Source organism: Symsagittifera roscoffensis, chromosome 6 (assembly GCF_963678635.1).
Source record: "Symsagittifera roscoffensis chromosome 6, txSymRosc1.1, whole genome shotgun sequence".
NCBI lineage: Eukaryota > Metazoa > Xenacoelomorpha > Acoela > Convolutidae > Symsagittifera > Symsagittifera roscoffensis.
Window position 1 is genome coordinate 3014538 of NC_087067.1, and position 60948 is coordinate 3075485.

The 60948-nt window shown below is 38.7% G+C and overlaps 4 protein-coding genes across 6 annotated transcripts; 2 read left to right on the forward strand and 2 right to left on the reverse strand.

Moving 5' to 3' along the window:
- The first annotated feature begins 33184 nt into the window (after nucleotides 1–33184).
- Nucleotides 33185–40273, forward strand: LOC134847638 (uncharacterized). 3 transcript variants are annotated; one of them, XM_063864788.1, is made up of 6 exons: nucleotides 33313–33438; nucleotides 33727–33743; nucleotides 33815–33864; nucleotides 34306–34548; nucleotides 36434–36623; nucleotides 39394–40273. In XM_063864788.1, exons 2-6 carry the CDS (start codon nucleotides 33741–33743, stop codon nucleotides 39502–39504), a joined length of 597 nt encoding a protein of 198 aa, XP_063720858.1. In that variant the 5' UTR covers nucleotides 33313–33438; nucleotides 33727–33740; the 3' UTR covers nucleotides 39505–40273. The 3 variants fall into 3 exon arrangements, with proteins under 3 accessions (XP_063720860.1, XP_063720858.1, XP_063720859.1); XM_063864790.1 differs by lacking the exons at nucleotides 33313–33438; nucleotides 33727–33743; nucleotides 33815–33864 and adding an exon at nucleotides 33185–33288; XM_063864789.1 differs by lacking the exons at nucleotides 33727–33743; nucleotides 33815–33864.
- A 1296-nt stretch (nucleotides 40274–41569) lies between these two features.
- LOC134848034 (hairy/enhancer-of-split related with YRPW motif protein 1-like) lies at nucleotides 41570–44380 on the reverse strand. Its single transcript, XM_063865362.1, has 4 exons — nucleotides 43871–44380; nucleotides 43170–43464; nucleotides 42580–42652; nucleotides 41570–42418 (listed from the first exon to the last, which is right to left on the reverse strand). The coding sequence occupies exons 1-4, from the start codon at nucleotides 44167–44169 to the stop codon at nucleotides 41727–41729; spliced, it is 1359 nt and encodes a 452-aa protein (XP_063721432.1). The 5' UTR covers nucleotides 44170–44380; the 3' UTR covers nucleotides 41570–41726.
- A 1280-nt stretch (nucleotides 44381–45660) lies between these two features.
- Nucleotides 45661–53741, forward strand: LOC134848130 (melatonin receptor type 1A-like). The gene is made up of 8 exons (XM_063865485.1): nucleotides 45661–45702; nucleotides 47700–47790; nucleotides 47881–48086; nucleotides 48537–48721; nucleotides 49413–49533; nucleotides 49774–49870; nucleotides 52604–52743; nucleotides 53574–53741. The coding sequence occupies exons 1-8, from the start codon at nucleotides 45661–45663 to the stop codon at nucleotides 53739–53741; spliced, it is 1050 nt and encodes a 349-aa protein (XP_063721555.1).
- Nucleotides 53742–57047: 3306 nt separating this feature from the next.
- On the reverse strand, nucleotides 57048–60684 carry LOC134848133 (CMP-N-acetylneuraminate-beta-1,4-galactoside alpha-2,3-sialyltransferase-like). Its single transcript, XM_063865489.1, has 4 exons — nucleotides 60335–60684; nucleotides 59873–60011; nucleotides 58126–58294; nucleotides 57048–57532 (listed from the first exon to the last, which is right to left on the reverse strand). The coding sequence occupies exons 1-4, from the start codon at nucleotides 60634–60636 to the stop codon at nucleotides 57048–57050; spliced, it is 1095 nt and encodes a 364-aa protein (XP_063721559.1). The 5' UTR covers nucleotides 60637–60684.
- Nucleotides 60685–60948: the final 264 nt, after the last annotated feature.

The following is a 60948-nucleotide window of genomic DNA, read 5'->3' on the forward strand; positions in this document are numbered from 1 at the left end:
GTGTATTTCCGCAGACTCTGATTCTATCGGGTCACTATGTTAAAAAATCTGTGGGAAAGGGGTGGCTGATTTGCAAAAATCACCTACTATCTGAATTCTGAATAAGGGACTTTTTGTCTTTTCTGAAGAAGCTTCAATCCACATGATGTCCTTTGTGTTGTTTCCATGTTTTGTACAATTTGAACATTCATGTAAAACTGAAAATGCAAAAAAATTCTACGACCTACCATATTTTGAAGGTATGCACTCCCGAACTCGTTGACCAGTCTCGTAAAGATTTTTTTGGAACTTCATTTTTGATAGTCATTTTAAGTACAGCTCGTTATGTGTAAACTTTTTCGACAGAAGCAATGAAGATGCAGCTTTCTCGTAATTATTTTGCCATGTGGTTGATTCCTTTTGGTAGCTGGCAAATTTTCACTGCGTCTAGGCCATTAAAATTGAATGGAAAATTCGTGATTTTGACATTGGAGTTATGGGTAGTTTCGATTGGATTTTTATGTTAGGGTTACCAATCAGATTACAGTTTTCCCCAACAGTAGCAGTCTTTGACACTCTATGCCTGAGATAATTTAATCTAAATTTGGGGGATCGATAACTGTCAAAATTTGAATTTTTTGGGCAAAAAGCAAAAAGAAGGAATAAACTTGTTTCGCATTTTAGTTTTTTTATTTTTTTTTATTTGCTTGATTAAAATTAACCCCATTTTTACAATACCAATTTATGATGGACTAGTTGGTTTATGAATTTTTCAAAAATTTGAAACACCATTAAATGCCCATTTCAACACATTAAACAGTTATTTAAGTTTACATCCTTGAGGACAGGAGACAAATTATTTCCAGTTTCGTATGTTATGAATTTTCCTTGAAAAAAAGCGAACCAGCGCACTCGAAATGTAAATCCTCAAACGTTTTCTAAATTTCATCACAGTATTGGAAGCTGCTGGTTTTTTTTATAATTTCAGATTGTAGATGATTTGGAAATAGTCATTTTTTCTCTCATATTTTCTGGAAATTGCTTGTTTCATAAGCGCAAATTCTGTACCTCTTTTTCAGTGCATCAAGAGTTCTCAGATCATTTTTTCGTGAATGACAGAACTACTTTAGTTACCTGAATTTGCTTAACTCCTCTTTGAAACTGATTACCCATCCATGCTGATTTAAAATCGGTTTATTAGCTGCCTTTTTTTTTTTAAATTTCTAAATTAAATTTGTTTAGTTAAGAGTTTCATAATCAATATGTACAACAAATATCATCATATTTGTCGAAAACAATTAATCGAGTTAGTAACCTAATTGTAAACACAAGAAACACCTTCTAAATTGTTGAGAGCTCATCTAGATAGTTTCTGAACTGTATCTGTACATTTTTTGATCAAATGGATACGGGGTGTCCTGATCGTCAAACTGTTTTTATTCTTTCTGTGATTTGTGTTTAAAATACATTTTTTAATACCGGATACAGAGTATCCTGGTACGCTTGATATATCTACCTTCTACTTCTTAGCAGTTTTTGTTCAATTGACATTACTTTTACCGGATACCGGGTATCCTGGTTTGTTGCTGAAGTCTAACATGTCCTTATAGTTTATATCAGAAGGAGCAATTTGTATTTCTTATCTTCCATACTTCACATGACAAAAATGTTTGCAAGTTGATTTTCCATGACTTCGATGATTTTGAATATGCACCAAGAATAACCGCAACAATATACTTAAGCCTTGCAATGTTGGTTGATACAAAAACATCACGCCAATTGTTAATCTGTAATATGTTTCTTGAAGGTTGTAGCAATTGACAACTGAAAAATAGGTGTTCGAATGTTTCGCATTCTAAATTACAATAGAAACATTCGGGGGCATTCTCAAGAAATAAAAACCACCGCTTTTCTCGATCTTTAAAAACAGCGTACGCAAATTTATAAAGAAAGTTTTTTTCCCATACATCAAGCATTGAATTTTTCCAAACTTTGCTTGTAAATTTATTCAATTCTTTTTCTGAACAGAGGTAACGATTTGCAGCAAAACACAAGCGGGAAATCGCAGCTCGATGAAAACTACCGTTATGTAAGAAGAAATAATAAACATCTCGCGATTTTGTCTGTACTGTTATAATTAAACGGCTATTGGTAATGTTTGAAATTATTGCAAAATCACTCGAACTTATTTCAATAGAGATGTTCGTATTTCTCAACAAATTTTTGATTTCTTTCGAGAAAATAAATTCTGTTGGTAATAAACTATTTTGATCTGACATATCAGAAGCAAAGAAATCGATAATTTTTAGACTAAAAGTTTAAGTTGTAGGCATGGTAAGCCTACCCCACCATCTAAGATGGGGTGATATAAAACTTCTTTCCTTATGTCGAGTCTGCTTGATTTTTTCAATTCTGTATTGAATAATTTTTGACATTTACTAACAGTATCCAAGTTAACTAAAGTATGACGAGCCAAATGAAAAAATTTAGGGAGAACATAAACTGACAGTGTTAATGATTTGGCCCTCAAAGATTTACTTAGTGAAATTAACCCGCCTTGTTTTTGAATTTGAGAACTCAACAATAGTTCAATATTTTCAACTTTTTGGGAAGTGTGAAACAAGACACCAAGTATTTTTGTTTCCTTGACTGTTTTATAGGGTGAAAAATCAGGTATGGAAAGCACTTCACTTTTACTTATGTTAATCATCATTTGAGTTTGTCTGCAAAATGTATCGATTAAGCGAAACAACCTATCAATACATCGGATTTTGATAAGGCAAGTTATGCCGTCTGCATATGAAACTAGTTTAGGGCACAATAACCCGAAACCTTCAATTGCTTCTGTAGATTCAATTGCTTGAAGAAGGGGTTCGGTAAAAACTATGAATAAAAATGCGGAAAGAGGGCAACCTTGTCTCACACCGCGATGAATTTTGAAGCTGGCTGATAAAAAACCATTTATCTCAATTACTGCTTTTGAGTCTAAATACAAAGTTTCAATAGCTCTAATTGAAAACTCATCAAGGTTTAACCCTTTCAGAATTATGATGAGAAGTGATCTGTCAACTCTGTCAAACGCTTTAGAGAAGTCTAATTTTACAGCACATGAACCTCTGTTAGCCAATCGTTCTGGAGTAATCGCTTTTTTCAACTTTCGTATTGCTGTGTGCAATTGTCTTCCAGGCAAATACGCGTGCAGATGGTTTTTTACAACTTTGCAAAGGTCTTTTTTAATTCTATTACAGACTACATGGGTAAAGATTTTCGCGTCAATATTCATGAGATTGATGCGGCAAAAATTTTGTACTGCTATGGCATTTTCAGATTTCGGGAGCAGTTTGATTATTGCTAAACAAAAACTGTTTGGAAGTTTTCCACCATGAACAAAATGATTAAAAACTTTAGCTAAAATTGAACAAAACTCATCCGTAAAAGTCTTATATAGCTGAGATGTAAGGCCGTCTGGTCCAGGCGAGCTTTTCAAATTCAATTTGTTTATAGCCAAGTGAATTTCATCTTCTGTAAAGTAGTTATAGCCATCATTCTCATTATTTTCGAGTTTATTTTTTAATAAAAATGTCATTAGAAGTTGATCGGAGTCTGTTGTAGAATTATTTGAAAAAATATTTGAAAAATACTTTCGAAATTGATTAAGAATATCCTCATCCGTATGATAAACGTTCTGATCCATTTGAATTCGCTTGATTGATTTAATTGTGTTCTTTGAGGTCCATTGACTACAAAATTTGGGCACACCCTCAAATGTATAACTGAGAGTTTTCTGAATTTTTCGACAGTCTGAAAAATCTTTTTCCTTGGAAACTTTTTGAAGATGTTCCAGCACCAAGTGATATTTTTCAATCAAACTAGGGTTTGGACCTTTTCCGCTGTGAATGCAATTTCTGAGAAGATTTTCGTGATACTTCAATGTATTAAGTTCTTTCTGATCTACACACTTTTTGTTTTCTTGAATAAATCTCAAAAGGTCACGAAAATTGTGCTTAAAGTTTTCATAACTACTTGGTGATTCATTTTCAAAAAAGTTTTTTAGATCTTCACGAATTAAGCTGGCGTTGTTTTTTAAAATTTCTTCATTTAGTTTCCAGAAACTAGGGCCGCGCTGATACAAGTTAGATGGCTTGACAAAAACGTGTAAGAGTAAATGATCAGAAATTGATATTTGAGTGCTTTGCATAGAGTCATACTCTGTTTCGAATTTCATAAAAAGATAATCTATGCGCGCAAAAGTTTTATGTTGTTTGTCATAATATGTATAATCACAAAAATCATTTTGCAAAATCAACAAAACCAAAACAATCAAGAATTTGTTCTTTGAGTTGGGTAAATCGTTTGATACGTGCATCATTTAAATTAAGTATTGAAGAACTGTTAATATTGTCATAACTCAGCGCATTAAAATCACCCATCATGATAATTTTCGAGTGCAAAGTCAACAAAACCAAAACAATCAAGAATTTGTTTTTTGAGTTGGGTAAATCGTTTGATACGTGCATCATTTAAATTAAGTATTGAAGAACTGTTAATATTGTCATAACTCAGCGCAAATAAAATCACCCATCATGATAATTTTCGAATTATTAGGTAAAAATCTGATGCTTAATTCCAGGGAATTCAAAGTTGCTTGGAATGAATTTGGGTTTGCATACACGTTGATAACAAACCAATCAAGTTTGACAAAATTTAACAATTGAAAACCTGTACTTGAAGCAATTTTTTTTGCAGGACTCAAGTTTGATGACCATAACGTTAAGAAACCACCAGAATTATTTGAGCCCGGTATGAAATCGAATAAAACATTATATTTATCCAGTAAACTCAAATGTATATTTGTAGGTTTTGATATTTTTGCTTCCTGAATGCACAAAATGAAACTGGGTTTTTTTTAAAACTTGGCATTTTTTGATAAGTGAGTGTAATTTAGCTAGATTTTCTATGCTAAAAATATTATCGGAAAAAATATCTGGTTTTCGCACATAGAAATTTTGCTAACACTTCCCTCCAACCAAGTCTTCTCCGTTATTTTTAGATTTTATTTTAGGCCCTTTCTTCCGTGTTAAAACTGACCAAGAGGTTGGTGAAGTTTCACGCTCTCTTTTTGTAAGCATTCTTCCGTCAGAGGAACATTTTCGTTTGTTATTTTTGTTATTTAAATTGTCTTTTTTTTTCTTTTGCAGAGTAAGAATGAAAATCGACGACCTGATTGTTGAGAACCTCATCCTTTTGTTTTTCTTCGTTTGGAGTTGCTACATTGTTTGTTTTAGATTCATTAATCAAAACTCTAGATGGTGGTGTTTCGACATTCTTATCTTATACATTTTTGGTACCATTACAAAACTTATCGCTGGTTGTTTCGTCATCGTTTTTCTCGTCGCTGGCATTATTGGAGCTTGGTTTTTGTGGGTACTGATTATTTGGATTATTGGTTATTTGGTTTCCTATGTTGCAACAACCAACGTGATGACTTTTTTCTTGGCGTCCAGACATCTTGCATTTTTGACATTCATGTAGTGAAGGTATGTGAAACGAGATTTCTACACCTTCCCACATTTTATCGCCATCCATTCTCGATTTGTAAGACCAGTCCGTCAGCTTTTTCTCTTGTTCTTCGTTTTGAATTCTAACTTCTAAAATGGCTCTTCCTGTGTAAACATACTGACCCGGTTCAGTACGATATAGGTCTCACGTTGGAATATGGGGCTATGAATTATGTCTTCTGGCAATTTGAGAATTAATTTCGCTTCGATATCGTTGCATACATAAGGCAAGTTCGACAATTTGATTTAGGCTAGTTTAGGGTAAATGTTCTTGGGTCTATGAGACCTTGGAAAGCATCCCATGGGAAATACCGTCCTGTTAAGTAGAATGATTCCTTCGCTTTTGATGCTAGTTATGAATTGTTCTGCTTCGGGGGGAGCAATTATTGTCAGTGTATGAAGTTTGCGGTCATCTTTCGTCACAGTTATTGTTTTTTATGATTGTCATTTTCTGTTGCATTGTTGTGGGGAATTGTTTAAGTATATCGGAAGCACAACTCCGATAAGCCTGCGACAGATTTTCAGCTGACTTTACAATTTCTCTCGAGAATGGGGGGATTAATTTGAATATTTGGATTTGTTTTGATTCTGTTGTCGCTTTGTTTGCTGTTAGCGCATTTCTGAATTTTGTCTCCATTTCAATCAGCACTTCATGAGTAATTGGTAGCTGAGATTCCGTCAGTTGTTGTTGACTCATGACTTGGTTTTACTCAATGGGGAGCAAAAAAAAGCCTTCACCCGGAGATATACTTGAAAAAAAATTAGATTTTTTTCGTTCAAAATGTAGAAATCAGAAGGTAAAAACATCAACTGTATTGCACGTGCGTTATGGGTTTGGGACAAACATATCTTTGTGTTGAATAGGGATTTGTGAAATTCGAAACTGTTCATCTGACATTGTTTTCTTTGAAGACACTGAACCTGATTTGTTAAGCTTTATCCTTTTCGCTTTTACATCTGTTGGATTCAGTTTTTTTCTTATTTTTATGGTTTCTAAAGTTCGTGACAAATTTGTTTTAGAGCAAAAGTCTTGAAGACACTGAGTCCCATTCGTTAAGCTTTATCTTTTTAACTTTGAAGTCTGTTGAAAATAGCTTTGTTCATAATTGGTTTTACAGCTTTAATTATTTCCTCAAACTTTTGCACAGACTTTCTTCGAGAAAAGTTAAAGTGCTGACAGCAATTTTTTTTTTCTAATGTTTATCTCTACATGTTCTTTTGTGAATTTTCGTTTCAAACAATATTATAGCTTCTCAATCATGCAAATCTTGAAACAAAAAAATTATATTTTTATAACAAAGATTGACTGAATCAATAACTACATGAATACTATGTTAGCATGGAAAGATAATACGCGGATATGTAGATTTTCAACATATCAGCTCTCCATTTCTGCAAAAGCTTAGTTTTAAGTCAATGATTGTTTCTTGCAACTTTCATAACAGCGCCTTATCTTATAAAATTATTTCAGATTTATAGATTGAGAAACCTATCAAAAACGAACAGCAATATACATATTTAATGACAGTTTGAATAAAATTATTCACGAGGTAAGCAATTAGCCTCTTTTCAAATTTTTTTTCACTAATTTTGTTAGATTTGAATCAGTTTGAATATTTCCAGATTGCCAAAATGATGAAAGCAAAATTTGTTCGTTCATATAAGAAACTTAGAGAAATACCTGACCCAAGCAAGCAGCAAATTATAACAAACATCAATTTTGTTGAACGATAGTAATGTTCAAGTTAAAATCCTACCGAAAACATGCTGGTACTTGCATCTTAGATTTTAAAAATTTTGTCAGCTGTAATTATTTGTTCAAAATTTTAATTTTACAGGTGATTTTGGAGTCATGGTAAGTTCAAGAGATTGAAATTGCTTAACATCAGTGTTTTGCTTAATCAATTTCCGTATAATTTGAAATAAGGAAAGATCGATTATCAACTGATGCCGGATTTTGGTCCGCGTAGTCATACGTATGTTACAAGTCGTTAAAAACGCCGGAACATCTTAGTTGGTTTAGTTATCACTTTAAAAAGAATATATCAGATTTAGTGTTTTAAGATTTGAATTGTTTTGAAAAATTCTTTTAGCACTCGTTGAATGTTGTGAATCCTTAGCTTGTCTGGTTGGCTTTTTTCCGGTTTTCCGTTTATTTTCTCTGGAAGTTTTTCTGACTGCAATAAAACAAGAAAACGTTGAACAAACTGTTACTCATGCAAATTGCGGTGTGGAGTTTTTAACAATATTATTTGTTATTTAATAATACAAAATTGACAAAATTTAAAAATTGAAAACCTGTACTTGAAGCAATTCTTTTTGCAGGACTCAACTTTGATGACCATAACGTTAAGAAACCACCAGAATTATTTGAGCCCGGTATGAAATCGAATAAAACATTATATTTATCCAGTAAACTCAAATGTATATTTGTAAGTTTTGATATTTTTGCTTCCTGAATGCACAAAATTAAACTGGGCGATTTTTTAAAACTTGTAATTTAGCTGGAGTGAGTGTAATTTAGCTGGATTTTCTATGCTAAAAATATTATCGGAAAAAATATCTGGTTTTCGCACATAAAAATTTTGCTAACACTTCCCTCCAACCAAGTCTTCTCCGTTATTTTTTTAAAGATTTTAAGTTAGGCCCTTTCTTCCGTGTTAAAACTGACCAAGAGGTTGGTGAAGTTTCACGCTCTCTTTTTTTAAGCATTCTTCCGTCAGAGGAACATTTTCGTTTGTTATTTTCGATATTTTTAATTGTCTTTTTTTTCTTTTGCAGAGTAAGAATGAAAATCTACGACCTGATTGTTGAGAACCTCATCCTTTTCTTTTTCTTCGCTTGGAGTTGCTACATTGTTTGCTTTAGAATCATTAATCAAAACTCTAGATGGTGGTGTTTCGACATTCTTATCTCCTTCATTTTCGGTACCATTACAAAACTCATCGCTGGTTGTTTCGTCATCGTTTTTCTCGTCGCTGGCATTATTGGAGCTTGGTTTTTGTGGGTACTGATTGTTTGGATTATTGGTTATTTGGTTTCCTATGTTGCAACAATCATCGTGATGACCTTTTTCTTGGCGTCCAGACATCTTACATTTTGCAAGGTATGTGAAACGAGATTTCTACACCTCCCAAATTTTGAAGCCATCCATTCTCGATTTGTAAAACCAGTCCGTCAGCTTTTTCTCTTGTTCTTCGTTTTGAATTTTAACTTCAAAAATGGCTCTTCCTGTGTAAACAAACTGACCCGGTTCAGTACGATACAGGTCTCACGTTGGAATATGGGGCTATGAATTATGTCTTCTGGCAATTTGAGGATTAATTTCGCTTCGATATCGTTGCATACATAAGGCAAGTTCGACAATTTGATTTAGGCTAGTTTAGGGTAAATGTTCTTGGGTCTATGAGACCTTGGAAAGCATCCCATGGGAAATACCATCCTGTTAAGTAGTAGAAAGATTCCTTCGCTTTTGATGCTAGTTATGAATTGCTCTGCTTCGGGGGAGCAATTACTGTCAGTGTATGAAGTTTGCGGTCATCTTTCGTTACAGTTATTGTTTTTTATGATTGTCATTTTCTGTTGCATTGTTGTGTGTGACATTCGACCAGAATGGATCAAAATGCAGATTCAGCATATTCGAAATTTTAGCAGTGAACCTTCCGAATTGGCGATTTTGAAGGAATAAGAGCGTTATTAGAACGATTGGCCAAACGGCGAGGGCTAGAATATTCTGGTATTTTGAAATTTTAAAAATTCGAATTATGACGTCATATTTCTGAGAAACGTCAGAAACGGCCATTTTGGAAGAAAAGTCGAAGAAAAACACAACAACGATAGTTGCGCTGACGATAACAACGGAAATTGTGATTGAGAAACAACAACAGATTGCAGGAATAGCAGAGACCGTTCCGAGTTGCAACTATTGTGTCGCTACAATAGTTGCAAGGCCGTTGCGAACAACGGTGAAGGGTGGAGAACTAGCCTTCCGGAAGAAGAATAAGAGCCTTATTTCCCCGGATTCAGGAATCCGGAGGGGTCTCGGGACTGGAACTGATAGTGTTTTATATAAACTTTCAGCTTCCCTGTCATGTCTTGAGTTGAATTTAATTAACATTTGAATTCATTCTACCAAGATGAGAAGCTAGGAGTTGGGGGAAAGGGTTGATCCATCTTCGATGGAGATGATGATTTTTATCTACTGAAAAAAAAACAATAATAATTCAATAAGTAGTAGTAGCCCTGATTTTAGGAGTGACCTCATGGTCTGGGGATACTGAGAACCAGCCATGAGCTCACTATTTCTGCATGGAATTGAGTTAATTTGAGTGTTTTGACCGAAGCCGAAAGCAGTAAAGTTTTTTGTCGACCCGATGTTAGAAAGACCACCGAAAGTACTGGCTTGGTAGAGACGGTGAAAAGCATGTAGAGCTCTGTTTAGACGTTGGCCAGTCGTCTTAGAACCTAGCTTTATTTTCCGTCGATATGTATCTTCCGGGCGAATGTTACATAGATGTTTTTATGGCGCCCCTGGGTGTTATTCTTTTAACATCATGACCGGCAGAACCGTGAACGAGCACTCCGCGCAGAGCGGATGCTCACATTAACGCCCTTAATAGGCCTAAACCGCCGGGGCGGAAGGGTAGTTCGGAAAGCGGAAGACTTCCGGATTACCGTGAATAGCTTTTTAACCTAGTTAAGACCGAAAATTCACGAATCAGGAAGGGTGGGGGGATCGGCCATTCCCTCGGTCCCTGAGAGGTTTGTGACCAAAAACACCTAAAGATATTTATAAAACCAAACAAAAAGTAGTATAGTACCCAAGAAAAACAAAAAACATACAAAAATAACCGAAAAAACCAAAAACTGTAAAAAAGTAAAAAATCAGTAGAAATCATCCCCCCAGACAAGATGTGATCCGACCCTCCCGTTTGTTGTTGCATACATTTATATCAGCTAGGATCGTTACGATCAATTTTGTGGCCCGTTTGGGAGGCTTGTACTGTAGGGTTATTTGAGCATTTAAGCACGTTAATGATAAATTGCGCTCAATCCGGAAGGGTCAGCTGATTTGCGCTCAATTCGGAAGGGTCTTGGGAGAAGACTGATCCGGCAAGCAGTACAAGGAGCAACAAGAAGGGGCTCAACGACAACAACAATTGACTGTTGGGTATCGTTAACAAGTTTTGTATCCCTTTTGGTATAAAAATTAAGATAGTAATCTGTGGGGCGCTCGACAGTGCTGCACTGTAGTGACCCTTCACCGAACTGCAATTATCCGAGTAAGGCACCTTAATTCGGATATCAAACAAACCCGGAGGGGTATAGTATTACCAATATTAATACTTATATAGCCTATATTAATACTCCTATATCGTTTTTCAGTGAAAAACACAGAAAGCAGACCGGTTTTTAGGGTCAAAATAGCGATATTTTGATCCCCCACAAGTCGCGATTTTTGAGAAATCGATATTTTTTGAAACGGAAAAAAGCGCTAAAGTAGTGTGTTACATCGTAACTGCACTACCATAATAGATAGAACCGATTATGTTTAGTTCGGAAGTGGTTGGAACTATTTTGGTACCGAAAACCGAATTTTCGCTATTTTTGATAGTACGAAACACTATAAATTCAGAAATTTTTTTTAAATTTTTGAGTTAGGACAGTAAAAATAGTTGTTCGGACAACGTCCACTAGTGAAACTACAAGTTTTAAAACCCGCTACCCGAAAGCCTCCCGGGTTGCAGAGAAATCGAACTTAATGTGTTTGATTTGGTGGATTCATCAATCCGGAGGGGTACAGGTAGCATAGTTTTTCGCAAATTTTTTCAACTAAAGCGTTTTAGATCGGGTCTTTTGCATTGAACTAGAAGAGTATAGGTCTTCTGAGCTCGGATCAATAAGTTTTAGGTCGAAAAGAATAAAATTGCGGAAAAAGTTAGGCGGAACCTACAAGAGACAAATTTTTTGACTTTAGAAAAAAGACGTTTTGGATAATAACTTTGAAACTACTGGGCATATCGAGTTGATCTTGGTATCAATAGATCAAAAATTAGCTGAGCTTACTGATAAGGACAAAAGTTTTTCGAAAAAGTAGGCGTGAAAATTTTTTGAGATTGTTTTTAGCAAATTCACCGATTTGGAGGGTAGACCCTTCACGTTTTATAAATTTTTTTTTAGAAAAGCCCTCACACCCTACCAAAAGGTAACAGCTGTTGAGTAGAGTAACTTTAGGCTGTTCTAGACGAAAAGGGGAGGCTAAAGGCACAAGAAAACCTTAATCGAGCCGAAGTTGGGCTAGCGATAAGACCCTTCACCGTTAGCGTGAATTGTCAAATAAGAGGCTTAACTTCAATCCGGAAGGGTCTAGGAAAGCAGAACATACCCTTCCTAGTTAATTGAAAAAGCAAAATTGCATCGGAGAACGTATCCGGAGGGGTATAGGTTGAAAGAAGGAAATCTCCGAAAAGCTACTATTATAAACCAGAGGGCTCCCAATCCGGAGGGGTCTTATATTTGCTAATTCGGAGGGGTCCCAATCCGGAGGGGTCTTATATTTGCTAATTCGGAGGGGTCCCAATCCGGAGGGGTCTTATATCTACTAACTCAGAGGGGTCCCAGTCCGGAGGGCTCTAAATTTTGTTAGTCCGGAAGGGTCCTATATATATATTTTTTTTCCAATCCGGAGGGGTATTATTTTATTAAAGGACTTAGATAAACGGAAGAAAGACTAAAGTGAGAGGTATTAGGTTATTAGCAGACAGGCTAGGAACCAGTGACTGCACTGGTAACTTGCCTTTTAATAAAAACCAGACCAAAACAAAACAGGTCCGAACTCGGATATTCGCGACACTAAGTCTATATTAAAAAGAGCGTGATTCATTGGTGTGGATTGTAACATAATACGTTTTGATAATCTTACGTAACATCTTACGACTGATAATCGGTTAGTGTGAATAAATTATATACAAAACTGTAGTCTGATAACATTCAGGGATTCGTGGTCACTATAAATAGAATCTTGTGAAATTTATTGTGTTGTGTCATTATTATTGGTAGTCAAACTATAAGGTCACTAGCAATCGAATTAAGTGTATAGGCATTAACAAGTGACAAATTGAGAATGAGTCCAGACAAGTCAAGGATACCTAAACGAGGTAATAGCTCTAGGAAATTCATACCTAAAAAGCAAAGAAAAACGATGACCGATCCTTTTGTGGATTGGATCAAACGAGCCCGGACCGACAAAGGGGAGACGTTTTCAGGCAGAATGGTTGAAACGAGAAGTCAGAAGACCTCAGAAGAGAGAAAAGAAATGTTGGTAGTGGAGGTCAATACAGACCAAGTCATGAATGACAACCAGGAAGTACATGGACTGGAAGGAAGAGGCAGAAGGCTGGCGAGTGAATCTACTCCGGTAGAACAAGGCCATGATTTTGCCACTTCCACCGGGACATTGGATCGAGAGGAGATGTCGGAACTGTCCGACATCTTGACTGAAATAGCGGCAACTAGAAGATCTCCAACAGACAACACTATGATGGCAGGCGGAACTGAGAAACAAACAACGTCATCATCGTTCTCAGAAAGAATGAGGAACACCTTAGGAAACATCTTTCCATTCACCATGGGAGGGGGCGCAGGAAATGAAGGTGAATCCCAGGAGAAGGAGGACGAAGAAGAGCAAGTGGATTTTGGATCTCAAGTCAGCCTCAATAGTTCGACCCAGGAGAATGAGGCATACGTCGAAAGAGAGACTGGAACCATGGACAAATTTGGTGTGGTGAGAACGATAAGCAAGGAGATAAACACACCGGGCAAGTCGAGAGGCTTCGCGATTATGACAAATTCAGAGCCGCAAACTGGGGAGTGTAGAAACAGAGGGCTAGGCAATGCATTGGCGGACCCCGAAGTGGATATGAAAAGACGTCGAGGCAGAGAGTCAAGGCCCGAATCTCGACCAGCACGAAGCTACCTGGGACAAACAGGGTTACACCGCCACTAGTTACGCCACTCGTGGATAACGGGGCAGCACTAGAAGAAGCCTTGAACAACATAGTGGACAGTTTAGGAGGACAAAATGAACAGGTGTCCATAAGAATGAGTGAACTAGAAAGAGCAGTTCACATTGAAAGAGAAAGTCTGCGGGAAGAAATAAACCGCAATAGACAGGAAGTTGGTAGGAGCGAAAAACGCTTGAAAGAAAGAACGGACGAGCATATAGCGAAGAACTTGTCGCGAATGACAAGAGAAGCGGAACAGAGAGAGTTACGCTTAAGAGACGACATGGAGAAGTTGATAATTCAGCAAGAGCAGTATCTTGGGACTCTTGACACAAAGATAGACGCGATGATGGAGAGGCGAACTCAGGCTATCATGGACAGGTTGGACGGGCTACTAAGCAGCAAGAGTGGACCAAAAGAAGGGGAACCGAACTCAGGAGGTCCCAGCAGGGAGCCGAAGGTGAACTTCAATGACCATCAAAAGAGGAGGTCATATGGATCCACTAGAGGCAGGGGCAGTTCAACAGGCTATGCCACAAGGGATAATACAACATGGGGCCCGAACAGTAGAGCAAGTTCAACGGGAAACAGACAGAACTCTAATGAACGACCAACGCAAGGCACACATGCGACTGGGAGAAGTGATTCCGGTAACAGAGGGCATGCAAGCCCGGGGAGGAGTCATGTGGGCCAAGGGGGAAACACTCACGGCGATTCGGATTGCAGGGATGCACCGCATACAGAGCCTTTGACAAGGTGTGAGGACACTCAGGCGGGACACTTAAGGGATGCTACGGCAATGGCCACAGCCTTTGAGCCCCTAAACAGGTCTTTGGAGACATTCCTTACAAGGTTATCCAGAACCAATAAACGCAGTGAGAAGTCCAGAAGAGTCTTTAAGAAACCAAGATGCTATAAAGACGAATCTGATGGCTGTATTGATACCTGGATAGAGGTGATGAAGCTGCATTTCCAGGAAGAGGACTTGTCGGAGAGACAGGAATGCAGTGCGCTCACCAGTAACTTGGAAGGGACAGCCCTGAACTGTGTCATGGCCAAGAAGCAGTATCAGCGTGACACAGCCGAGAAAATCTTCTAAATCTTGTTAAACCGTTTTGGATCAGGGGTGCAGGGGCACCAAGCAATGATGCGCTTTGAAAAACGGAGGCAACGAGAAGATGAAACGATAGACAAGTTTCTAGACGACTTGGAAATGCTGAGAAGACGCAGCCACCGGATGAGTCAAACCGAAGGATGAACCTGGCAGTAGCCTCAAAATTCATCGATGGTGTGAAGAATGATGAACTTCGAACAATGCTAGCAACACATTACACACCACTATCAACCAATGCGCCAACACCAGAGGAGTTGAGGCTCAAGTCAAAAGAGTATCTTTTGTTGAAACCTCCTTCGAGATCTGGATACTACAAGAACAATTATGGCAATTTTAACATCGGACCAGCAAACCAAGGGAATAATTGGTACAAACCGAGGGATGATATGGACAAGAGACGCTCTTGTGCCAATTGCAGTTCAACGGACCATCATGTGTCGGCATGCCCAACTTACAAACAAGGCATGAAAGCAATAGGCTTTAGCCTCGAGGACGAAGATGCGTCAGAATTGGACCACGAGGATTTCATGAAAGGAGTAATTGCAAAATTCGGCCCGAGGTGTTTCTTTTGCAACTTGGAAAGTCATTTTAAATCAGATTGTCCGCAATTTTGGGATGCAGTGGCGGACATCAAGCATCCAAGGCATGAAGAAGGTTTGTCAGGAGTGAAAGCCAGCAAGGCTCGCCTGTTGAGTGAAGCGGAGGCACGCAGAAAGGATAAACCTCGAGAGCTGGCGGCGAAGAAAATGCAGGCGGTAACTGAAGAGACACGTGAACCGGAACCAGCAACTGCGGCCGATGATTTCAAGACCGATTATAGGGCAGCCGCGAGGGATGCTCTAAATAGAGTGCAGCAGGAACTGGTGACGAAAGAGATCGAACAAAAAGTGAAACTTGAACTGGAGAATGAGAAACTACAGGAGCAACTGAATACCTTCGAAGCAACGGAGTTCGAAGAAACTAAAGCACTAAGCAGTTTGAGCATGAAACTTAATGTGATCTCCGGTCAGAGGTTCGGCATGGTGCCACAAGGAAGCAAAATACAGTCGATAATCTCAGTGGCCGGACATCAGGTAATCAGAAATCTGAGTGATCCATCCGAGTTCACTTTGATGCATTTGGACACATATGCGGATTATCTGAGGCAGGTGGAGCCACGCACTGAGTCGAGAGCTGTGCGAGCACTACTAACAACGGGTGGCCCTCGCATGAAGAAACTTCGTGGACGCTACCTAGAGGTCTATGGGCCGTATTAAGTGATGCTGAACGTGGATGGAATCAGTATCTACACTAGGACTTATGTAACAACAGATGATGACCAAATGGGGCAGATCTATTTGGGTGAGGAGGAACTCAAAGTCCGCAGGATAGGCCATGACGCCATGATGGAACAAGATGCAGTACACATTGGGTATGAAGCAGATGTGACCGCACATCTGCTCGACACCAACGGAACGAAAATCGGAGTCACAGGGCTTCTGGACACAGGAGCGGTACTGAGTGTGATGCCAATAAAAACTTGGGAAAGAATGGGCTTCACGAGGGAAGATCTAATTCCAACGAATCTCCGACTGGCCGCCGCCAATCGAGGAGCTATTTACGTAGCCGGAAGAACACCAATAACGGTCCTCCACATGGGAGGACGGGATCTTTGGATGAGCTTCCTGGTGGTAGAAAATTTGGACGACGCCGACCAATTCATCTTGGGCAGAGATTTCGTCAAGAATTTTGACGTGATGATTGACTTGAACAACGGTCTGATACGGATTAGAAACCGGGACCGGAAGTATGTTAAGAAACCAATTAATAGGATAATAACAGACGAAAACAAGGTACCAATTTTTTTAGATAGAAAAGTGAAGCTACAGCCAGGACAAGCTGTGGTGGCAATTTTTAGAATGAGGATTTTGAATTCGTTAAGTGATAGTAAACAGGTTTGCTTAGTACCGAATCCGAATAGTCAGATTTCTGTGATTTTAGGCCGGAGCTTCTCGGTAAAGCGAAACGGACTGTGTGTCAGTGTGTTATTGAACACACTGGACACCACGGTTTCAATCCAGCGTGGAAAGAAGCTTGGCTACGCTTTGCCGATGAGGACCGACTATGAGGAGACACAAAACTTGAAGAAACATAGTGTGAAAGACTGTCCTTATCATGCCAATAAAGATAAAATTTTAAAGAGAATTAATGAATTAAAATCTATTCATAAATTGTTTTCAATGAAATCCGAAACGGACGACGGCTTATCAAGCTGCTCGAATTTTCCGGAACGCCCCTCGTCATATGAACTAGAATCTGACAAACCGGTTTTGCCAGAGATAGAACATTTAAAAGGGAAAATAGTTGAGGGAGATTTCAAAAAATTGCGGGACCTCCTTAATCGGAACGCAGATGTATTTTCAAAACATAAGGCGGATATCGGTTGCTGTAACTTCGTCGAACACAAAATTGAACTAGAAGAAGGTGCCGTTCCCCACAGGGAAGGCGCAAGACGAATGGCGCCACACAAATCGGAAGCGTGCCGAGCGGAATTAGAAACGACATGATAGAACCCTCCAAATCGCCATGCGCCTGCGGGGTAGTAATGGCGAAAAAGAAAGGAAGGGGGCAGCTTAGATTTTGTTGCGACTTTCGTTACTTGAACGCGGTAACAATTAAAGATGCGTACCCGATACCGCGAATAGACGAGAGCCTCTCTAAGCTTGGTGATGCCAAGTTCTTCACCACATTGGACTTGGGTTCTTCCTTCTGGCAGGTCCCTCTGCGGAAGAAGGATAGAGAGAAAACCGGATTCGCGTGCGAATTGGGATTGTACCAGTGGAAGAGGATGCCCTTTGGCTTGTGCAATGCAACGGCCACTTTTCAAAGACTGATGGCTCAGGCTTTGACGAGAGTGACCAAGAAGTACGGGAATCTCGTGATGTGTTACGTAGATGACGTAGTCATAGCGACACCGACCCTGGAAGACCACATTGATAGGCTCGATGAGGTCTTTGGATGCATGAAAAGAGCAGGATTGAAGTGCAAACCATCGAAATGTGAAATCCTTAGGGATTCGATTAAGTACCTGGGAAGAATGGTGGACAGGTATGGTGTGAGGCCGGACCCGGAAGCAGTGGAAGCAGTGTTGACATGGAAAGCTCCCAGAACGGACACACAGCTCCTGAGCTTCCTAGGGTTTGCCAATTACTACCGGGAGTTCATAAAAGGATATGCGGACAAGGTGTATCCGATGCAGAAGCTAATGCGCAACAAAGGGGAAAAGTTCGAGTGGAACGATGAGGCACAAGTTGCCTTCGAGAATATAAAGCGGGAACTGTGCGAAGCGTCAGTGCTAGGCATGCCTACAGAAAAGGGCATGTATGTTCTTGACACAGACGCATCGGTAGTAGCCATCTCAGGAATATTGCATCAAGAGCAAGAATGGAATGGAAGAACGGTTCTCCGTCCCATTGCATACGGCAGCAAGGTCTTGAGTGACACAGAGATGAAATATGGCGCACCAAAAGCAGAAATGTTTGCAGTAGTCACTTTCGTGGAAAAGTACCGTGCATACTTGGGGAGCGCTCTCTTCAAGTTACGCGTGGACAACAGAGCGTTATCCTGGTTGAAGACCTACTCGATGGATCAGAGTTATATTGGTAGATGGATAGTAAGATTGGATGGCTACCATATGATAATCGAACATAGGATGCGTGATAAACACCAGAATGCTGACAGCCTCAGCAAGAAAACTGAGTTCTATGAAAGATTGGAGCAGAAGCAGGCCAATCAGGCGGAAATAAAGGAGGGATTCTCGTTTCTGGACAAAGAAACTTATGAAGCGCCTCCCTTAACGAGATGGTTGGATAAGTCTGGACATCCAATTCCAGGGCATCCTGAGTTACCTGTAGAGAAAGCAGCCGAGATAAAGATCCTATCCAAGGGGGACCCGGTCCCCTTCGATCTGTTGCTGCGCTCGAATCTGGTCCAGCAAGAACTCTCTCGCATGAACATAAACAGCCTCTCATTATTGGATAAAACGGTGCAGGTCACACCGCAAGTGATGCGGATGCTGGGTGGATTGTTAGAAAGAGAAGTGACCAGAGATGACCCCGAGTGGACAGCAGCAGTGGCATCGCTAACAGTCAGTGAGAAGGTGAAGATCATGCCGTCCAGACGACAGCACGCAGAGAACGAGAGGGTTTGTAGGACAATAGTTCAGCAACTAGTATCCTCAATACCCCACGAGATTTTAAACAGTACTTCTTACGGACAGAAAGAACAGGGGAGCAGCAAGCGAAAGAAAACCGTCACCTTTGTAGACCAGGATAAGGAAGGTGAAAAGGTAGAACAAAATCTGCTGCAAGACTATTTGTCCGGGGAGACGAATGATGAGAAGAACCAGCGATCACAAGATCAACACCCGGGACAAGAAAGTTTGTCCGGGGAGTCTGAGATAGATGGAAAAATTCCTGATGAGAAACAGGACCTAGAGAACAAGGTTTTGTCCGGGGAGTTCAGATGGATACGAAGAAGGCACAGACATGATCTGGAGGAGCGTGCAGTCTTCAGCACAACCTCTTCAACGGATGACAATTCCCAAAACTCAGGAATGGACACCTATTCAGACAGGAACTCGAGCTCGGGATCAGAACTGTCCGAACTAGCGATCCACACACTACTAGTGGAAACTCGGGCACGGGATCTGGACAGAGAAGTGCACCAGGATCCTGACAGCGATCGCTACCTTATACCAAGCGAAAGAGTCTTTGACAACGCAGCGGATGATTTAGAGACAATAGCGGTATCGAAACGTTCGATGAGTCTGTTGCCGCAGAAAGAGGTAGTCAGGATTGATCTTCAGCCGTTTAAACAAGAAACACAGCCGTTGGCGAAGATTTGGTGCGTTAAGATGGAAGAAGACACACACCAGCCCAACGAGCCGAATAGTCAGATGAGGGTCATGAAGACGTACTTAAAGTTGAGATACAGACTGTCGGATCTTCTAAGGGCGCAGAGAAATGATCGCATGACAAGCAACCTGAAAAGGTGGATCGAGAATGGTTCTCCAGATAAAGGGGACCTCGAGGAAGATAGTTATCGCATCCTGAGACAGTACTTCATGCAGAAGGAAGGGAGGTTATATTTGAACAAGGACGGGATTGTGGCTTGCAAAAGAAGAGAAGAAGACAGAGTCCTATACAAGTATAACGCGATAGTGTTACCGCAACTCTATCAGACAGAACTATTATTCAGGTCGCATGATCAGATGGGCCATCAGGGGATCGATAAAGTATATCAGAGGATCCTGAAGAGCTTTGAGTGGCCTGGAATTAAAAAGGCATGCGAGAAGTGGGTAACAGCATGTCTGTAATGCCAACAGGTCAAGGATCCAAGGAAGTTGTGATTTCGATTACAATCGATCGAGTCGTCTGAATTCAATGAGGTGGTGCAGATAGATCACCAGAAGATATGCATGACAGACAGTGGTTATAATCAGGTGTTGGTCATGATAGATCGTGGAGGAAGGAACGGATACACCGCTGGACCTGGATCCAAACGAGGTGATCGAAGCAGATGATGAAACCTTACACTACGCAGAGGAAGATTGGCAGGATCCCGAACAGATAGTGTTCCCAAGAATTTGGAACCGGATCTTCCGTTCACGATACAGACTCGTCAGAAGGACGGGACAGCACCCAGAAAGAAATACAATCCTTACCGTGACGACTTTGTAGTGGATAGGATAGATCTGAAGAAGATAGTGGAGGAAGTAGTGGGTCTAGAAGAAATAACTGTGTCACAAGACATTGACATAGTCGATGATCACGATGATGAGTGGGTCGACGACCGGTCGAAACCCGAGGTAGAATTCGACGACGAGCAACAGCAGTCATATGAAGAAGACTTGACGAACCTGCGTGTCTTGGAGTGGCTGAACGAAATGACCTCGGACCCTGAGGAGACCAGCGTCACGATTCAAGACGTAGATCGTGAAAGCATGAAATACATCAAGACCGAACGAGATGATCCTTCCTGGGCTGCCCAGGAGGGACAACTACTCATTCCAGCTTCTAACTTCGACTTGATACCCGGTAAGCGATCGACGGGGACGTCGATGGATATTTTTGTCCGGGGAGTGGGGGTAGGACTTACGCACACTGAAAACTTGATAATAAAAAAATTAAGAGTAGCAAGAGAAACAGGAGACTTAGAAGCAGAAACAGGCGAAGAACCTAAGAAACCTGACATAGGTAGGGTAGTTGAGTCATATTTTAACTTACCAAATGAATATTCAAGTAACATAATACTAACAGACAGTGATTTCATACTCACAAATAGAACATGTGCGATAGCAATCACAGCAGACATGAGTTTTAGGACAGCGTTAGCGGCAGATTTTAAGAGAGAATACAAAAATATGGAATTCCTTTGGAAGCAAAGACCAGGGATAGGGGGGGGGGGGGTAGCGGCCTTACCTCCGGCGGCGTCACAGATACCGGGTAAATACCTATGCTTCTTGGTAACGAGGGCGACGGAGAAGCACCACGTGGACCCAGAGAACCTAGTCTTGTCCTTGACAAGGCTGAGGGACTTCCTCGTGGAAATGGACGTGAAGGAGCTCTCGCTTCCAGTGTACGATCCAAACAGAGGACGACTGCATCCTCGGGAATTGTACGCGCTTTTACATGTGATATTCTCTGATACTAATATACAAGTATACTTACAAAAGAAATATTACTTAAGTATAGGCTGAGTGACTTGCGAGAGGGTGTTAGGCTAAAGACTAAGTTGTATGTAATGTGTGATATGTGTGCTATGTTATGTTATGTGTTAGGTTACTAAGATCGTGGGTAAGAAGGGGTTAGTGACCATGAACAACTGAATGATGATCTTAGGAATAGATCCGAAGTTTGGACTGTCCAATCTTAGGTCGAATTCCAAAATTTTAGAGACCGATTGATTTTAATAAATTTTAGGATAAATGTCTTTTTATCTGGACTGTTTTTAAGCAGATTTTAACGATATATGTTAAGGTGAAACTGAAAAGTGTGACATTTGTGACTTCTTTTCTAGATCCTGATTGATCATTTAATTACTCACTTGCGTCAAACCTTTGAATCAAATCGAATCGAACTTGAAGAACAGAATGGATAATTTCAACCTGGATGAATTGATGGACCTGGCAGAGGCATATGTAGGACCGATGATAGATGCGATCTATCGTCGGCTGGTGGATCGAGACTTCGCTCTGGAGGACCCAGAGGTAGTCATGTTGCTGACCGCCCTGATCAACATCTTGGGGCATGACAACCGTGGGGACCGCCCCACGGAAGTCCTGTTGATGGCAGCATATGGAGAGAGGGGAGTGCTAGATCGCCCGAATATGAGAGTGATGAGGTGGAGAAACGGGGCTCTCTCAGGAAGTGACTTGGCGAATGAGCCTGGATTGGGAAGTTCTAGGACTTACCAACCAGGTGAAATGCCTATGCCCTCCAAGCCCAAACCCGGGCTGCCTCGTCTGGTTCACCACTGAGAGCAGCTGTGCCACCAAAGAGGGCGAAAGTAGCACAGAAAGTTCAGACGAACCAAACCATGCAAGATCTGGATGGGATGAAGGATGAACTGGAAAGGACAAAAAAGGAGCTGGACGAGATGACCAAAAACATGCTTAAGATGGAGTACAATCGGGACATGTGGAGAAGATTGTTCGAAGACTGCAACAAAAAGCAGGGTCAAGAAATTGAGCGCTTGAGGCAGGACTACAAAGAGCGATCGGAACAGATGGCGTTGACAAGGGCCGTAGAGAAAGTGATACCTGCAAGGAATATTCCTCGTTGGCAGTCCCCGATGGAGCTCTTGACGCCTCGAGAAATGAGTCAAACAACGGAGACACGGCTCCCGACAGCGACAGATCGAGTAACGATCCCGGACCCTAGTGACACCTTGGGTGACCCCGTCGTGGAACAAACGGTGAGGAAGCTGATAGAGACAGCTGGACGACTGGTCGCCAACATGAATGCGCCAGGTTCCGGTGTGACTGCACCCTATGGAACGACTGACGACACGGGCAGAGTACGACTCTCCCAGACCGTGATCAGACAGGGGAAAAGTGACGTGACACCACTCATGGGGAAATCGAGGGCCCCAGAGAGAAGAATACGGAAGATGCCAGCGAAGAAAGTGTCTCGCATAATAGACGTGCAAAAGAATAATCAATTGAAATATAATTTCACGGGAGTTCCGGAGACAGATCCGAGGGCCTGCTTCAATCGAGCGACTTGGAGCCCGGCAGTAAACCTGCAGCAACCACCACTCGGGACATCTCATCTGATACTGGGAGACAGCTTGGTCAGAGTGCTGTCGAATTTGAGGACCTCGTGGGTCACCACGGTGATGGCCTTTGGAGGCGCGACGATAGCCCAGTTATATCGAATGGTGGAACTGATGAATCCAGGGAGGATCCCCAATGTGATAATCTTAGTTGGGACGAATGACATCTCCAGAGGTTCAGATGAGCAGGAAGCACTATGGGAGTCAATGATGGTGTGTTTGTTTACTACCCTCTGGCAGAAATTCAATTGCGCGGTACTGACCATTTGCACTGTGCCAATGAACACGAGGAGCTTGACAGCAGCAGGGAGAAGGCACAACGAAGGAGTCGTCAGGTGGAATAACATCTTGAGGAATCTAGCAAGTCGGAATGCCGGAAGAATGATCCTCATGGACATTGAACATGAGTTGAGAGCTATGGATCAGGCCAGACTGACCACGGACGGCATCCACTTCGATAGTATCGAAGGACAGGCTTGGTTGAATCGAGTCTTCCAAGAGCGGTTGGACGAACTAGAGGTGGAACTCTTTGACACAGGAGTGCTGAAGGAAGAAGGAACAGCGAGTGACGCGGTGATTACTACCTTTGTGCCTCCTAGCCTGGAAACACGCTTGGAGACGGTCCCGGCAGTCACGAATTATAGACAACAGAGCTCCAGCGAACCAGGTCAGAGGACAGACGTACAGGATCGATTGGGAGAAGCGCCGATGAGGAGGACCATCCATCCTAGGAGAAGAATAGGACCTGTCAACCCAATCGAAGAGACAACCAGCACGTCTAGATCGGAGACGAGATCGGAGACGACAAGTACCAGTCGAGAGGAGAGACGCCCGGGCAGAGGCTCGTTGATGTGGTCAAGACCCATACCGTCTCCCTGGCATGTATACAAAGACGAACTAATGAAGCTGGATCTCCAGAGGGTAAGCTTCATCGAAGATGCAAGGAGGATGCTGAATGGAGCGACGCTATCCGTCAGCAGACTGTACTCGATAACCGGCGTAGACTGGTTGATAGCCGCTAGTATAAATTTCAGCTCCACGACGGCCTTGAGATTTGCTGACCTAGAGGGACTTCCCTCTAACAACACAATGGGACCAGTGAATGCGAGACCATTGCAAGATGTGAGATTGAATCATGATGAGGGGAATCGTGAAGAGAGACCAGGAAGATTCCTGATGACGAGAGCGCCGATTGGACAACACGTGAAGATGTTCAGGCAGCTGACGATACCCCCTGGTCATGTGAAGGAAAGAATATACCCAAAACTAGTGAATCAAGATGGTGATGTCCAAAAATACGGTGGATTGAAAGCGATAAAGAAAGATGAGACCATCTTCGCCGCCTATGACAAAGCAGAAATGAGGAAGGCCAAGATTATGATAGTAGCGAATTCAGAGTTCGTGTACACCTCCAAGTCTCTGTTTTGGCCGGACGTCATATTGTTGGCAGCGATTGACCTGGACCTACTGCAATCGGTATCTCTGGCTATAGGGGTACAAAGGCAGACGGAATTGAATCCAATTACGATCGTGTTTGCTGGCATTAATGACCATCTACACAGTAGAGGTTTTCTGAGCAGACTCAGAGATCCTACAACGGCAGAGAATGCTGTGTGGCCAGCGATAAAAGATATCCTTGAGTCGATGGGTGAAGTGGTGGATGCGACGAAGGAGGGGTCAGTCACCAAAGTGACACCGAGAGTAGTATTCGCGTTGTCTCCGGGGTATGCACATCTCCCGGATGGACTGAAATTCGTATATGCGATTGTGACCTTGCTTTCGGAAAGAAAATATGATGTGATCATATCAGCCCCAAATCGCATGATAGAGATGGAGAACCTGAGGCCACTCAGGGCTGAACTACCTGCAGTGTGGTCAGATATCTCAAACGCGATGAGAGGATTCAAGGACCATGCGCTACACATGCTAGTGTTGGACGAGGTGCTGGGGTTGAAACTGTCCAATTTCAGTCGACAGCTCAAACTGAAACCGGGAATAGACGACGACCATCGAGTGATCATAGCGATGTCCAACGACTTATGGTTCCGAGCAATGGAAGTGACAGGTGAGAACACGAGAAGGAAAACTTCACTAGAGACTAGAGCTCATTTGGAGGCGATGGTTTTGAGAACCAAGCCGGAAGCCAACCAGTGGCTACACCTGAATCCTCGAGTAGCGGCATTGGGTGCAGATGCTTTTGAGCAAGGCCCTGTGATGATCACGAAGATCCATGCCTACTTGTTAAAGGAGGTGAACCTGGCGGAAAATGCCGGAGAAAAGACTGCTGAATTTGTAAACAGAATGTGTCAAATTACCCTGGAAACCTTCTGGACCCAGGAAGTGAAGGGACAGGAAGGCTTTGAACGGACAGACAGCATGCTGGAAGGGTTGGGAGCCGGATGGACCGCGTCCTTCTTGGCAAAAGTCAACCCGAAAGTCTCTCATTACTTGATAAAAGAATTCCTCCAAGCAGTAGTGGAAGTGTCAATAGTGGAACTAATAGCCTTGTTCGTGACATTTGGAGCAGAAAGTTTCGTGAAAGGACCGGCGATGCTGCTCACCGAAGGAGTCCAAAACCTGCGGTTAGATGGACTTCTGACATTGATTGCGATTACCCACGGAAAATTGGGAGGACTAATGAAATTGGGACGTTGTCCAGAGCAGATGAGAGAGAGAGTGAGGAATTTAGATATGAAGAAATCCACGGACTCGTGGAATAAGATAAGAGACCTGAGACACACTCTTATCCAATATCTATTACAACAAAATCGCTTTGGAACGGGAGAAGACGAGACTATCGAATGAGAAGAAGATGTTAGACGACATGTTGGAGGCATGCCCCTGTTAACCGATCTGAGCTTGGCTATGAGAACCGATCCCTTAGCGCTGATCAGAGGAGTCACGGAGTTTGTGACAGTGATTTATGGACCAGCAGTCACGTTTGCGTTCCCTGACGTTAAGGTGGAGGCATATAGGAGGTCGGTGCTGCACCTGAACCTCTTATCAGCAGTGGACGGTAGTGCACTAAACTGGTGTGAGCAGCACACATTGCGGGAGCTCATGAGTGAAGATTTGTTGTTTGCGAAAATATCAGAGCCAGAGATGACAGTCATCAATTTTGACGATCACTTCCGTGATCGCATGGGAGAAGTAGAAAGAGGACACATCGAAGTGTTTCCGAAGCTTTGGAATCTGAGACCCTATGATAAAACGAATGGTGAAATAACCAGAGTGCCTCGTCTCACTGCGGCATATCATATAGTGAGAGAAGAGACGAAGGACTGGGGTGATTAAGAGAAAATTCCGGAAGCAATCCCTGAATTCCCTCTGATAAGAAGGATGTTGCTCGGAGCAGTCTCCGTGGTACAAACTCCTTGGTTGAGAGCATTCGAAACCAATGAAAGGAGAGCAGGGAATTTCGTGGGAACGATGGATCCATGATTTGTAGGGAGAAATGCCGCCGTGTTACAATACACACGATTTGAATATACGGATCAAGCGACGAGAAGGCGAATAAGCAACGCCGCGACTCCCACGCCTGGAAGATTTGACGAAGAATGGACGGGATTAGGCTTAGCTCCGATGAAGATGAGAGGCAGGACCGAACTGCCTGAGGCCTCCTTGATCCTGACTATGGTGAAACCGGAATTGAAAGTGGGAGGAACACTGCAGGCGAGAACCTTTCTAGCACCCTTCGGCTGCGAGGAAATCAAAATGGTCCATGGAGAAGAGGAAGATAGATCGGCCGGTACATTGATCATACCGAAGTTTCCGGAAGGAACCGACAATGATAAGCAAGGACCCTCGAGCTCAAAGAAGGATATGTCAGAAGGAGACGACGGACAGGGAGGAAGCCGTCAAGCCGAAGAACCCAAGCAACAAGATGCAAGTCAAGCTGGTGGGGAAGACGAAGGGGCATCGACAGGAGGAGTATCCAGCCTGGATTTCAATATCTTCAGTGATCTTGAGAACAACGCGGATACGTTGGAGACGACTGAGCCAGCGGATGAAGGCGTTTCGACACTGGAGCCTCCGATGGCCTTTACAGAAATGAAACGGAATTTGCCGGAGAGCCGCTCTCCTGGCAATTCAAGAAACGACGAACAAAGAATCCTCATGGAATCACCTAGACGGAGAAGAATAGAGGGCTCGGCCAGAGTACCTTTCTTGGGAACGTTGCCAGAAGAAGAGTGGGAAGTACGTCACCGAGACCATGAAAGTAGGACGGGATGTAGATTGGACAGAGTGGCGTTCATGGAAGAAGTCTGGACAGTAGTTCAGAGCTATGGGACCCAGTCCATTTTGAAAACAGGTCTCAACCGACCGTTGATGCGGGAAGTCCTTGATAAATTTGATGAGTGTGAAGGTAGATTGAGTGAGTTGTTGATTGACACAGCCACTGATGAAAGTGAAGTGAATTCTCCCATCAAGATGACACCGCAGGACGATAAAGGAGAGGTGGTGTATCTGTCAAGAACCAGGAGAGGAACGATGCGATCGAAATTGGTGATTGATAAGATCAATGCGATGAAAATGAAGTTAGGCAGCAGAATGATGCCGAGGAGAGTAGGAAAGACGAAGGTGGATTCGGAGATATCGATGAAAGCTGTCAATTCAGCGAAAAGAAAACGAGTCGAAGAGGTCATGCATTTGGGACAAGGTGACTATCAATTGCCTGGCACAGATAAAATGTTGACTGATATAGCGATGGTGCCACCCATTCTCATGGCGGGAGTAAAGTCAACAGGTTATAAATCCAAAAGGAGTGACCGCACTCTGACTGGAGCAACCTTAGAAATGGAAATACTCAGCCAATGTGGAGAGAGCACAATGAAAGACTTTGGGCCATCTCCCATGAATCACGGAAAGGGAAATGTCGCAGGACAACTAGTACCAGTAGAATACAACCGACTGACAGTATCGGAGGATGTGTCGATAGATGAACCTGCAGGTGGATACATGGAAATGTTGGAGTACCGAAACTCGGCTAGAGGATACGTGATGGCTCTGGAAGACAAGAGTGCCATGGAGGGTTATCTAGAGACAATGTTGCAAGGCACCACCCTCAAGCAGAAGGCGTACGGGACTTTAGCGTCGTCTGAGATACAGGCAGAAACGATGGAGCAGTTGGTGAGCCTTCCATGGAAAGCAGTGGTATTAAGGTACTTCGAAGAAGAGATGAGGAATACGCCAAGAATACACGCTCTCGTGGCAGTACCTTTCGTAAGAACAGAGTTACAACTGAGGTTTGCCTGGTGCATGATGGGATTGACTCGCAAGGAATATGATTCAGAAGAAAGGAAGAGGTCAAAGAAGAGAAGGTTTCCCTTATGACGAACGTGAGGGATCTGATAGTCCAAGAGGGAGCAGCAGTAGCGTTTGCGAAGCGGAGAGACGCTCTCTGTTTCATTCGATTCATGCTAGAGCAGATTTCAGTACCTGCATTGAACACTTGTGTTAAGATGCTGAGGGAAGGCGATGAGCGAGCGAAAGCCTTACTCTTGCTAGCACTGCTGGATATGCAGCAAAGCAAACCGATGAGGGTGAATATGAAAGAACCCGAGGAGTTAGAGCCCATGAGAAAGATAGACGAAATCAGGAGATTCTCAAACAAGGATCTGAGACTCACTAAAGAATCTATGGGGGCATTGCCGAAATCCAGTGAATACTGTGGACCGATCAAGAAGAAGTCATAAAGCTACGTATCCGGAATCATAGGGATAGCGTACAACTCTTTCCTGAGTGAAGACATACGCGATTGCTTCTTCGATTACGAACAGGCAGCGTTACTAAAATTCTGGACGTCGAGAATTGTAATAATTAATAGCGCTAATAATCCACACACCAAATTGGGACTGGTCTTGGAAGAAGAGGTGACTGCACCTTCCGTACCAAGTTCCGACAAAAGAGTGGAGTTTGGGTTGGGATTCTCAGATGAATTACTGAGAACGAGCTTGATGGCTGTGTGGGAATTGATGAGGCCATCATGGAGTCCTAGTCCCAACGCTGACTCAATATTGCGGGCGACACAAGACATGCAGAGGGAACTGAATGCAGACTGTAACCTGCGTGACCTTAACATCATACATAATAATAACGGCCTCTAGGAGCAACGGTGAAGATAAAGTGGAGTTGCCTGGCTGGGGACCAGAAGACTGGGTCAAACCTGGTAGCTGTCTGGCGGAAGTCTATGGACTGGAGGGTCACGTTTGTGGAGGTCTGGACTGTGTGAAGACCCTAGAGAAACAACACAAGCAATTGACCGTATTGTTTGGAAACGTCGTGATGAAAGCAAGAACGGAAACGGAACTGAACCGAGGTGAATCTAGTGACTGCACTAGGATTCTACAGCATGTTTGGTTCTCTAGAGTCACTATTGAATCTAGAACAGAGACATGAGATGGTCACTGCCATCAGTGTAGAAGTGTTGCCAGGAGTTCTGCAAACCGAGAAGAAATACATAGGAAAATGGAGGGAAGCGATCGAGACGGAAATGAACATCAGACACAGTGAGACTTTTTGTAGACCATCAGGAGCACGATATTTGGTGGGTTCGGCATTGGCTTCAATGTGCAAGAGCAGATACCCGGTACATTTCGTAGCTGTGGAGGTAAAGAGTACGAGAACGATCGTGGATCAAGCCTTCTCAGTGCCAAAGTGTGTTAGACTAACGAGAATGTCCGAAAAATCTTACGAGTTGCTATGTAAGATGTTCTCAGCAGTTCCAGAGAGAACCAAGGAGGAGTTGAAATCGATACTGGGAAAGAAGTTCATGGGATACGTGAGCGGGAACTTCAGTGACTTTGAGAGACAGAAACAGAGAGGATCAACTGTCACAGATTACAATACAGTAGACGAGAATGATGAAGTCCACCGAGTGATGATGGAAGTGGAACCATTACTGGAAGCTTCGTGAAAACTTAACTGGAGGAGCATCATGTTGACGCATGACGAGTTTCCCTGCCACTGCTTGCTGCAGACCTGGTGGTATCCCAAGCGTAGTAATCTGGTGTTGATCTGGGACTCTGGAGAGCTGCTCTCCATGGGTTTACCAGACTCATCACAGCCCATAACAATAGTGATAGTGGGAGTTATGATGGCGATACGATGGCTGGAAGCTCACGTAAGAGAGAACAATAGACAGGAAGCGCCAACGAGAGAACAGTTGCGGAAATTGGATTGTCTAAAAGATTTAGATCTTATTGAGACAATGTGCAAAATTCTAAACATTCCGATGGAAGTGAAGAAGATATGGGCAAGAAAACGAATGATGCCATGGTTCAGAGCTAACATGACTGCATGGTTGTACGAATATGCTAAAAAGCATATGTCCAAGCACGGCAGAGTGTACAGTGAATATCAGCTGGACATTGGAGCAGGAGCTTTCAAGCAAGCTCTCGTGACTCATCGGAATGCACTGACCACCGCTGTGAAGATAATTTCTAGGACAAGTGAACGTAGTGGAAAGGAGAAGGCAGAGATGTTAAAGGAAGATTTGGAGAGAAATGTGACGTTGTGTCTCCACAACAGCTTCTGCAGGAACAGAGAATCTAACGTGGGTCCCCTACCTTGTTGCAAACAGAGGGTAGAAGATCAGAAGTGTTGGAGGACTGCTTCCAACAGCGTCAGGATAGCTAACGACGTGTTGCAGGACACAGAAACTGAAAGCGCAGAGTCAGTATCACAGGAGGAAGAGATGGAACATTGACGAATGGCCGAAAAACGAGATGCAAAAAGAGACGAAATTAGAAGAATTTAGAAGTTTTAGAACTTTTAAACGACGAAAAAAGAAGAAAACAAAGGAGTGATGAAAAAAAGTTAAAACTCAGAATTGTTTTATGTGTGTGAAAAACTCAAGTGAGAAACTAAGCAACCAAGTTGTAATTGAAAACTGAAACATTTAGTTGTGTTTTGAAGTTGTTGCATTTATAAATTTGCATTTTGATATTAGTTAAGTGGCTTTAGAGACACTTACTTACTATTTATTTAGGAAGGCTTGAGTGAAGGAGTATATTTAAACATTCCAGGCTGCATGACTGTTTTTAATCAGCTAGGAGAACTGATCACTTTGTGGTGACATGAAAGGCTTGAGTAATCTCTCGAAGAGGGCGATTGTTTCATTGTTCTGAGCCAGATTTCCGAAGGGAAGAAGCATAGTAGGATAATTTTAGCTTGTTGGTTGGCAGGGCCGTCCTGCAAACCAACCCCTTTTAAATCTAGGAGAAAAATTTTTTAATCAGGACATTGACATTTGAAGTCGGAAGATATGTTTTATCTTAGGTAATATCCTCAATGTGCAGATTAATGAAAGAATATGAAGGCTATAGTGATGTAGTATAATGCCATTTATATTCTGCAGTGAGTCGATGCGACGTGGATAAAAGTAATTTCGTGCATTTTGTAAATTCTGTTCGATGACACTGTACCTATTTTACGAACATTGCGACATTCAATGAGGACATTGACCGGACTGTCCGGGGAGTATGTGACATTCGACCAGAATGGATCAAAATGCAGATTCAGCATATTCGAAATTTTAGCAGTGAACCTTCCGAATTGGCGATTTTGAAGGAATAAGAGCGTTATTACAACGATTGGCCAAACGGTGAGGGCTAAAATATTCTGGTATTTTGAAATTTTAAAAATTCGAATTATGACGTCATATTTCTGAGAAACGTCAGAAACGGCCATTTTGGAAAAAAAGTCGAGGAAAAACACAACAACGATAGTTGCGCTGACGATAACAACGGAAATTGTGATTGAGAAACAACAACAGATTGCAGGAATAGCAGAGACCGTTCCGAGTTGCAACTATTGTGTCGCTACACTAGTTGCAAGGCCGTTGCGAACAACGGTGAAGGGTGGAGAACCAGCCTTCCGGAAGGAGAATAAGAGCCTTATTTTCCCGGATTCAGGAATCCGGAGGGGTCTCGGGACTGGAACTGATAGTGTTTTTTATAAACTTTTAGCTTCCCTGTCATGTCCTGAGTTGAATTTAATTAACATCTGAATTCATTCTACCAAGATGAGAAGCTAGGAGTTGGGGGAAAGGGTTGATCCATCTTCGATGGAGATGATGATTTTTATCTACTGAACAAAAACAATAATAATTCAATCAGTAGTAGTAGCCTTGATTTTAGGAGTGACCTCGTGGTCTGGGGATACTGAGACCCAGCCATGAGCTCACTGTTTCTGCATGTAATTGAGTTAATTTGAGTGTTTTGACCGAAGCCGAAACCAGAAACTTTGTTTGTCGACCCGATGTTAGAAAGACCACCGAAAGTACTGGCTTGGTAGAGACGGTGAAAAGCATGTAGAGCTCTGTTTAGACGTAGGCCAGTCGTCTTAGAACCTAGCTTTATTTTCCGTCGATATGTATCTTCCGGGCGAATGTTACAGTGGGGAATTGTTTTAGTATATCGGAAGCACAACTCCGATAAGCCTGCGACAGATTTTCAGCGGACTTTACAATTTCTCTCGAGAATGGGGGGATTAATTTGATTATTTGGATTTGTTTTGATTCTGTTGTCGCTTTGTTTGCTGTTAGCGCATTTCTGAATTTTGTCTCCGTTTCAATCAGCACTTCATGAGTAATTGGTAGCTGAGATTCCGTCAGTTGTTGTTGACTCATGACTTGGTTTTACTCAATGGGGAGCAAAAAAAAGCCTTCACCCGGAGATATACTTGAAAAAAAAAATTAGATTTTTTTTCGTTCAAAATGTAGAAATCAGAAGGTAAAAACACCAACTATATTGCACGTGCGTTATGGGTTTGGGTCAAACATATCTTTTTGTTGAATAGGGATTTGTGAAATTCGAAACTGTTCATCTGACATTGTTTTCTTTGAAGACACTGAACCTGATTTGTTAAGCTTTATCCTTTTCGCTTTTACATCTGTTGGATTCAGTTTTTTTCTTATTTTTATGGTTTCTAAAGTTCGTGACAAATTTGTTTTAGAGCAAAAGTCTTGAAGACACTGAGTCCCATTCGTTAAGCTTTATCCTTTTAACTTTGAAGTCTGTTGAAAATAGCTTTGTTCATAATTGGTTTTACAGCTTTAATTATTTCCTCAAACTTTTGCACAGACTTTCTTCGAGAGCAACTTTTTTTTTCTAATGTTTATCTCTACATGTTCTTTTGTTAATTTTCGTTTCAAACAATATTATAGCTTCTCAATCATGCAAATCTTGAAACAACAAAAAATATTTTTATAACAAAGATTGACTGAATCAATAACTTCATGAATACTATGTTAGCATAGAAAGATAATACGCGGATATGTAGATTTTCAACATATCAGCTCTCCATTTCTGCAAAAGCTTAGTTTTAAGTCAATGATTGTTTCTTGCAACTTTCATAACAGCGCCTTGTCTTATAAAATTATTTCAGATTTATAGATTGAGAAACCTATCAAAAACGATCAGCAATATACATATTTAATGACAGTTTGAATCAAATTATTCACGAGGTAAGCAATTGGCCTCTTTTCAAATTTTTTTTCACTAATTTTGTTAGATTTGAACCAGTTTGAATATTTCCAGACTGCCAAAATGATGAAAGCAACGTTTGTTCGTTCATATAAGAAACTTAGAGAATTACCTGACCCAAGCAAGCAGCAAATTATAACAAACATCAATTTTGTTGAACGATAGTAATGTTCAAGTTAAAATCCTACCGAAAACATGCTGGTACTTGCATCTTAGATTTTAAAAATTTTGTCAGCTGTAATTATTTGTTCAAAATTTTAATATTACAGGTGATTTTGGAGTCATGGTAAGTTCAAGAGATTGAAATTGCTTAACATCAGTGTTTTGCTTAATCAATTTCCGTATAATTTGAAATAGGGAAAGATCGATTATCAACTGATGCCGGATCTTGGTCCGCGTAGTCATACGTATGTTACAAGTCGTTAAAAACGCCTGAACATCTTAGTTGGCTTAGTTATCACTTTAAAAAGAATATATCAGATTTAGTGTTTTAAGATTTGAATTGTTTTGAAAAATTCTTGTAGCACTCGTTGAATGTTGTGATTCCTTAGCTTGTCTGGTTGGCTTTTTTCCGGTTTTCGGTTTATTTTCTCTGGAAGTTTTTCTGACTGCAATAAAACAAGAAAACGTGAACAGTTGAACAAACTGTTACTCATGCAAATTGCGGTGTGGAGTTTTTAACAATATTATTTGGTATTGTTACGAGTGGTCGGGAAAGTGGAAAAGAGCTGTCTGGTTTTATATTACGCTTCATCTTAGATTTGAGTTTCATATCACCTTCACCTTCGTTTAGTTCGATGGACCGATATTAAGTATATCACCTATGTAATTTTCTGAATTGATTTTAGAATGGCCGTATTGCCTCGTTTGACTCCCCGGTTCCAAGAAGTGGAGGGAATCCGTTCTCTCAATAAAGTAGACCCACTTCATCCCCCATGGTCGAGCAGACGAACAGTCAGTCTTGAGACTGTGAATGCTCATGATGCTTTAAGCCAGCGCAGCACGGCGATGAAACAGCGGGAGTTTCACAGATATCACTCTACTTATGAAACGCCAGTTTACGGCTCAATTGCAGCTAAAGAGCAATACAGGTTAACACAATTTGATTTTCAAGGAATTAAGTTTGAGTTTTTGGCTTCAACTTCCTTATAAAGGGCTTATAAAAGCATTGTTTGTTTGCTTTTACGACTGTAAGCATCACAAAACCTTCATAATGAGGGTCAATTTAACCCTCTTTCTAATCGTGTTCCAGATGTTAAAAATTGCCAGATCAAGTGTCTTGTTATCAGGAACTAGAAAATTTTCCATTTAACAATTTTTCATACAAATATGTAAAAAACTAAGAAACACGTGCAGTTACTGACAAGTGTAAATGCTGCTGACTTGCTCTTTTTTTCGAAATTAGACTGCCTAGTTCATAATTCTACAGACAAATTTTTTTTCTATCAAATTTTTGTCTGATTAGTGGTTTGGGTTTCAAATTTCGTCAAATTGGTTTCCTTTTTTTGAAATTCAATTGCTAAATTCAATATCTGATGCAGTGCAGTATTTACTGACTTTCAAATAATTATAGATTATTTTTGCTCTGGGATTTTTTTACCATCGGGAAGATATTTGTTCCGACCATTTGAAAAATGGGGCGAAAATTTGAATTCGGGAGTGTTTTAGTTGTTTTCTTTTTGTTTTCTGCGTAAAATCAGCTACCACAAATGATCATCGAACAGGGTTGAGAGATATATCATATTAAAGCTCTTTAGTCGTAATTTGAACATTTGAAAATTTTGAACAAGTTTTCCCACTGTCGAGATAAACCGGTTTGATTTTCAATTTTTCGTCTAAACTCGAGCGAGTATCGCGAGCAAGCCCGCTTGTTTATGCTGAATTTGGGCCATTTATAATGTCTTGTTCAATTTTACTCGATTACAATTTTTTGGAAAAAATTCAAAAAATATCTGCAAAAACATATTTGAAAAAAATGTTGAATTTTTCAAAATATTTTATTTTTTTTTTGTTTTTCTCGTCATTTTTGTTTCAAACTTTGTTGTCCTGTTTGCCTACATTAATGTTTTTGTCGAATATGCCTAAATTGTAGTTTTAAGTCAGATTGTTTTATCGCACTACGCAGAAAAAACTTTACTAATTTGAGAAAAATTTTTTTTTATTGTAGTTTTTTAAAGACTATGGTCGGAACATTCTGTGTTACTCGCATAGTAACCGGATATCCTTGTTTCCACATTAGATTTGAATGAGATTTCGGAAAATTTTTGTTCAGTCCTTCTCGTAGTATGGGAATGAAATATAGTGTAAAAACTTTTTTTTATCCTAAAAAGCAAAAAAAATTGGTGTCATTGTTTCCAAAGATTGGTCAGAATTTTTCTGCTTTTCAGTTTCAGACATTAAACCAGACTCAAAGTACCCACCAGTTTTGAATAAACCTTTTTCTTGCAGTGTTCCTTAATTCAACCGCCCGTTATCAAAAAAAAAACAAAAAATGGAAGTTAAGAAACAAAATATAGTTTTTTGAATGTGTTTTCTTATTTTGTTAAGTTGTACGTAAATCACGAATTACCGTGTTGGAATATTCTGTGCTACTTGCACAGCAACTGACAGCATTGTTTCCTATGTTTAATTTGTTTCTTCGTCAGCTCTTTTATTTTTGTGTCGCAGCACTTTCTGTGAAGCTCCGCTTCGCCTCTGTGTAATATAATGATAAAATCAGAAATTATTGGCGTTGTCAGAAGCTGATCTCACAAATTTGTTTTGCTTGTAATTGACATCAAACAGGGAAAATTTAGTGCCTAGTTTACGTCCGGATGTTGAAAAACAGGTAATTTCTGAAGGAGAAAACTATGCATGCGTTCGATTGTTAGATGAAATTTGTTTTCTAATTAATAGCAAAAATAACATGAGAATAAATTAAAATAGGAGTTTCAGAAAAATTTTTAAAGACAAAACCTGAAAGATTTCATTTTGAAGGAGGGAGATTCGGGATATCCTGAAAGACCAGATGGCAAGTAAGTTAGAGCGTGAGAAGACAGCCTTCAGTTCCCGTCTGACGGAGAGCAAGGCCTTCATAGAAATGGACAGGAGGACCATTCAGGACGAGCTGCAGAGCCGACAGAAGAGATTCGACATGATGAAGTCGTTCCGCGACGAAAACAAAAAAGTATGTACCAACATTTCGACATGTGGGAAAGCACTATGCAATAGGGATGGTATATAAACCAGGCGAAGTGTAAACCAGCCGAAAATACGTAAGTGTTGTGTAATTGCTATGTAACAATTATGTAACAGTTACGAAAGTTACGCAAATTCATTCATATGATGTAACTTTTCGGCTGGCCTATATAATCTGAGCGTTTTGGGTTGGTTTGTATTTCGGCTGGTTTATTTACTCTCTGGAATAAGGTGGATTTTAGCCGACCAATTTTTTTTTTGCCTCAAGACAGGTACCAAGTGAGGTATCCTTGTGAAATCTTCGCGATCGTGCTTCGGTTTCGAAAATAAAAATTTCGTATTCGAACTTTAGTTGAAATTTTTGCGTTTTTCTCATTTTTTTAGCAGTTCAGACTCAAATTTGATTTAGAGCTATTAATGCCTTCATTTCTATGTAGATTAACCAGCTGTAAAACATCAATTGACAATTTAAATTTTTGAACGGGTTTTATAATCTAGGCTTTTTGCATGTTACATATTTATTCACTTATTCACTTTCACTTTTCACAAACCAAAAATATTTCGAAAACCAATCCATGAAACGTCGTTTGTTGTTAAAAAGTTTTTTCCCACAATTATTACTGCGGTTGAAGCATTCTATGCTACTTGCTCAGCAAACGGCTAAGTTTTTCATAATCTAATTGATTTGATTTGCTTCTGTTCTGAATTGGTTTTGAGCAGGGGTAGATCTAGTGTTTTCTCGAGGAGGGTCCGCCCCCCTCCTAAATTCGGCCCTGGTTTTTATCATGAATACACGCTTCTTACACATTATTCATAGAAAAATAAAAAGACTAAAATTGGAGAGAAAAAAAAACATAAATGTTTGTAGCAGAATTTTTGTATAGTAACTAGCCATTTGAGCTAATTATGTTGCCTCGTTTCATTTTGGAATATTGTTCCGAATTAAGATTTTGGCCTGGGTGTTATTGATATCTAGTGTTCTTTTCTTGTGATTAGCAGAGTTATATCAATCTGGTACTGGTAATAGAATCTTTGCTTATAGAATCGTGAAAACTTAAAATGAACTGAAAATGGCGCGCTTGTAGATGCTCTAGAGATGGTTCATGTATGTTATTTTGTTGTGTACAGGAAAGATTTCGATCGATTTTTGGCTTGAATTCTATTGAGTTTTTTTACCTTTCTAATTTTCAAATTTTGTTTCAAGCGAGTTATTTCAGTCTGAATAATTTTTTTCCGGAAAAGTTTGAAATTTTCAAATCACTTTCCCAGAATATTTTGAACGAATAATTTTTTCATAATTTTCAATTTAAAATTATATTATTAATTTTTGTTTTTTTTAAAGAAATATTTATGATAAAAGAAGTTTTTTATCAAAGAAATGTTTTTTTTTCTTGAATTTGTTTAAGGTTTTTGTTCGTTTTTCATAAATTTTTATTGGCCTCGCTCTAAATTTTTTGAAATTATTTTATGAGCAATCAACTAACATTATAGTATATGTTTTGCAGGTATTTTCAAAGGTCGCTATTTCAAAGGCCAACTACCTTTTTGAAAAGTAATAAATTGGGTTTCAGGAAGTCTGAATTGCTATCAAATCAGAATATTTTGTTTTCCAAAATTCTGACGATCTTCAGCTCAAACTGTTAACAAAATTTTTTTGTTGTCTTATTTTAGTTCTATTTTTTGTGCTAAATTTTCGAAGACACCTGTTAATTTCTTCTAATTTTGCATATGGGTGCTTTAAAACTAAATAAATAATTGATCTTCTATGTTTTTTTTTGAAATTTTTTGTTGTTGCTCTTTGAATTTGTTTCTGCTTTAAATCAAGCTCGAATTCATTTTCCTTTTGTGTTAGAAATCTCTCATTTGCTAGTTTTCTCTATTCGCTGGTGCTCCTTCATCTGTACTTATAATATTTTTTTTGTCCGGTTTGAAATTTTTCTTTTTCGAGGCTTGTTAATTTTTTCTGGCCTAGGCTTTTGTATAGTTTTTGTTGGTGGCACTTTTATGCCAATTTTGGTGGCACCTTTACGGTTTTTTGATAGCATTAACTTTGACATTCGAAGTTAACACAGTTGACTCATTTTAATTATCGATTTTTAATTTGCAACCCTAAGTTAACACAGTTGATGCATTTTAATTGTCAAATGAACCGGAAAAAGCTATTTGTTTCAAACAATATAACAATAATAAAAACTCGATTTCAGAAGTTTTCTAACTCAATATATCTCGCATTTTTTGAAACTCATAATTTATGCATAACGTGGCTTCGTGTTTTCCAGTTTTTTAGATGCCTTCACTTTATTAAATTCAAAATCTATTTGTTATAGGTTCAAATCCGATACGTGGCAAGTTTTCACTAATTCGAGGCTTATTTCTATTTTTCTTATTTCGTTTTATAAAGCAGCTTTTTTGTCATTTTCTTGTTATTGTTTGCGAAGCGCAGCTTCGCTTCTATGTAGTTTTGTTGGATCCTGTGTGTGAAAAATTTAATGCACATTTGGCCTTAGTCTGGTTGGCAAAAAGTCAAAAAACTGTATTTTGAGTTTTTACTTCATTCTGTGCGATTTACAAATGGTTTCCTCAGTAGTCATGCGAGCATTTTCATACATTGTAGTTAAGTTCGAAAAGCATAATTTTTTTTTCGGCGCAAGCAAAATTTTTTTCGGCGCAAGCAACTATTTGAAGATAAATCAGCAAAAATTTTATCCACGTCGTTTTGATTTTAAAATGCGTTGTGATTTAATGCGTTGTGAGTTTAGATGGCAGCCGAAATTACAGAGCGGAAGAAACTTGAGCGCTGTTTGAGACAGAGAGAAGAGAAAGAAATGCTGAAGTTCAACCCTATCAACTGGAGTCACTCGCTCAGATAATCATTCATCATCAACTCATTACTTAATTAACTAGTCATAACCAGGAATCGACACTTCTCATATGCAGTATCCTTAGAAGCATATGCCAACTCTGAATCATTTAGCCGGATTTCAAATGAAATCTTAACCATGAAAGTTTTCTTTCAATGTTTTTTTTTCTGTTTTTCCAAGTCACCTGAAATCAGAATTTTCAAATTTGTCTCAAATTAGAATTGCTTCTTTCGAAATGGTCTGAAAACTGTTTTTTTTTCAAATTTTCTGAAACTGAACCCATGTGTATTTCTTGAATGGTCATCAGAAGCTATTTTTTATAGTCTCTTATTAGAAGTTTTTTTTATAACAATCTCGAATCAGATTTTTTCTGAGAGAAATTGTCTCAAATAAGAATTTTTCAAAATAGTCTTGAATAAAAAGTTTTTTTTCTAAATTGTCTCAAATCAGAAAATTTCGTGGTTCCTGGTTATATAAATTGTCCAGAAACGCAGAGATGTCTTTTGAATATTAATAATATCTGAAGTAAATCATTCCATGAACTGCCCCATATATGCATTGTACTATGTATAAGCTCGCTTATTAAATTACGCAAAATCATCAAAATGATTTCATCACACAAATCAATCTTACCATCGCGCCTTACTTTTGCCCTGATGCATTTCATCATCAAAACAAATTAATTCGAAAATATCAATTGAAAATTTAGTTCACTTGAACAAGATTGTCTGAATGTTAAAAGATACTTTCTATTTTTGAATTCATTTTAGATTACAAATTGGTTTTGAACAGACAGCTAGACTGAGCTCTAAATTCAAGGGAGGTGCGTCTCGTCTTTGACAACGCCCAAATTTAAGTTAATAACCCAATAAAATGACTATAGATACTAAAGATAAAAGGATCTATTACCAACAAATTCACCATTAATTGTATACTTTGAAAAGAATTAATACGCAATGATTAGGTTAGTGATTGAGTGTTGATTTGAAGCCGAAATTATATCAAAGCATCAAAGATATTTTAGGACCCTTTGATGTTGTTCATTTGCCGGATTTACCTTGTGTAGTAATTAAATAATTATTTCGTATTTTCGTTTTAATTGACCATTGGAACTAGTTAGCTAATAAGGAGGGGTCGGAAAAAGTCAACACTTTTTTTTTTACTTTTTTGCTCTAATTGAAGTAAAAAAAAGAAAGCAAGGCATATAATTTAGACGCCCCTCCTCCCCTCAGGGATTCGACCTCTTGCCGACCTAAAGGGTCCCCCTTTTTACTATTTTGAGTGATCCATTTTTGGCTGACTGACCTAAAAATTTTTTAAAGGCGCCTTTGGCACCAAAATATACTAATTTTGAGAGGGGAACGCGCTCCAAAAAAACGCGATTTTTTGGTCAAAGTTACCAAAAGTGCCTAAAAACACTTTTTTTTGGCCTTTTTTCAAAAATCGCCTGCGGCGCAGCAAATTTGGTCAAAATAGGGTCTTTACAGTAATTTGGTAGAGCTCAGAAAATCAAATTGATTGACCTAAAAAAAATTCGACAAAACTTTCGATTTTTTCTGAAAATACGCGCCCCCTCGAGAAAATCCTAGATCCCCCCTCTTGAATTACGACGCAGATATAATAATTCAACCTTGAAAACATATTTCAGTAGTTTACCCAGTAGCAGATGTGGGGAAACGGGTGGTCAAAGGAGGTCAAGTTCGACTCCTCACTAGCCTTTGTTACTATTTTACATTTTTTTTCGGTATTTGCTGATTGAAGCAAAATTCTATAAAAGAGGTGCCAATATGCGATATTTGAAAGATCGCGCAATAAAATTTTTCCTCTGCGCTCTGACGTAGAAAATGTTTTTATCAATATTGTCTTTCAAGTGTTTTGGAAGAGCATGAGTAGTAAAGTTTGTCAATCTAAAAAATTTCGTCAAAAATTTGGAATTTTTCTTGAAAATTGCCTACGATTTCACCTTGCGAGCGAAAGTATGGAGTTTTTTCGGATCAATTTTACAAAAAGCTTCTTTTTTTTTTAAAAAAAATCTTTTCAGATAATAAAATTTAATTTAATCTAATAACAGATTAAAATTAATAAAATCACGCAACCCATTAATCTATAAACTTGTACACGAATTCTGGACAAACGAGTAAACTATCTATCTAACTAAGCTTCATACAGCAACCCAAATATGGAACAGTACATAAATATATATTCATTCATAGATACAATTTTAGAGTTCACTAATTAACCGAATAAATCGAGTTGTTATGTTCCGCTGTTATCATTTGACTGGGCGATAAATACGGCATGGCAAAAATTGGAAACGAGGGCAACATTTCGGGGGTTGGAATTTTCGGTTTTTGTCGGATCTTGGGAGTCGTTTGAACAGTTGCCGAAACTACACCATTCGTTAAATGGCACGACGATAAATATGTTTCCGCTACCGGTCCAAACTGCACGCTTTTGTTGGTTCCGTTGCGCGTTGTCGGGTAATTATTGGCCAATGAAATCATTTTTGCTTCTGGTGTGTTTTCAGGCGTCGATGACGTAATCGTACTTAATGACATAATTGGTTCGGTTTTCACCTGTTCAACGGAACTTTCCGCAATTTGTAACTGGCTGTCAAAATTAGGGCTGGAGTTCATTTCAGCGACATTACGCAACTCCTGAGCGAATTGTAAATTTCTTTCCATTGCGACCAGATCTAAATTCTGTTGCTGTTTTAGAAGATGTGTGTTAAGTTGCTTGATTATTGGATGGTCCGCTGGTAAATTTGCTTCTTGAGTTAAAAAGTCGATCGCTTCTTGGTGACAATCCATATACCCGAGCATGATGTGTTGGCCCACGTATGCCGTAGACGAATGGGCCTCAAATTTGCTCGATTGTGATTGGTTAGAAGTTGAAGCTTCAGCTCTCGCGGGAAGATCGTTTTCTGAATGAATAGAAAACAGAATTTATAAATAGAATTTACTTTCTTGTTTTTAAATAAGTATAAATCAAAGAACGAACAAATGGAATAATTTTTTAAAATCAAATTCCGTGTTTTGCTTTTTCTGTTATTTTAAAAAATAAGGGCGCAGCTCATTTCATTACCTTTGTTGTGTTCGTGTAGCATTTTGATATGGTCAATAGTGAGCTTCAGAATATCCGCTTTATCCAGTTTTGACTAAAAAATATAAATTGATTAAAATAAGCAAACTGGTTTCCAAACAAAGAGAAGTACCCGGTTACTGTAAAAACTGCAATAAGTGTTTTGATCACAATATTGATCGTAAATTTGCAAAAACATTGGCGGAAATTTGCAAAAAAGCCCTTTTTTCCTATTTTTTAGTTTGCCCATTTTTAAATTTTTCCCATTTTTCTAATTTCTCAAAAAATGTCCCTTTTTCTGATCTCTTCAAAAAAATGCCCATTTTTTCAATTGATGAGCTGTTTTGGGAACTAATAGAGGAGTCCTGCAAGTTTTGATTGAGATACCTCAAATCTCGCTGAAAAACTTATCCTATGCCATAATTTTTTACCTCTCTCGCTAGTGGTTGGACCAATTTTTTTCAAATTTATGAAAAGTTGTTTATTTCTAAAACTAACAAAAATGACCCTCGAATACCTAAAAAAAAACATTAAAAAATCAAGAAAATCTAAATTTGCGCGGCAGTTTTCTTGTAACTCTGATGCTTTCTAACCTTCGTGTGTGCAGCCGGCAATACAAGGGATTTCAGTTCCTGCAAACTCTGATTAATTCTGTCTCGTCTTCGCTTTTCAATTAACCTGTGCGGCGTGATCGATTTGTTCTTTTTGCTTACCCGAAACGACTCTTTATTTTCGACGTACTCCCGTTCGTGTTTATTTCCGAATGACGAACTTGGCGCGTGGTTGTCCTCGTGTTCGGTTTTGAAGCTTGCTGATTGGTTGGTTGGATTAACGACTGGATTTGATAGATCAGGTATGTAGTCTTCTAAGTTCGGCGAGTGAAAATCCCTGAAAAGAACACATTTTCAATTACTTCTGATTAAATATCAGGGATTAATCTGTGTTCTAAATTTTTAAAAGTTTAGAGCAGGCGAATCGATAGAATGAGTTCTTCAAGAACTCTTTATATCGATACGCCTGCTCAAATTATTTTAAAGTTCAAAATAATTTCTTGAGTTATTCAAAAATATTCGATAAAGCTCTAAATGTAATTTTTAAAGCCATTCCAAATCAAACACAGAAAATATAGGGACAGTTATGGTTCAGCTGAAGTCTTAGAAAAATTCAGAGATAACTGTCCTTTAAAGTTTGTTAATAATTTTTAAATGTGTTTTTTTTTTCTAGCTAAAACCCTACCAGTTTTTTAACCAAGAAAATCATAGTTCTCATGAGTTATTTTTCGAAGAAAACGTACTCTGAATTTTCTTGATCCAGTAAATCTTCAAATAGCAGCGAGCTATTCGTCAAGCTTACGTTCTCCGACAAGTGTTCGGCGCTGCTCGTGAACAAACTATTCGCACTCGGAAGACAACAATTCAGCCGGCTGTTCTCGCAAAGTGGCGTCTTTTGTTCTCGTGAAATCCGAAACGAATGGCTTTGGTTTCGCTGCGTGAATAGGCTTGAAGAATTTTGGCTCGGAGATGGTTGATTGTCCACTAATAAGTCTATAAACGAACTGTTTCCCGATTGATTTAAAAAATTGGGTGAACTCATTTAGTTAAATTTGATTTCTGCATGACCGTTTTCAACGGTAATAAAAATATTGAGTAAATATCGATTAAACCGTTCAATGATAACTTTGATAGAAGAAAATTTAGATTCCGATTTTTCAAAGTATTTTTTATTTAAATATAGAGTTATGTGGGGCTGTCGTTGTAATCGGATTTAGTTGTTTACCCAGGAAGCGATATAACAAAAATGATTAATTCCCAAAATTGGCCCAAATTTTTGATGCGAAGTTAATAACCTGCAAATTACGGGCAATTATTTAAGCCCAAAAGATGTGCCTACACGTGGCGAATACAAAAGAAAAAGCGTGTCGACTATTAATCACTGCGAAATAACTTTCTAATTGGCGCACGAGAAAACAAAGGATTTTTTATCCAAATTTATTTTCAAAATTCCGTTCAGTGTACGCTCCAAAGTGATAAATAAAAGTGGATTTATATTTCAGATGACAATGACAATAAAAGTCTCCTTTCTATATGGAAGTCTTAATATTTTTCAAAACGGATATAATCTTAAGAAAAAAAATACTGATATTATCTTTAGAAAAAATGCAACTTGTGTCTTTTTGTATACAATAATTTTAAAAAGAGATTTTAAGAAGCGTGGAAATTTTTCTTTAGATTATACATTACTGATAATTACTTTGAAAGTATAATACATTTTTTACTTGATAATAAAATATTGAAATAGAAATCAGATAACTTTCAAACAAAAACTTAGGAATTATCAAGATTTCATTTTTAGAAGTTCCTTCTTTGTTTTTTATCAAAATCACTTTGCTTGATTGGCATTATTTGGTGCTCTTAGCTCAATGAACTTGTAGCTAAATTGCAAACAAGCACCAATTACTTTTAAGAATGATAGATATTTCCAGTCACTGGTTGAACACAACCTGTTATGAATATTGTAATGATAAGGATGAAATTGATAATTTGATTTTCTCTATGATTGAAAAGTAATTTAGTTGTTTTTGGGAAAAAATATGAACTCAATTAGGAAATCGAAATGAGGCGGTTTTTAAAAATAAATGTCGACCATTTTCGATCTTTTTTTAAATGGATCAAAATGATGCCAATTTTGTTGCCTTTTTTGACAATGGTGCCTTTTTGCCAATACTGATATTTACTTAAATTGTGTGTAGGTTAAAAAAAACTTGATTTAGCGCAACTTGTATCCATTACACAGCTAGAAGTGCATTAGTTTGTTCAATTATTGAGCATAAAAACGTCCTCAACCTCATCGTTTTCTCATTGTGGGTTTTTTCAATTAAGCTAGTCCTAGTATTTAAACAGTATAGATAAAATCTCAGCTGAGAAAAGTGACAATAATTGAATTAATGCCGCTAATTTTTTCCCGTATTCTTGACAGATTGGCGGAACTCAAAAAGATTGGCTGTAGCTTTGCTGTTAAGATACCCCTTTTCCAGCCATTTTTAACAATTTTGTACTTTTTTGCCGGTTCTCTTGCTTTACAAAAATGATTTTACAGAAACATTTTATTGAGTATTCATCATCTGAGGTAAAATTAACTTCTTTGGAATGCTTTTTGCCAATAAAACTTTGTTGGGTGGCATTTGTTTTGTTCCAACCGAGAAAAAGAGGATTTCGTTTTTAAACTCAAATCGGCAAAAAGCTGCTGTTTCATCTAAAAAATCGTGGCCGAGACAGAGTGAAAACTTGAAGAAAACCCAGTCAAGCACTGTTGAAAATAAAGACGGTCAGAAGAACTTGGGCTGAGACTTTGTTGAGGACACAAAATCGTATAAAACGGAGAAAATATCTGCTTTTGGCTATGCCTCAACAAACAGAATGCCATGCGTTTATGGATTTCGAATTCGCTTGTCAAATCATTCAAAATGCATTTTTACGAGCTGATTTTTGTTGCTTGTTCTATAGAGTACAACAATAATATTGGACAACAATTGAAAATTTTCTAAGCATTGCTGACCTTGAGGCTGCAAAATGGCGTTGAAAATGCTATATAATTTTGTGGAAACTGATTTTCAACAGTCAAAAGAGCGATGCGAAGATATTGTTATTTTCCTGATTTTTTTTATTTTTCTTCTTCAATCAAGTCGGAAGTTTTTGAGCTACCTGCACAGAAACCAACTGTCTTTGTTTTTTTCTGCGCACACACAATTTTCAAAAACACAGCTGAAATCACTGAAACCCAATTTGCCCTTCTTTTCTCGGTGATATATTACAATAGGTGGTAATTTTAACTTAAATAGCTGGATCATTTTTTGTTATACTTCGCACAGTATTTACAATTTATTTTAAAAGCCAATTTTTTTTTGGCAAAAGTGTAAAATTTGAACTTTTAATAGCATTTATCTGGCAGAGTAATGTATTTGCAAAATCTTAGCAGCATGTACAATTGATTGAAAATGAAATGACTATATTATGCATCCCAGTTCTCAAATTTAATACATGCACTGTAGTTAAAATTACCACCTATTGTAACATAACTTAAAATTACCACCTGTTGTAACATATCATCCTTTTCTCATTAACTTTACTTTAAGCATTTCAACACGAACCACGGTCCCAGACTATAAATTATTGATATGTATTGCAACAGAAAACATTTTTTTGTCTCTGCTATTAGTCAAAAGCAGTGTAACAAACACTTGTGCACACCAGCGGGTTTAGGGGGGCGGACGTCCCCTCTCCTTCAGGGATTCGACCCCCTGCCGACCCAAAGGGTCACCCTTGGTACAATTTTGAGATATCCATTTTTGGCTGAAGGAACCTAAAATTTTTCTAAAGGCGCCTTTGACAACAAAATATGATAATTGTGAGGAGGGAGCGCGCGCCGAAAAAACGCAATTTTTTGGTCTAAGTTTTTCAAAAATGCCTAAAAACGCCTTTTTTGGCCTGTTTTATTTTCAAAAATTTGCCTACAGCGCAGGTATTTTGTCAAAATGGGGTCTTAATAGTGATCTAGGAGAGTTCAGAAAATCATTTTAGTCGACTTAAAGAAAAAGTCGACTTTTTTTAAATAATTTTTTTGAAATTCCACCCCCACCCCCCTCGAGAAAATCTTAGATCCGCCCCTGCTTATACACCTTACAAAGTGGATATTTTGTTCCGACCACTTCAAGAGTGTGACGCGTATGGTTGATTTTTTCTCCAAATTTGGACGTTCTTAAAGAATATCTTTAATATTTTATCATCTGTAATTTGGATTCTAGAAAATTCGAAAAAGTGTAAAACTGGTTTGAACATTTTTGGTTTTTGGCTAAATTAAACAATTTGAGTTGAAACTGACCTCCAATTTAACAATAATTCCGTTAAAATTTCAATTTCCATTTTTAACGCAATTTTTGCCAATTTTAAAAGCTTTTTTAATAAAAACTACAAAAAAGTTAAGTTTTTAAAGTAATTTAATCGATTTTCCACTTTTTTCTATTATTAAAAAATATATATTTTTAAACAGTGTGTCGGATCATTCTGGGCTATCTATACGGCAAGAAGCTATCCTCATTATTACACAGAGAATAACTTTTTGTTTAGGCAACCGACTTGCCAGCGACTTCCGACACATCTTTTTTCAACGACTCTTCATCCGCTCATGACCGCAAACACTCATTCATCATCGCGTCCAGTATACTGTTCGGCTCAGCTGTTGGTTTCAAAATTCCGCTCGGATTTTGGCTTCTAATCCTTATTTTCCAATGTTTCGTTTCAATATTAGGAACTGCAGGAAATGTTCTCATTTTCGGAGCCGTGGCAGTCGAGAAGTCTCTTCAGAATGTCGGGAGTGTTTTCATACTCAATTTAGCGACTGCAGATCTGGCAGTGACTTCGTGTGTGATGCCTTTGGCGATTGTCAATTTTGTCCACGGAGGAATGAATCCGTTTGGAGATTTTATCTGCCAGTTGACTGGATATCTTGGACAAGTAAGTTAAATTAAATCCAAAGCGCAAATCTTAATAAAAATTATTGAGAAGCTTTTACGTAAAATGCAGAAAAAGCCCAGATCGAGAAATAGACAATAACTGCTACAGAAAACGGCCAATGCGAGAAAGATGTTTGATGTTTTATAAATCAGACGAAAATTTTAGCTGTCAAATATTTCCGTAAGAAAAATACATTTTACTGAAACAGCTGTAACATGATTCAGTTTTTTTTCTCAATAAGCTTTTAGTGTTTTTTGTTCAGCAGGTCTTAAAAATTAGGCTAGGTTCCAGGTTTTTAAATTCAAAACTATTTTAACTAAATTATTCCTTTTCAAAAAAAAGATATAATAACTTTGCTGAAAATAGGGAAAAAATTTGAAAGAATATAATGTAAAAATTTTGAAAAGATGTTAAATCTTTACTCTTTGCTGCCTCCTTTGAAAATCACAGGTGTGCTGTACCGTTTCAACCTTCTCTCTGGCTCTGATTGCGCTGAACAGATTCTACTTCATAGTCCGCTTCGGGGAATATTCCAGTCTGTTTTCTACTCACAGGACGACCCTGATGATAGGGGCCACTTGGGTCATTGCACTTACTATGGCCGCCCCTAACCTCCTCGGCTGGGGCCATATCAGGTAAAACTTCGGATCTCTTTAACTACCCCCTCTTTGGTACCTAGAAAGGAGTTACCACCCTTACAATTAAATATTTCAATGATTAAGCATAAGTACATTAGGTAAATTAGGTAAGCATACGCATCAGGTAAAACGGTTAAAAAGTTAAGTTAAATTTCCGAATCTTGGGATACGAGTCAGAAATTGTGAATTGGTTCATAAGAATATATAAAAATGATTTTTAAATAGGTTTTTTCAAATTTCAAACCATCTGAAAAAAAATTCTTGCGGAGCAAAAAAATTGTCAAAATAAGGTCTTTATAGTCTTCTGGGAGCGCTCGGAAAATCGATTTCTTCAGCTTACAAAAATGTCAAAACAATTTTCAATTTTTTTTGAAAAATCGCAAATCCGCCTCTTTAAAAGTTCTTTTTAAATAGATTCGTACGCATATATACATACAATTCACCTGTTTACCGTGCAAACAACCGACATGTCAAACATCCGAAAATGAAAACTGATGCAAACATGCAAAAAAAAACAGCTTCACTAGGGCAAAAATCTAAATCTAAAAAATCTTTAATTGGGCGAAGATTCGGCATTACGTTATTGGGATGAAAGATTCAGATTATTGCGTAATTGTTATGAAATTCAATGTTTGCAGCAGCTTCTCGTATCGAGTTAATGCACAAAACCTTTTTTTTGCATCTTAAGGTTCGATCACAAGACCCTGATCTGTTCATACGACCGGACATTCTCCTTCTCCTACACCTGTTTCCTCCTCCTCGCCGCCGTCACTCTGCCATTCACTGTAACTGTTGCCGCTTATGTCAAGGTATGTGCTAATTGTGCAAACATCCGATGGTGCAAATAAACAATGAAGCAATCAGCGTTTCACTTAATTTGACTAAAGATCAGTTCAGGATTATTGTCAGTTAGTTTCCCAAATCCTACGTTTTTGGTCAAAAAAATAGTGTCCCAAAAATCAATCAGACAGCTTTTTCTTCTAAATGGCATTTGAATTGAAGGTGTTCAAAATAAGCATTCTTATTCAGTTCTTTGAATTTTTTTGCAGGTGTTCCGCAAGTTCCACAAAAGCAAGAAGAAGTTCAAAGCGGCGAGGCAGGAGCAAAAACGGGCAGCAATCAAAGCTGCACAGGCAGGAAACCCAGGTAAGAAAAAAACACAACCCGTTTAACCATAAAACAATAGCTGATCAGCAATGCTTCAGTAATATTTCAGTGAAGTTCCAGTACTGCATCAAACTGTCAACATGGCATTTTCAACTCTGATTAGAGTTGAAATCACAGATAAAAACCGTAGTTAAATTGCAGCACTGAATAAACAATGGAACAGTCCTGAGTTTTGCTAAATCAGGAACAAATTTTATTTGACAAATTCTGCAAAAGTTTGTTCTTTTCGCTTTCAAGTTACTCATTTCATGCCTGTTCGCTACTATCACTTGATATTCGTAAAAGACAGGGCTGTATATATTAGGTGAAATCTATATTAGGCGAAAATAAAAGTGTTAAATTTAGGCGAAAATTTCGATAATAAAAATGTATATTTTACAAAAACCTCCCTAATTTTTCAGACGACTTTGACCTGAAGCAGTTAAAGACTACAAAGCCGTTTGTCGGCTCGCGTTTCGCGGCGATAGGCGGCTCTAATTTGTAAAGTGTCCTACCCTCTGTTGGCAAGCTCGCAACAGGTTGGCGCGACTGCAGCTGTCACTATTTTATCGTTGAATTGCTGTTTGAATAACATTACATATATTTTGTATGTAGCAATGGAATGACGTAAGTAATCACATACAGTTTCTGCTAAAATGTACACTTTTTAAATCAAAATTTTTTGCCTTACTTCAACACTTTTATTTTCATCTAATATAGTTTTTGCCCAAAATAGCCGCCCCCGTAAAAGACGCAGAGAGAGGTTTGATCTAGATAGACTTAGTGAACATAAAGTTCAGCAAAGCAAACAAAATGAATAAGCTAAATGAATAAAGCTAAATGAATAACTGTCTCGCAACTTGCTTGACCTCAAATCGAACAAAAATCACATACTGTTACAAATGGCAATTCAATTTTCGGCAAAAAATTTCTTTTGAATTGGGTGCCTTACTCCTTATTTGTTTGCTCTATTGTCTCTCATAACCATCTGTTAACTTCATTGTGTGGATCAGACCCGTCTCCTTGCCAATCATCCTTGATATTGAGCATCAATTGCAAGCTATATTAATTGTTTTTGAAATTATAAAAATATTTGACCCTGGGTTCGTCAGTGTTCGTTCTAGGGTACAAAAAAGTTAAAGATGTTAAATCGAAAAACAAACAGCCATTTTACGCAAAAACCTTTGTGCAAAATACAAACAGAAATTAAAAACAGTATATTATCGGAAAAAATAACAAATCAAATCGCAACCTAATGTGCAAATTGAAGTTGGCTGATTCCCAAAGTTTTTAAAAGTTCTTTTTTCCCAGTCAACCGTTTATCAATAATCGGAGTTCAGTCCGTTCTTTTTATAAATATAAACTTTATATGTGTTCTGGGAAAAAAAAACATTTTTTTTATGTCACTTTCAGAAAAAGCCATTTTTATTGAAAAGATTTTTCGATATAGACTGAATATATGCAATCACTCGTAGATATGTATATGAGAATCTGAAAGCTTTCTTGGCAAAATTTTTTCACGAAGCATGGTCCTATTCATAGTACTTGGTTAGGGTAACGTCAAACTTCGACTTCAAATAAAAACTTGAATAAAAAACTTGTTTATGTATAATTGCTTATCATACTTTTCAATTGCAAGCAAAAAACGCTAATCAGCTCAGTTTTAAAAAAGCTTCAAACGTATAGAATCCTCATTGAATTCCTTGGAAACTTCCAAAAATGTTTTTTTTTAATCAAGCTCATAATAATACTTAAGAACCATTTATCTACGGCTAGAAAAAAAGTTTAAATAAATAATTTCATGAAAGTTGTTGTTTAATTAGTTTTATGGGTAACTTTAATTTTGGTCTTCAACTGTTATCGAAATGAATTTTTCCAATAACTTTATCAATAATGTTTTCGATTCTTCTTGAAAAAATTAAGATTAAGAGTCATAGAGAATATCAAAATTTGTAAGCATTTGTTCTGAGAATATTTAAAAACATCTAAATTTAACGCAACAGAAAGTAATGCGCATTTTCCTGCAGGCTTCCTCAACTTTTCGAAAAAAAACTTTAGCCAGTTGCATTAATTTGTAGCCTATTTTCAATATACTCAAGAGCGCTTTTCGGTTTATTGTTTTCAAAGTATCAAAATACGTCTAATTTTCTCGAAAAGACGAAAATAATATCATACTTTGTTTTCTCCCAACTTTTTTTCTCAAGCTTCGCTTTTTATGCTTCTTTTTGCCTGCAAGTTTTGAGTTTTTTGCCTGGTCTGAAAGATAGTTCCGTAATAATTTGATATCATGTCTTTTCTCTAAGACATGACCTACTCATGGTTGAAGCAAAGCGGCAGTCAAACAGGTAAGTTTTAGAAGTGGCTTAATTTAGAGGCCAAATTGCGAATGAAAAAAAAACTGAGATAACAGCAAGGTCGTTATTATTGTAATTATTATATTTTTTTATAAGTAGTTGATATAGTCGATACCGTTTTTTCTCTTTACCCATTTCCAAAGCATAATATTTTTCGCCCTGCATTTTATTATCACAATATATTTGAACTACTTCTTGTTTTACTAAAAATGATTTAGCCGTTATAATAATTTTGTTAAACTCCGGAAAAAATGTGTCAGAGGCGTTTAGCTTGTTTAGTGACACCTCCAGAGCAAAGATATTAGACCAATATTTCACACAGTTCTTCCAAAAACTAAACCTTCGTTAACCTTTAGTTCACCTATTTGTACTTATATAGATGTGTTGAACAAAATCTCTCGTTCTGCTCGGAATGCGAAGAAGAATCAGTGGCGTCTCATCAAGTCTCTGCTGCTGGTCACTGTCGTCTTCAACATCAGCTGGACGCCCTACTCTCTAACTGTCATCATAGACTACAACGTATGACTCATGCTCCCCTTTTGCCCAGCTTTGAACTTTTTCAGCTCATCCTGGCAACAACTTCCAGGATGATTCAACTGGCGACACTTTCTGGAAAATTATCTGTAAAAATACATTTTCTTAGTTACAAAAAGACATACGGTAAAAAAAGGTGCCGAAAGATTGAGTTTAATTTTTAAAAAAAAACTATACGCGTATAAATTTCTCTAAATAAAAACCAAATCAGCTTCTGCATTTTTAGCACCTCTTTTTTACCATACATCTTTCTGTAACAAAAAGAAAAACGGATTTTTTTTAGATACATTTCCAGAAAATGTTGCCAGTTTGTACGGAAAATGAAAAACAGGAACAGAGCCTCATTTCAAGCAGAAGCAAAAAGTAAAGCCTAAAAATGCCACCTAATCTAAAAGTAGCACAGAATGTGCTGACTAAAAAAGTCAGTTTTTTGAATCTTTTTATCAACAGCTTTGCGCGACTGTAAAATATTACAGTAGCTCATTTAACATTTGAGCGATTTTAAAACTTTTTGAGCGGTCTTAAAAACCAAAGTGTTAGGACTTTGTTGACTACCCCCGCGAAAAACGAAAAGCTATTGCAAAGAGGGGGGGGATCTGTGCAAACTACACAATTCCCACAATGCTCAACCGTTGATTTAATTATTTGTAGAGACGTCGCAATTCTTATTGCCATTGCAGTAGGGGGGGGGGGGAGGGATAGTTAACAAGATCCAAGTTTTTTATTATTGGGGGGGGGGGGGGGAGTATTAGTTAACAGGATCCAAGTATTACTATATTGTGAGCATGAAAAGTAAGAAACTCAGTTTTTTTCAGGATAAATTACCTGCGCTGTTCCACTTGACAGTGACGTGGATGTGCATGTTGAACTCATGCATGAACAGTCTGATCTACGGGGTGATGAACAAACCCTTCCGCTGTGGATACAGAAAGATCGCCTGCTTCTGGAGTCAGAAACTACGTCGAAACACTTCTTCTACATAGATTAAACTTATCGATCTCTTTAACGGTATCTCCCTTTTTCAAATGGGGGATATTCGTTGCTAGGTTTGAAATCTCATTTGCGTAACAGGTGAAATGTTGAAATGTTCCTTTATAGGGGGGGGGGGGATTCGTTACTAGGTACTATAGGGGGGATACGCTGAAAAAGATCCCTTATTTATGTACCCTACTATGGCCAGTGTCCTTAAAACTCTAAATTGACAAAAATAAAGAGTTTTGCAGAACAAAGGTCCTACCACGCCTCGAACTGCAATCTACTGCCTGATAATTTGAATTTTTCCCCCTGATTCTTGCTGATTATATTTTCATCGTGCTGAATATATTTATACTTGCTTTATAGACGTATTTTTCAAAGACAGCGAAAGAGGACAAACCATCAAAAAAAACTTCCGATTCACCTTAACTAATACTGCGAAATTTAGATACATTTGAATCTTTTATTCAGCAACCAGCCGCTATTTTTGTTAAGTTCGTAAACATCTAAAAATTTTCTGTAACCAAATTAAAAATCAACGAACTTCCTCTTTCCTTAAAGTTTCACTAATTCTAAGGATCTACTTATCAATTAAATGTTAATTGTTTTTCTGGTTATAAGTCTCGACCAAAAATCACTATGCTTGGACCGTCTAGACCAAAATCGGTATGTTTCGACTCTGTCTTGACTAAAAGTGTATATGTTTAGACCGTGCTCGACCGAAAACAATCTGCTCGACCGTGATAAACCCAGGCGAGACACGTTTTGACTATGCTCGACCGAATTCGGGTATCTTTCGACTTTCAACTATCATCAGTTATCCAAACTTAAACGTTGTAGTTTATGATTTTCGGGTATCATATCATCTGCGGATGTTTTTCTTTTTCATAATGAAGTTATTGGGTTATTTGCAACTTGAATGTTTTGCAAAAATACGCTAAGCTTGTTTTAGGCTGATTTTTTTTAATCAAAGGATAACTCTGATTTTAATTTGAGTCAAAATCGTTAACAAATATGTTGATGCTCGGAAATAGTTTTTGTTTTTGACTCCGATTTACCGCCGAAAATCAATTGGTTTTCGACCGCTCCTGAGGCTTCTTTCGACCGTACTCGAGATATGTTTCGGCCGTTCTTGATGTTTGTTTCGACCGTGCTCGATGTGTCTTTTGAACTTGCTAAAGGTATGTTTTGAACTTGCTCGAACAAATTTTTATATGTTTCGACTGTGCTCAACCGAACGTTGCTTGTTTTGACCATGCTCGCGTTATGTTTGGAGCTTGTGCTCGACATTAACCCCTGTCTCGACTATTTTTTTGGTCGTACACTTGGTCGACCAACAATTCCTGGTCGAGCTTTTTCTTTGAAAGTCGAAACATGAAGTAAACACCTCGACCCGGGTAACATTTAATTATTAAGCAGAACATGTTTGTCGAATTTTCGACCAATAAGATTGCAGCAAAATTCAAACTGAATATAGAACGCTCCAGTGCTAATTTTCTGCTTTCTTATAGGGGTGGTAAATCACTAGTAGATACCAAAGGGAGGAGCGATTCTTAAGTAGATCCAACTTCAGCACTGGGTCAGACTTTATACAGTTTATTTATCCACTTTGTACCACAGTGCCATCTTGTACAGTGCCAGAGAAAAATCTGAGATAAAATTGAACTACTGTAACAGTACTGATTCAGTAATGGCCTAATTTGTTCCTCGACTTTTTTAGATTCTGATCGTGGAAAAGTCAGTGAAAAAACAGAAATATTTATCTGTTTATTAATTGCTGAAGTTTGGACTCCGCCCAGATTCCATCCCTCTGCCTGTCTCTCCCTTGTCACTCTTGGTTGCCCCCTTAGCAGGGTCAGATCTAGGATTTTTTCGAGGGTGGGTGGGATTTTCAGGAAAAATTCGAAAATTTTGTCGACCAAAATGATTTTCTGAGCTCTTTTAAAGGGGGACAAATCCCTGAGAGGGCGGCGTCCGACCCCCCTCGCTAAATCCGCTACTGATTATAATAATAACGACGTAGCTGTTATCCCAGTTTTTCTTTCAATCGCGAGTTAACCTCTAATTTAACCCACTTCTAAAACTTACTTGATTGTTTGCCGCTTTGCTTCAGCCATGAAAAGGTCATGTCTTAGCGAAAAGACTTGATATCAAATTTTTAAGGAACTATTTTTCAGAGCTGGCAAAAACGGTAGGTGAAAACTTGCGGGTAAAAAGAAGCATAAAAAGCGAAGTTTGAGAAAAAGGTGGGGTAAAACAAAGTATTATAAAAATTTCTTCGTCTTTAAGAGAAAATTCGACGTTTTTTGATCCTTTGAAAACTATTAGCCAAAAAGCGCTTTGGAGTATAAAAAAATAGGCTACAAATTTATGCAATTGGCCAGAGTTTTTTTTCTTCAAAAATTTGAGGAAGCTTGCAGGAAAACGCTCATTACTTTCTGTTGGTAAAAAAATTCAGTGAGATTCAGCAAGTTTCCTAAATATTTCAATGATAGCAAAAAATTATTGGTGGCTATGAAAAAAAAACGTTGTAAACAAAAAAATATATAAAAGAACACTTTAATTGCATTGCGAAAAATTTTAAGGTCAGTCAGCCAATAATCGATACCTCAAAACAGTACAAAGGGGGACCCTTTGGGTCGGCAGGGGGTCAAATCCCTGAAGGGGGCCAACAGACCAACCCCCCCCCCCCCCCTAATCCGCTGATGACTTTTAGCTCAGAAAATCACTTTATTTTAGCAGTGCTCGCATACTTTTTTGTTGTTTTGGGAGTGCTCGGAAAATCAATTTGGTCAGCCGGATAGGCAGGCTCAGAAACCCCTCGGAGACAAAATAAATACTTTTTAATTTTCTTAATTCACGTAAATTGCATAAACGAATTCAATCAAAGTTTTCAATTTTTTAAAAACTGCTAAGCTTTCCCATAACTTCAGTCCAAAAAACCAATTTCCTAAATTTGTTACAGTTACTTATCATATAAAACAATCATATCTCCTAAACTAGAACCAAGAATTCCCACGGGTTTTCGCCGCGGTAGCTCACACTTTTTTATGATTGTTTGTTAGTGGATACCGTCATCCTTATCGCAAAGGTTATCCGTACATTTTTTTGTTTGCTAGCATCGGTCGAAGGCTGAAATCACAGAAGAAATTCTTTCACTCGTATAGACCATAAACAAAAAGACATGCTTTTAAATTGAAAATTTAATTACACTTATTATTTTTTTATTTTTGTAATTCACCAAAGGGTATTAAATCAGCAGGTTTTTCCTCTAGCGGTTTGGGAAAAGAAATATAATATAATAATTGTAATCATTACAAAATATTCAAAATTCCGTTCGTTAGATCATTACCCAACAATCTACATCCAAACATGCGTTTAATCACTGCAGTTTCTGAACTAGCGTTGTGGACTTTCGTCAGATACGACTTCTTAAAAGCCGAGTAGTAATGATAAGGGTACAAGTCGCTGTTTCCGAGTGAAAACCCGGCAATGTCTGGTGGATTGGGACACAGAGATATCGCCATAACCAGACCAATTAGCCCACTTGTTGCCCGAATTCTCTCATTTTTCAACAAATGATTCCTGATTTGAGAGCCCAGAAGAGGTGAAAGGAAAGTTATGTTGCTATTTTGGTAAAATAACTTCATATCTCGATAAATTCTTCCAGTGGGTGGGTCTTTATAGACAGACTTCTGAATTCCAGAGAAATATTTGGCCTTCATTTTGTTGTATTTCTTTGGATTTATGTAGTAAAGGGGAGCTAAGAATTCTTTGGGGTACGTGAATATGTAGAGAACTTAGATTAGGCAGAAAGTCTAAATTTTTTTTAAAAAATATCACTGCAAGGCTGAAATAATCGACTAATTGACTACCTAGATTTAATAAAAAAATTGCAGGTGGTCATTTTTAGAAAAAAATTGTTTGTCATTCACATCGTGTGTAACAAATTGAATTGATCCACCTGAATCAGTTTGAATAGGCGATCCGCAATTTGTTATCCGTCATTAATATCTCTAACTTAGTGAACCAGGCGAATCTAAGATTTTCTCGAGGGCGGGGGGGGGGGGGGAGATTTTTGAAAAAAATAGGTCAAAGAGAACCACTCCCTTTCAAAATTAGTGGTAAAATTAAAGGCCCCTTCAAAATTAGTAAAACTAAAGGCGCCTTTAGAAAAAAGTAGGGTTGGTCGGCCTCAAATTGATGTCAAAATAATACCAATAGGGGGACGCTTTGGTCGGTGAGGGGTCAAATCCCTGAGGGGGTGCGTCCGTCCCCCCTTAATCCGCGCCTGATCCGTTGTTATGCTTATCTGTAATAAAAAGAATCCGTAATTACTGAAAAGGATTCTTGAAAGTGAACTCAACATTATAATTATGCTTGAGTTTCTGCCTTGATCCGCCTGGTCTTTGCGTCCGTTTCGGATGGCGTCTCGTATGGTGGAAAAGTAAGTCGTGTAGAAACTGATCTTGGACCCGACTGCGTGTCGGTGTGAGTACACGGGCGCGTTGTTGAAGCGGAAAACGTAGTCGTAATTGTCGATGAGGGATGACACGTTTTTCTGAAATTGCAGTTTTTTTAATTCCAACTTTATAGGCGGATGTAAGGTAGCAGATGCCTCCTTCTCAAGACTTTGACCCTATTATAATTTTTTTTATAAGGTTTTTCCTGGACTATCTAGAGGAACCAATTTTTTTGTTTGTTTTAAGTTCGAACAAATCGAATTTGCGGTTCAGCCGAATTGATTATCCATGCAACCCTCATTTCGCCCTCGGAGTAAATATTTTCACCTTGCTTTTTTCCTCTTGCTTACTATTGTACATCATTCTATTTTGGTCAACCAAATTTTGTTGATATAACACAATAGGTGGTAGGTTCAATTCCAATAGCTGGATTGCTTTTTTTTTGTCGAAAGAAGTGTAAAATTTGAATGTTTGAATAGTATTTCATTTGGCAGAGTAATGTATTTACAAAAACTAACTTAGTAGTAATACAACTGATTGAAAATGAAGTGAATATGTTATGTATTATAGTTCTGAAATTTAAAACATGCACTATACTCAAAATTACCACCTATTGTAACAAATCACCAAAATTTTGAATCTTCCAAAGGCGATTTGTGTGCTATTATACTCTAATTTTGTTGGTGAGAAGAATCAAGGATAGCCGGTTGCTGTGCAAGTAGCACAGAATGTTCCCACCGCATACATAAAAATCAAGAAAAAGCTTCGGTTTTTTTGCGTGATGTGAAAGGAGAACTAAACTTTGTGTGGAAAATTGACAACAATTGTATTCAAAAATTGAATAACAAACAAAACCTTTTTATATTTTTTTGCGCAAAAATTTTTAAGGTTGCTTAAAACTTTTTCGGCCAAGGTAGCGTTAAGTGAATCAAATAAAACTAGTTTAAATTTTAGTGAAATCAAATTTTCTTAGCCGAAACGAGCAATTTTTATATAAAAAACGTAACTCGATTGCTTTACTTGCTCGATATTAACTTTTAACTCAAAAGTTTTAAGCCGGTTTCTTCTCAACACTGGGATAACTTTTGAAAAATTAACTATGAGTCGTTGAAATTGCGACTGAAAGGGCTTCAAAATGATTTATCACTCGACCTATGATTTTTTATGGTACCTGCTGGCGCGAATCTAGGAATTTCTCGAGGACTTTCAAAAAACGTGGACTTTCAAAAAACTCAAAAAACGTGGACTCTCAAAAAACGTGGACTTTCTCGAGGACTTTCAAAAAATCAAAATTTTGTCTACCTTTTTTTTAGGTCGACCAAATTGATTTTCTGGGCTCTATCAAATCACTATAAAGACCGTAATTTGAACAAATTTTCTGCGCCGCAGGCAAGTTTTTTAAATAAGGCCAAAAATAGCGTGCGCGCCCCCCTCAAAATAAGTAAAGATTGGCGCCCAAGGCGCTTTTAGAAAAATTTCAAGGTCACTCAGCCAAAAATGAATATCTCAAAATAGTACATAGAAAAGAAGCGTCCACCCCTCCCCCCCACCTTAAATCAGCTACTGGGTACCTGAACTTGCGTAGGAAAAAAATTTAAAAAATATAGAACACACTCGAAAAAACGTTTCTGCTCATTTACAATAGTAGGAACAATAAAAGAGCACCAAAACTGTACCCTGGATAGAATGCCGGATGAGCCGACCACTACACAGGTGGCGTTTGCGGACAGTTTTGGCAGAGGGGCACTGTCCACTTCCGACAACACTTCCAACATTGTGTCAAAGGTCAAGTTGGTCAGGCCAAAGGGCATTCCCCTAAAAGTATATTGTATATATTGGCGCCCATGGCGCCTTTAGAAAAATTTTAGGGTCAGACGGCCAAAAATGGATTTCTTAAAAAGTACCAAAGGTGGGACCCTTTGGGTCGGCAAGGGGTCGAATCCCTGAGGGGGAAGACGTCCGCCCCCCTTGCCCCCCCCCCCATCGTTCGTTCAAAAGTTCTTTCAAAAGACCTTCAGACACACTAAAGGGAACTCGGGAGTTCGGAATTTTCTCTGCTTTGATTTGATATGAGCAGTGTTTTTTGGCCTTTTGAGATATTTGACTTGCGTTTAATTTGCGCTCAATTTTCCACAAACCTTTCGTCAAAGTGATGAGAATGGTTGATAGTGTCTTTCGACAGTCTAAACAGATCGAAGTTGTTGAAGTAATCAGGAAAGAATTCGCGGCAAATATCCGGCACTGGCTCTAAGCCGAAAACGTCGTCCACAATTTCTTCGGCCTGGAAGACCTGGAATTTTGCTAGCGGAGTTCGAGCGAGCTGGCCGTTATGTTGCGCAACTAGCTCTGCACGATTCAAAATGAGTTGAAAAACCTTTATAAGAAAAATTACAGCACCAAATTTGACAAATCGATGTAGAAAGTATTTGATTTTCATCATTAAATAAATGAAAGGCAAAATTTTATGTGTGATTTTTAAACATTACTAATTTTGATTCATAACAATGGGAGGTAATCAGTTACCGTAAAAATCAGCTGCTAATCGATATTCATGGAAATTTTGTCAGACGCACAGCAATTTTTATTATATGTTTGCCGAGAGAAAAAATCTGATCAACATTTTAATTTTTTCTTCATTAGTAAAAAAAATCTATTTCAAAAAGAAAAAAGAGTCACTAGATCAAAGAAAATATCAAATGCGTGCGGGCGATCAGTCTATTGCTGCACAATTTCGGTAGCTGTTTTGCCGATT

Coding starts and splice junctions, on each gene's coding strand:
- LOC134847638 (XM_063864788.1), top strand. Junction 33,865..34,305: donor CTTGGTCCGCGTAGTCATAC/GTATGTTACAAG, acceptor AATTGATTTTAG/AATGGCCGTATTGCCTCGTT. Junction 36,624..39,393: donor TCCGCGACGAAAACAAAAAA/GTATGTACCAAC, acceptor TTGTGAGTTTAG/ATGGCAGCCGAAATTACAGA.
- LOC134848034 (XM_063865362.1), bottom strand. CDS start 44,169: ATGAGTTCACCCAATTTTTTAAATCAATCGGGAAACAGTTCGTTTATA. Junction 43,465..43,870: donor CTGGATCAAGAAAATTCAGA/GTACGTTTTCTT, acceptor TGTTCTTTTCAG/GGATTTTCACTCGCCGAACT. Junction 42,419..42,579: donor GCTACACGAACACAACAAAG/GTAATGAAATGA, acceptor CTATTCATTCAG/AAAACGATCTTCCCGCGAGA.
- LOC134848130 (XM_063865485.1), top strand. CDS start 45,661: ATGATTTTACAGAAACATTTTATTGAGTATTCATCATCTGAG. Junction 45,703..47,699: donor TTGAGTATTCATCATCTGAG/GTAAAATTAACT, acceptor CTTTTTGTTTAG/GCAACCGACTTGCCAGCGAC. Junction 47,791..47,880: donor CTCATTCATCATCGCGTCCA/GTATACTGTTCG, acceptor TTTCAATATTAG/GAACTGCAGGAAATGTTCTC.
- LOC134848133 (XM_063865489.1), bottom strand. CDS start 60,636: ATGATGAAAATCAAATACTTTCTACATCGATTTGTCAAATTTGGTGCT. Junction 58,295..59,872: donor CATCCGGCATTCTATCCAGG/GTACAGTTTTGG, acceptor CTGCAATTTCAG/AAAAACGTGTCATCCCTCAT. Junction 57,533..58,125: donor CAAAGACCAGGCGGATCAAG/GCAGAAACTCAA, acceptor GCCTAATCTAAG/TTCTCTACATATTCACGTAC.